This window comes from Triticum urartu, chromosome 2A (genome assembly GCF_056163025.1).
Source record: "Triticum urartu cultivar PI428250 chromosome 2A, HENAU_Tu73, whole genome shotgun sequence".
NCBI classification, from domain to species: Eukaryota; Viridiplantae; Streptophyta; class Magnoliopsida; order Poales; family Poaceae; genus Triticum; species Triticum urartu.
The window spans coordinates 66,960,899-67,032,987 of record NC_141874.1 but is presented as its reverse complement, the minus strand read 5'-3'; the positions used below and the strand labels follow the sequence as shown (position 1 = coordinate 67,032,987).

The window sequence follows — 72,089 nt, the reverse complement described above, 5'->3', positions numbered from 1 at the left end:
TAACATCCCAAATTTTCAATTTGGAATGTTATACATAAGATCATCATTGCATATCATATTTTATTGCCTTTCTGGTTGATCCTAGAAATTCTACGCAACTCAAGGACCCTCGGAGAGAGTTGGGGATTTCGTTATTTTCATATTTGAGTTTTTCTCAAATTTTGAAGATAGGATCATTTGATTTTATTTATTTTATCTTCAATTATTTCTATATTAAAAATATGAGAGAGGGAATAAAATGACTTTCCAAAAATAAAGAAATATTGAGGATTTAATAAAAAAAATCAAATAAGATTTTATTTTGGTTTTATTTGCTATTTTATTTGAATTTAGGAAAAATTGCACGTTTTCAAAAATTGCATTTAGAGCCAAAAAATGTTCATCCTGTTCTAAATATTTTATTTAGACGGAGAAAATTTGTTTTGGCATTTTTAGATTTTTATTTATTTTTCTAGAATTTTTTTATGCGCAGTGAAATTGATTTAAAAAAAAGAGACCCCGCGCCCGACTGGGCCAAGGGCCCAGTCGAGCCAGGCCGGCCCAAGCCGCCGCCGCCTTCCCCACCGGACTCGGAGAGGAGTCCGAGCCGGAGCCGCGCCACCCGTCGCCCCCTCCCCCAAGTCAACCCCCCTACCCCTCTTAAATAGCCGCCCCGCCGCCGCCCTCTCCTCACCCCGCCGCCCCGCACCGCAGCCCGCCGCCGCCGCACGCCGCCGCCACTGCCCCTTGCCACCGCCCCGCCGCCCTGCCGGAGCCCCGCCTGAGAGTCGTCGCCGGCCGGTTTTTGAAAAAAAACCGATTTGTTTTTTTTTGAAAACCCTAGTTTCCGTTTAAAAAAAATAAATAGATCGGTTTTTTCTGGTTTATTTATTTTGCGAGCGCCCGTTCGTCCGTTCGTTTTAACGAACGCATTGTTTCTGTTAACGAACGTTCGTTCGTTAACTGTTCATCATTTTTCTTTTTCTCGGATTTAAATCCGCGGTTTTTCTGATCGCGATCTCTGATCCGATGTTCGTTCTAGTTTAACTTTTCGCTCATTTATCGGAATCAGGCGATTCAAGCGCCTGGAGTTTCATCTCGAAACCCTCTTTCCATTTAACCAACTCAAACAAGTTTTTGCCACTGTAAAAATTACCTTAGACCCAGAATAGTAAACGAAGCTTGTTTCTCTTGCCGTTTGTCTTTCGTTGCTTCGTTCATTTTGATTCTTTTTGCCAACCGGAGTTCTTAAGTTGAACTTTCTGGTTAGTTCTCTTGTTCGAGTTTTACCTATGCACTAGTTGAGTACTTATTGTATGTTTGTTTGTTTGCGATAGAGTACCCGGAGTGCGCCACTTGCTACTTCAAATCGCTAGGTTTCCCGGATCATCAGCAAGGCAAGTAACACTTTGATCATACCTCCTACTACCCAGTTTTATTGCATTAGATCAATCCTCACACATTGCATGATTAGGATCTAATTAAATTGTGGGTTTGGGGAGTAGTTGAGGTAGAACCTATTTCCTGTTTATTATCAAACCTTTGGGAGTTACTCTACGTTTGCTTATTATTGCTATGCTATGCTAGTAGACGTGGATTGGGTGAGTGTATCCATGACAGATGTGAGCTTTGTTAATTAATGGTTTATTTAAGGTGGCAACCTAAACACACATCTGGGTGGATTGAGGCACCTGGGTATTCCAGCGATTGCATGTTTTTCTTTTGGACCGCCACCCAGGCTCAAAGGGATCATGAGATTATTCATACTAGAAACTTTCATGTGCAGCCACAAGATACTATGGGCTCTAGCATAGTTGACTAAGTCGTGCGAACTCTTACAGTGGTAGACTAGCAGATGTAGGGGGATGTAGGTTGGTACGGTCTACCCGTTCGTAAGGTGCTAGCGCTTCTGAAAGACCATGTCTCGGTCATCCGTTTCTCAAACACCATGTAGTGCGAGAAAATCAACGGAGGATATCGAGTCTTGTGGGGAAAAGTGTGCAAACCTCTGCAGAGTGTATAAACTAATCATGGTTAGCCGTGTCCCTGGTTATGGACATCTTGAGTATCTAGTACCTGGATTATCATGTGAATCTCATCATGTTACTCTAAAGTTAATTGTTGGGTTTTTAATGATGATGCTTAATTGAGATTGAGAATGCTGTCAACCATTCTCAATGTTTAACAACTACCATGATAGTTAAATAAAATTTATTCCTTTGCAGTAGGGAAAAATTGGCTTTACGCAAAACTGTAACCATAGAGCTTTCCACCAGCCATATATGCATATAGAATAGCCTATTTTATTCCATTACTCTCTATGTGTTACATTGCCAGCATATTCAATGTGTTGACCCGTTTCGGGCTGCAACGTTAATGTTGCAGACTTTTCAGACGACGATTAAGGTGCCTTTAGGTCGTGGTTCTATACTTAGTGATGCCGTTGGAGTTGATGGACTCACTTATCTTCCAAGCCTTCCGCTGTTATCGTTTTTAGATGGCCTTAAGCCATATTTATTGTAATAAGTTCTCTTTTGAGACACTCGATGTAATAAGTGTGTGATTGCTACTCTGTTATAAATCCTTCAAGTACCGTGTGGTGTCAGCATTACTGATCCAGGGATGACACCGGAGCACAGAGATTGGACCGTTTGAGGTCTGGTCGCTACACCTTATAAGCTTTTCCTTCTTCTTCCCGCTCGACCATAAGTACTGTACTGACGACTTGTCCAGTGGCTGCTATATAAAGCAGTAGAGGCTCTTTGCTGATTGGAGCAGCAAGCACCGGCTAGGTGGAAAGCAGGGCTTTTAGCTCTGCAAACACTGCATCAGCTTCTGGGGTCCACTCGAACTTGTCTAATTTCTTCATCAGTCGGTAAAGAGGCGGCGCCTTTTCACCGAGGCGAGAAATGAATCAACTTAGGGCGGCCAAGCAACCAGTAAGCTTCTGGACATCATGCACACGCACAGGGCGCTTCATTCGGAGTATATTGCCTACTTTCTCTGGGTTAGCATCGATTTCTCGTTCAGAAACAAGAAAACCGAGTAACTTTCCGCCTGGCACTCCAAACGTGCACTTTGATGGATTGAGCTTGATATCATACCTTCTGAGGTTGGCAAAGGTTTCAGCAAGGTCAGTCAGTAGGTCGGAACCTTTACGTGACTTGACCACAATGTCATCCATGTATGCTTCCACATTCCGACTGATCTGAGTGAGCAGGCACTTCTGAATCATCCTCATGAATGTGGCTCCGACGTTCTTCAAACCGAATGGCATTGTGACATAACAGAAGCACCCAAACAGGGTGATAAAAGCTGTCTTTATTTCGTCGGGCCCGTATAGACGGATCTGGTGGTACCCGGAGTAGGCGTCCAAAAAGGACAAACGCTCGCACCCTGCAGTCGAGTCGACTATCTGATCGATGCGAGGGAGAGGGAAGTGATCTTTCGGGCAGGCCCGATTGATATGCTTGAAATCAATACACATACAAAGTGAGTCGTCTTTATTTGGGACCATGACAACATTGGCTAACCACTTGGAGTGATAAATCTCTCGGATAAACTTAGCTGCCAAAAGCCGAGCCACCTCTTCACCGATTGCCTTTCTTTTCTGGATGGCGGACCGTCGAAGATGCTCTTTAACTGGTTTCTCCTTCGGGTCGACTCACAAACGATGCTCAGCCAGTCCCCTAGGAACACCCGACATGTCAGAAGGCTTCCATGCAAAGATGTCCCAGTTCTCACGGAGGAACTGGATGAGCGCTTCTTCCTATTTGGAGTCGAGTGAGGTTGAAATGTGAGTCGGAGCAGCATTGGGATCTGTCGGGTGAATGTGAATCGACTTCGTTTCACCAGACGACTGGAATGCTGAATCTGTGGTTGGCTTCTTGGCTCGCAACAAGTCACTCGGATCTGCATTTTTCTGGTATTCTTGCAATTCTACCACGGCCATCTGGGCATCGGCGATCTTTGAGCCCTTCTGGAAGCACTCTTCTGCCTTCTTTCGATTTCCAGAGATAGTGATCACCCCTCTGGGACCAGGCATCTTCAGTTTGAGGTACACGTAACATGGTCGAGCCATAAACCATGCATAAGCTGGCCTGCCCAGAATTGCGTGATAAGCACTCTGGAAATCCACAACTTCAAATGTCAACTTTTCTTTGCGATAAATTTTGGAATCACCGAAAACCACGTCGAGTGCAATCTGACCGAGGGATGCAGCCTTCTTGCCTGGAATGACCCCATGGAAACTCATATGGCTTTCACTGAGTCTGGACATCGGAATGCCCATTCCTTTCAACGTTTCTGCATATAGTATGTTCAGACCACTGCCACTGTCCATCAGGACCTTTGTCAGTCGAGTGCCTTCGACCACTGGGTCGACCACCAGTGCTTGCCTCCCAGGGGTGGCGATGTGCACTGGATGACCAGACTGGTCGAATGTAATGGCAGTTTGCAACCACTTCAAGTAACTGGGTGTCGCCGGAGCAACCATGTTCACTTCCCTGTTGATGACTTTCAATCGACTTTTACTCTCAACATCAGCAAAAATCATCAGAGTGGAATTCACGTGGGGATAACCATCATCATCCTCACCCTCATCCTCAGCCTTGTCTGCTTCCTTCTCCTTTTCCTTGGGCTGTTTCTCTCGGAACTACTGGATTAGGAGGCGACACTGCCGAGTGGTGTGCTTTGTTTAAATGGAGTTGCCTTCTTCATCTTTTTTGGTGTGGATGTGGCACAGCAAATCCAACATGTCATTCCCATCTTCCTCTTTTACTTTCTTGGGGTTCCATGGCCCTTTGGGCTTCCCCTTGAACTTTCCTTGAACCACAGCCAAGGCTTCACCCGGAGCAGCTGGCTCGGCCTTGCGCTTCTGTTTCTGACTGGAGTTTCCTCCTTTGGCTTCATGGGCGACTGCTTTGTGCTTGCCGCTCCGGAGTCGCTCTTCTTCTTCACCATTGGCATACTTGGTGGCAATTTCCATCATCCGAGCCAGAGTCATATTTCCTGTCCGGCCGAATTTCATATTCAACTCCCTATACCTGACGCCTTCCTTAAAGGCACAAATTGCCTAATGATCTGACACATGTTCTACCGTGTGGTGTAGGGTGATCCATCTCTGGATATAATCCCTCAAAGTTTCATTCGGCTTCTGAACACAACACTGTAACTCTGTCAAACCTGCCAGCCGTTTGCAAGTGCCCTCAAATGTTCTGACAAACACTCGGGCGAGGTCTTCCCAAGTATAGATGCTGCCAGGCGCTAACTGATTCAACCATGCTCTAGCTGAGCCCTCCAACATCAGAGGAAGGTGTTTCATGGCCACTTCATCATTGCCGCCACCAATCTGGACAGCCACTCGGTAGTCTTCAAGCCAAGTGTCAGGCTTGGACTCTCCGGTGAACTTACTAACTCCAGACGCCAACCTGAAGTTGAGGGGAATCACCACAGCTCTGATGGCTCTGTCGAAGCACTCTAGACCAGAGACATGCACCCTGTTGCTGGTTTGTGGACCTCCATCATGGCCCTCTCGGTGAGCTCAGTTTCTGTCGACCAAACCCTGTACGAGAATAGATCTCACATCAAAGCCTGGCTCCCTGGGGTCGATTGGAATACCTCGCCCAACACTATGAGGGCGTCTGTCTTCATGCTGCCGAGGCACATACGACCCGCTCCTCGGGGGAGGTGTGGGCACTCGACGGCGATCATCACGATCGACTCGGCGATCATACTGCTCTCGGTTTCTGTACTGATCTCGTCGATCCCCACGTCCTCACGCCTCGGAGGCTATCTTGGGCTATGGGCCGACTGAACTGTGTCTGCCATCACGGATCTGCTGTGGATCCTATCCCGCGACTGGGATACAACCGTATTCTGTTCTCCCGCCGCCCGGAGCAAGGCTCGGATCTGCACCAGACCTCGACCAGCTTCTGACTAGGAGGGTTGGATCGACTCTGCTATCCGGGCAGCAGCAGCTAGATTCTGGATCGGGGTTCGGTATACCTGAGTCGGAGGAGGAAAAAGCTGTCATCGACTGGATTCGGGAGCACGCTGCCGAGCGCGATCGTTGAGTGCGCGCTGGAGGTTCTCCAGTTGAGTGCGCTCAGCCAGGTTGGCCAAGCGCGCCTGCTCCGAGGCCTGGGCCTCAGGGGTTTCTCCAACTATAGGAGTATGCAATGCATCCATGTTCCGGCAGAGAAGTTCCTCCCTCTGCTGCGAGGAGAGGGGTTCGGGGCGGTACTCCTCGTGAACGCGCGACGGATTGCCGTTCCCGTCGCCTCCGTCTTCAGGTTGAAGCCAGGAGGGCTGCGTGGTCCATTGAGCATCAGAACTTTAGCCGTCGGGTCGCTGCTGTCGCACTCGGATGCGGTCTCTACGGAGCCAGTCGACAGATCGAACAGGCCGTAGAGAATTTCGTCGGGCTCGATCGTCGCGACTTGAGGGGTGGCCGACTGGCGGGCCACCGCATGCCTCACCCACCGCTGAAGCCTCGACCGACCGGAGCGTTTGCTCCGGCGAGCCGCAGGGAGGGGGGAAAGCTGATGGAGTTGACTGGTACTGGGTCGACGGTTGCCGCAAGAGGACGCCGCGGACGCACGCGTGAAATTGCGTCGCCTCGTGGGCGGGGAGCGCGTCGGCGTCGAGTGGAGCCTCCTGAAGCCAAGCGGAGTTGTCGGCGACAAACACGAGCGTGCCGAGACGGATCTCGCGGCCCTCAACCAAACCTCCGCCTGGAAACATGATGAAGGGGGTCGAAAAAATCACAACTTCTCCAACAAGTCGCTAAGACACCTGCCTCACGATGGGCGCCAACTGTCGTGGTTCTAAGACTGACAGTAGAGTAGGGGGGTGAGAATGTAGAGGCAAGATCCTAGCTATGGAGGAGTTGTGCACACGAGTTTTACGAGTTCGGGCCCTTCTCGGAGGAAGTAACATCCCTATGTCTCGGAGCCCTGAGGCGGTCGACTGAATATATGTGTGTGAATTATAGAAAGTGTGAACCCTTGTCCCAGAGGAGGGGGTGGCTTATATAGAGTGCGCCAGGACCCCATCTCCCCTCTGTTGCACAGGGTTCAATGTTCATAAAGGTGGGGCGTTACTGGTAACGTCTACAATAAAGTGCTATAAATGCCCATAAAGCTATGGTTTAAGTCATGACCGTTGCAGAGTGGAGGGTTTCTCATCTTCTGATGGTCGAGTGCCTTCAAGGTGGTCGAGTGAGCACCTCTTCACGGTCGAGTGGATGATGTTTTCTCTTCGACTGCTTCTGATTCTTTGTAGAGATGTCCTTGGCGAGGGTATGTTGGACAGATCCATGACCCTACCCTAGGTACATAGCTTCATCAGTGGCGCGCCCCCCACCCTCGTGGGAAACCCGGGACTCTCCTGACCCAACTCTTTTACTTCGGGGGTCTTCTTTTGGTCCATAAAAAATCGTCAAAAATTGGCACGTCAATTGGACTCCATTTGGTATTCCTTTTCTGTAGAACTCAAAAACAAGGAAAAAAACAGAAACTGGCACTCGGCTCTAGGTTAATAGGTCAGTCCCCCAAATCATATAAAATAGCATATAAATGCATATAAAACATCCAAGGTTGATAATATAATAGCATGGAACAATCAAAAATTATAGATACGTTGCAGACGTATCAATCTACAAAACAAGTACCACACACCACCACAGAGAGTATAATATTTCACGGGTCCAATCTGCTGACAACTTTCTTGTAACATGACATCACGTCCTGATACGTCTCCAACGTATCTATAATTTTTGATTGCTCCATGCTATATTATCTTCTGTTTTGGACATTATTGGGCTTTATTATCCACTTTTATATTATTTTTGGGACTAACCTACTAATTGGAGGCCCAGCCCAGAATTGATGTTTTTTGCCTATTTTAGGTTTTCGAAGAAAAGGAATATCAAACGGAGTCCAAACGGAATGAAACCTTCGGGAACGTGATTTTTGGAATGAACAAGATCCAGGAGACATGGACCCTACGTCAAGCAACCAACAGGGAGGCCGCGAGGTAGGGGCGTGCCTATCCCCCTAGGTGCGCCCTCCACCATCGTGGGCCCCCTGTTGCTCCACCGACGTACTTCTTCCTCCTATATATACCTGTGTACCCCCCAAACGATCAGATATGGAGCCAAAACCCTAATTCCACCGCTGTAACTTTCTGTATCCACGAGATCCCATCTTGGGGCCTGTTCCAGAGCTCCACCGGAGGGGGCATCGATCACGGAGGGCTTCTACATCAACACCATAGCCTCTCCGATGAAGTGTGAGTAGTTTACCTCTGACCTTCGGGTCCATAGTTATTAGCTAGATGGCATCTTCTCTCTTTTTGGATCTCAATACAAAGTTCTCCCCCTCTCTTGTGGAGATCTATTCGATGTAATCTTCTTTCTGCGGTGTGTTTGTTGAGACCGATGAATTGTGGGTTTATGGTCAAGTTTATCTATGAACAATATTTGAATCTTCTCTGAATTCTTTTATGTATGATTGGTTATCTTTGCAAGTCTCTTCGAATTATCAGTTTGGTTTGGCCTACTAGATTGATCTTTCTTGCAATGGGAGAAGTGCTTAGCTTTGGGTTTAATCTTGCTATGTCCTTTCCCAGTGACAGTAGGGGCAGCAAGGCACATATTGTATTGTTTCCATCGAGGATAACAAGATGTGGTTTTCAGCATATTGCATGAGTTTATCCCTCTACATCATGTCATCTTGCTTAAGGCGTTACTTTGTTCTTATGAACTTAATACTCTAGATGCATGCTGGATAGCGGTCGATGTGTGGAGTAATAGTAGTAGATGCAGGCAGGAGTCGGTCTACTTGTTTTGGACGTGATGCCTGTATACATGATCATACCTAGATATTCTCATAACTATGCTCAATTCTGTCAATTGCTCAACAATAATTTGTTCACCCACCGTAAAATACTTATGCTCTTGAGAGAAGCCACTAGTGAATCCTATGGCCCCTGGGTCTATCTTCATCATATTAATCTTCCAATACTGAGTTATTTTCATTGCTTTATTTTACTTTGCATCTTTATCATAAAAATACCAAAAAATATTATCTTATCATATCTATCAGATCTCACTCTCGTAAGTGACCATGTAGGGATTGACAACCCCTTATCGTGTTGGTTGCGAGGATTTATTTGTTTTGTGCAGGTGCGAGGTGATACGTCTCCAATGTATCTATAATTTTTGATTGCTCCATGCTATATTATCTTCTATTTTGGATGTTTATGGGCTTTATTATACATTTTTATATTATTTTTGGGACTAATCTATTAACCCAGAGCCCAGTGCCAGTTTCTGTTTTTTCCTTGTTTTAGAGTATCGCACAAAAGGAAAATCAAACGGAGTCCAATTGACCTGAAACTTCACGGAACTTATTTTTGGAAGGAAAGCAACCCGGGAGACTTGGAGTCCACATCAAGGAAGCTTCGAGGAAGCCACGAGGTAGGGGTGCGCGCCCACCCCCCTGGGCGTGCCCTCCACCCTCGTGGGCCCCTCGTGGCTCCCCTGACGTATCTCTTCCGCCTATATATATCCATATACCCTAAAACGATCGGGGAGCATAATAGATCGGGAGTTCCGCCGCCAGAAGCCTCCATAGCCACCGAAAGCCAATCTAGACCCATTCCGGCACCCTGCCGGAGGGGGCAATCCCTCTCTGGTGGCCATATTCATCATCCCGGTGCTCTCCATGATGAGGAGGGAGTAGTTCTCCCTCGGGGCTGAGGGTATGTACCAGTAGCTATGTGTTTGATCTCTCTCTATCTCTCTCTCTCTCGTGTTCTTGATTTGGCACGATCTTGATGTATCGCGAGCTTTGCTATTATATTTGGATCTTATGTTTCTCCTCCCCCTCTACTCTCTTGTAATGGATTGAGTTTCCCCTTTGAAGTTATCTTATCGGATTGAGTCTTTAAAGTTTGAGAACACTTGATGTATGTCTTGTCATGCGTATCTGTGGTGAAAATGGGATATCACTTGATTCACTTGATGTATGTTTTGGTGATCAACTTGCGGGTTCCGCCCATGAACCTATGCATAGGGGTTGGCACACGTTTTTGTCGTGATTCTCCGGTAGAAACTTTGGGGCACTCTTTGAGGTTCTATGTGTTGGTTGAATAGATGAATCTGAGATTGTGTGATGCATATCGTATAATCATACCCATGGATACTTGAGGTGACATTGGAGTATCTAGGTGACATTAGGGTTTTGGTTGATTTGTGTCTTAAGGTGTTATTCTAGTACGAACTCTAGGGCTGTTTGTGACACCTATAGGAATAGCCCAACGGATTGATTGGAAAGAATAACGTTGAGGTGGTTTCGTACCCTACCATAATCTCTTCGTTTGTTCTCCGTTATTAGTGACTTTGGAGTGACTCTTTGTTGCATGTTGAGGGATAGTTATGTGATCCAATTATGATATTATTGTTGAGAGGACTTGCACTAGTGAAAGTATGAACCCTAGGCCTTGTTTCCTATCATTGCAATACTGTTTATGCTCACTTTTACCATTAGTTACCTTGCTGTTTTTATATTTTCAGATTACAAAAACTATTATCTACCATCCATATACCACTTGTATCACCATCTCTTCGCCGAACTAGTGCACCTATACAATTTACCATTGTATTGGGTGTGTTGGGGACACAAGAGACTCTTTGTTATTTGGTTGCAGGGTTGCTTGAGAGAGACCATCTTCATCCTATGCCTCCTACGGATTGATAAACCTTATGTCATCCACTTGAGGGGAATTTGCTACTGTCCTACAAACATCTGCACTTGGAGGCCCAACAACGTCTACAAGAAGAAGGTTGTGTAGTAGACATCAAGCTCTTTTCTGGCGCCGTTTCCGGGGAGGTTAGCGCTTGAAGGTATATCTTTAGATCTTGCAATCGAATCTTTTTGTTTCTTGTTTTAGCACTAGTTTAGTTTATAAAAGAAAACTACAAAAATATGGAATTAAGTTTGCCTCATATGCTTCATCTTTTTAATATCTTTTGTGAGTATGATGGAAAGGAAAATTGTGCTCAAGTGCTAGAAGAAGAATGCATTAAAATGTTTGGCACTAAATCTTTGAATGATGAGCATGATTGCAATGTTGTTAGTATTAATTCCTTGAATATCCATGATGCTAATGATATGCAAAGCCACAAGCTTGGCGATGCTACGTTTGATGAAGATGATATTTTTAGTCCCCCAAGTTTTGATGTGCAAATTTATTATGATGAGAGCATGCCTGCTATCTATGGTGATTATTGTGATGACTTGTATGCTATAAAGAATAATGATATCCATGAAACTTGTCGTAATGATTTTAGTTTTCAATTGGATTATGCCTCACATGATAATTATTTTGTTGAGTTTGCTCCCACTATTATTCATGAGAAGAATTTTGCTTATGTGGAGAGTAGTAAATTTTCTATGCTTGCAGATCATGAAAAGAATGCTTTAGGTGCTGTTATATTGTTGAATTCATTCATGATGCTACTGAAAATTATTATGAGGGAGGAATATATGCTTGTAGGAATTGCAATAATATCAAGTTTCCTCTCTATGTGCTTAAAGTTTTGAAGTTATGCTTGTTTTACCTTCCTATGAAAGTTGATTCTTGTTCCCACAAGTTGTTTGCTCACAAAATCCCTATGCAGAGGAAGTGGGTTAGACCTAAATGTGCTAGTCATATTCTTCATGATGCTCTCTTTATGTTTCAATTCTTATCCTTTATGTGAGCATCATTGAAATCACCATGCCTAGCTAGGGCGTTAAACGATAGCGCTTGTTGGGAGGCAACCCAATTTTATTTTTGTTACTGTTTAGTAATAAATAATTCATCTATCCTCTTTTTATATGTGGTTTTATTCTCTTAATTAGTGTTTGTGCCAAGTAGAACCTTTGGGAAGACTTGGGGAAAGTCTTGTTGATCATGCTGTAAAAAACAGAAACTTTAGTGCTCACGAGAATTGCTGCCATTTTTATTTGGAAAGTGATATTTAGTTAATTCTTTTTGCATATGATTAATATATAAATTACTCAGGTCCAGCAATTTATTTGAGAATTTTATGGGTTCCATAAGTTTGCGTTAGTTACAGATTACTACAGACTGTTCTGTTTTTGACAGATTCTGTTTTCTATGTGTTGTTTGCTTATTTTGATGAATCTATGAGTAGTATTGGAGGGTATGAACCATAGAGAAGTTGGAATACAGTAGATATTACATCAATATGAATTTAGAATGAGTTCACAACAGTACCTAAGTGGTGATTTATTTTCTTATACTAACGGAGCTTATGAGTTTTCTGTTAAGTTTTGTGTTGTGAAGTTTTCAAGTTTTGGGTAAAGATTCGATGGACTATGGAATAAGGAGTGGCAAGAGCCTAAGCTGGGGATTCCCAAGGCACCCCAAGGTAATATTCAAGGATGACCAAGAGCCTAAGCTTTGGGATGCCCCGGCAGGCATCCCCTCTTTCGTCTTCGTTCATCGGTAACTTTACTTGGAGCTATATTTTTATTCGCCACATGATATGTGTTTTGCTTGGAGCGTCATTTTATTTTATTTTGCTTTTATTGCTGTTTAAATAAAATATCAAGATCTGAAATTATTAAATGGGAGAATCTTCACATAGTTGCATAATTATTCAACTACTCATTGATCTTCACTTATATCTTTCGGAGTAGTTTGTTGTTGCTCTAGTGCTTCACTTATATCTTTTTAGAGCACGGTGGTGGTTTTATTTTATAGAAATAGATGAACTCTCATGCTTCACTATATTATTTTGAGAGTCCTATACATCATGGTAATTTGCTTTGGTTATGAATTTAGTCCTAATATGATGGGCATCCAAGAGGGATATAATAAAAACTTTCATATAGAGTGCATTGAATACTAAGAGAAGTTTGATACTTGATAATTGTTTTGAGATATGGATATAGTGATATCAAAGTTGTGCTAGTTGGGTAGTTGTGAATTTGAGGAATACTTGTGTTGAAGTTTGCAAGTCCCATAGCATGCACGTATGGTAAACGTTGTGTAACAAATTTGAAACATGAGGTGTTATTTGATTGTCTTCCTTATGAGTGGCGGACGGGGACGAGCGATGGTATTTTCCTACCAATCTATCCCCCTAGGAGCATGCGTGTAATACTTTGCTTTGATAACTTGTAGATTTTTGCAATAAGTATATGAGTTCTTTATGACTAATGTTGAGTCCATGGATTATACGCACTCTCACCCTTCCATCATTGCTAGCCTCTTCGGTACCGTGCATTGACCTTTATCACATTGAGAGTTGGTGCAAACTTCGCCAGTGCATCCAAACCCCGTGATATGATACGCTCTTTCACACATAAACATCATTATATCTTCCTCAAAACAGCCACCATACCTACCTATCATGGCATTTCCATAGCCATTCCGAGATATATTGCCATGCAACTTTCCACCATTCCGTTTATCATGACACGTTCATCATTGTCATATTGCTTAGCATGATCATGTAGTTGACATAGTATTTGTGGCAAAGCCACCGTTCATAATTCTTTCATACATCTCCCTCTTGGTTCATTGCATATCCCGGTACACCGCCGAAGGCATTCATATAGAGTCATCTTTTGTTCTAGCATCGAGTTGTAAATAAATAGAAGTGTGATGATCATCATTTTCTAGAGCATTGTCCCAAGTGAGGAATAAAAAATGGAGAAATGCCATAAAAAGAGAAGGCCCCCAAAAAAGAGAAAGGCCATAAAAAAAGAGAAGGCCCAAAAAATGAGAGAAAAAGAGAGAAGGGACAATGCTACTATCCTTTGCCACACTTGTGCTTCCAAGTAGCACCATAATCTTCAAGATAGAGAGTCTCTTGTTTTGTCACTTTCATACACTAGTGGGAATTTTCCATTATAGAACTTGGCTTGTATATTCCAACAATGGGCCTCCTCAAGTGCCCTAGGTCTTCGTGAGCAAGCAAGTTGGATGCACACCCACTTAGTTTCTTTTGTTGAGCTTTCATACATTTATAGCTCTAGTGCATCCGTTGCATGGCAATCCCACTCCTTGCATTGACATCAATCGATGGGCATCTCCATAGCTCATTGATTAGCCTTGTTGATGTGAGACTTTCTCCTTTTTGTCTTCTCCACATAACCCCCATCATCATATTCTATTCCACCCATAGTGCTATGTCCATGGCTCGCGCTCATATATTGCGTGAAAGTTTATAGATTTGAGATTACTAAAGTATGAAACAATTGCTTGGCTTTTTATCAGGGTTGTGCATGATGAGAGCATTCTTGTGTGACGAAAATGGAGCATGACTAAACTATATGATTTTGTAGGGATGAACTTTCTTTGGCCATGTTATTTCGAGAGGACATAATTTCTTAGTTAGCATGCTTGAAGTATTATTATTTTATGTCAATATGAACTTTTATCTTGAATCTTTCGGATATGAATATTCATGCCACAATTAAGAAGAATTACATTGAAATTATGCCAAGTAGCACTCCGCATCAAAAAAATTGTTTTTATCATTTACCTACTCGAGGACGAGCAGGAATTAAGCTTGGGGATGCTGATACGTCTCCAACGTATCTATAATTTTTGATTGCTCCATGCTATATTATCTTCTATTTTGGATGTTTATGGGCTTTATTATACACTTTTATATTATTTTTGGGACTAACCTATTGACCCAGAGCCCAGTGCCAGTTTCTGTTTTTTCCTTGTTTTAGAGTATCGCACAAAAGGAAAATCAAACGGAGTCCAATTGACCTGAAACTTCACGGAACTTATTTTTGGAAGGAAAGCAACCCGGGAGACTTGGAGTCCACGTCAAGGAAGCTTCAAGCAAGCCACGAGGTAGGGGGGCGCACCCACCCCCCATGGGCGCGCCCTCCACCCTCGTGGGCCCCTCGTGGCTCCCTTGACGTATCTCTTTCGCCTATATATATCCATATATCCTAAAACGATCGGGGAGCACAATAGATCGGGAGTTCCGCCACCAGAAGCCTCCGTAGCCACCGAAAGCCAATCTAGACCCGTTCCGGCACCCTGCCGGAGGGGGCAATCCCTCTCCAGTGGCCATCTTCATCATCCCGGTGCTCTCCATGACGAGGAGGGAGTAGTTCTCCCTCGGGGCTGAGGGTATGTACCAGTAGCTATGTGTTTGATCTCTCTCTCTCTCTCGTGTTCTTGATTTGGCACGATCTTGATGTATCGCGAGCTTTGCTATTTTAGTTGGACCTTATGTTTCTCCTCCCCCTCTACTCTCTTATAATGGATTGAGTTTCCCCTTTGAAGTTATCTTATCGGATTGAGTCTTTAAAGATTTGAGAACACTTGATGTATGTCTTGCCGTGCGTATCTGTCGTGACAATGGGATATCACGTGATTCACTTGATTCACTTGATGTATGTTTTCGTGATCAACTTGTGGGTTCCTCCCATGAACCTATGCATAGGGGTTGGCACACGTTTTCGTCGTGATTCTCCGGTAGAAACTTTGGGGCACTCTTTGAGGTCCTATGTGTTGGTTTGAATATATGAATCTGAGATTGTGTGATGCATATCATATAATCATACCCGCGGATACTTGAGGTGACATTGGAGTATCTAGGTGACATTAGGGTTTTGGTTGACTTGTGTCTTAAGGTGTTATTCTAGTACGAACTCTAGGGCTGTTTGTGACACCTATAGGAATAGCCCAACGGATTGATTGGAAAGAAAAACTTTGAGGTGGTTTCGTACCCTACCATAATCTCTTCGTTTGTTCTCCGCTATTAGTGACTTTGGAGTGACTCTTTGTTGCATGTTGAGGGATAGTTATGTGATCCAATTATGATATTATTGTTGAGAGGACTTGCACTAGTGAAAGTATGAACCCTAGGCCTTGTTTCCTATCATTGCAATACCTTTATGCTCACTTTTACCATTAGTTACCTTGCTGTTTTTATATTTTCAGATTACAAAAACTATTATCTACCATCCATATACCACTTGTATCACCATCTCTTCGCCGAACTAGTGCACCTATACAATTTACCATTCTATTGGGTGTGTTGGGGCCACAAGAGACTCTTTGTTATTTGGTTGCAGGGTTGCTTGAGAGAGACCATCTTCATCCTATGCCTCCTATGGATTTATAAACCTTAGGTCATCCACTTGAGGGAAATTTGCTACTGTCCTACAAACCTCTGCACTTGGAGGCCCAACAATGTCTACAAGAAGAAGGTTGTGTGGTAGACATCACGAGGGACTCGCGCGTAGCCTCCTACTGGATTGATACCTTGGTTCTGAAAAACTGAGGGAAATACTTACGCTACTTTGTTGCATCACCCTTTCCTCTTCAAGGGAAAACCAACGCAGTGCTCAAGAGGTAGCAAGAAGGATTTCTGGCGCTGTTGCCGGGGAGGTCTAAGCAAAAGTCATACATACCAAGTACCCATCACAAACCCTTATATTCCGCATTACATTATTTGCCATTTGCCTCTCGTTTTCCTCTCCCCCACTTCACCCTTGCCATCTTATTCGCCCTCTCTCTCTATCCTCCCTCTCTTTCTCTATTTGCCTCTTTTTCGCTTGCTCCTCGTTTGCTTGTGTGTTGGATTGCTTGCTTGTCACGATGGCTCAAGATAACACTAAATTGTGTGACTTTACCAATACCAACAACAATGATTTTATTAGCACTCCGATTGCTCCTCTTACCGATGCTGAATCTTGTGAAATTAATGCTGCCTTGCTGAATCTTGTCATGAAAGATCCCTTTTCCGACCTTCCTAGTGAAGATGCCGCTACCCATCTAAATAGCTTCGTTGATTTGTGTGATATGCAAAATAAGGAAGATGTGGATAATGATATTGTTAAATTGAAGCTATTTCCTTTTTCGCTTAGAGATCGTGCTAAAGCTTGGTTTTCGTCTTTGCCTAAAAATAGTATTGATTCACGGAATAAGTGCAAAGATGCTTTTATCTCTAAGTATTTTCCTCCCGCTAAGATCATCTCTCTTAGAAACGATATTATGAATTTTAAGCAACTTGATCATGAACATGTCACACAAGCTTGGGAGAGGATGAAATTAATGATACGTAATTGTCCAACACATGGTTTAAATTTATGGATGATTATACAAAAAATTTATGACGGATTGAATTTTGCTTCTAGAAATCTTTTAGATTCGGCCGCGGGAGGCACTTTTATGGAAATCACTTTAGGAGAAGCTACTAAACTCCTAGATAATATTATGGTTAATTATTCTCAATGGCACACTGAAAGATCTACTAATAAGAAAGTGCATGCGGTAGAAGAAATTAATGTTTTGAGTGGAAAGATGGATGAACTTATGAAATTATTTCCTAATAAAAGTGTTTCTTCTGATCCTAATGATATGCCTTTGTCTACTTTGATTGAGAATAATAATGGATCTATGGATGTGAATTTTGTTGGTAGGAACAATTTTGGTAACAACACGTATAGAGGAAACTTTAATCCTAGGCCTTATCCTAGTAATTCCTCTAATAATTATGGTAATTCCTATAGAAATTCTTATGGAAATTTTAATAAGATGCCCTCTGATTTTGAATCTAATATTAAAGAATTTATTACTTCGCAAAAGAATTTCAATGCTTTGATTGAAGAAAAATTGCTTAAGATTGATGAGTTGGCTAGGAACATTGATAGAATTTCTCTTGATGTTGATTCTTTGAAACTTAGATCTATTCCACCTAAGCATGATATCAATGAGTCTCTCAAAGCCATGAGAATTTCCATTGATGAGTGCAACGAAAGAAGCGCTAGGATGCGTGCTAAGAAAGATTCCTTTATAAGAGCGTGTTCTTCTAGTTTCCATGATAATAAAGATGAAGATCTAAAAGTTATTCATGTGTCCCCTATTAAATCTTTGTTTTGAAATATGAATCTTGATAATTATGGGACTGAAAATGATCCACCTTTACCTAGAAGGTGTTCCAAAAATTCGGAGTTTTTAGATGTTGATGCTAAAATTGATAAAAGTGGGATTGAAGAGATCAAAACTCTAGATACTAATGAACCCACTATTTTGGATTTCATGGGATTTAATTATGATAATTGCTCTTTGATAGATTGTATTTCCTTGTTGCAATCCGTGCTAAATTCTCCTCATGCTTATAGTCAAAATAAAGCTTTTACTAAACATATCATTGATGCTTTGATGCAATCTTATGAAGAAAAACTTGAGTTGGAAGTTTCTATCCCTAGAAAACTTTATGATGAGTGGGAACCTACTATTAAAATTAAAATTAAAGATCATGAATGCTATGATTTGTGTGATTTGGGTGCTAGTGTTTCCACGATTCCAAAGAATTTGTGTGATTTGTTAGGTTTCCGTGATTTTGATGATTGCTCTTTAAACTTGCACCTTGCGGATTCCACTATTAAGAAACCTTTGGGAAGAATTAATGATGTTCTTATTGTTGCAAATAGGAATTATGTGCCCGTAGATTTTATCGTTCTTGATATAGATTGCAATCCGCATGTCCTATTATTCTTGGTAGACCTTTCCTTAGAACGACTGGTGCAATTATTGATATGAAGGAAGGAAATATTAGATTCCAATTTCTGTTAAGGAAAGGCATGGAACACTTTCCTAGGAAGAAAATTAAATTACCTTATGAATCTATTATGAGAGTCACTTAAGGATTGCCTACCAAAGATGGCAATACCTAGATCTATCCTTGTTTTTTATGCCTAGATAGGGACGTTAAACGATAGCGCTTGTTGGGAGGCAACCCAATTTTATTTTTATTCCTTGCTTTTTCCTCCTGTTTAGTAATAAATAATTTATCTAGCCTCTGTTTTGGTTGTGTTTTTTGTGTTTAATTAGTGTTTGTGCCAAGTAGAACCGTTGGGAAGACTTGGGGAAAGTCTTGTTAATCTTGCTGTAAAAATTCCTCACGTCCAGCAATTTATTTTAGAATTTTAGGGGTTCTAGATCTTGCGCTAGCTACAGATTACTACAGACTGGTCTATTTTTGACAGATTCTGTTTTTCGTGTGTTGTTTGCTTATTTTGATGAATCTATGGCTAGTAAAATAGTTTATAAACCATAGAGAAGTTGGAATACAGTAGGTTTAACACCCATATAAATAAATAATGAGTTCATTACAGTGCCTTGAAGTGGTCTTTTGATTTCTTTCGCTAACGGAGCTCATGAGATTTTCTACTTTAAGTTTTGTGTTGTGAAGTTTTCAAGTTTTGGGTAAGGATTTGATGGATTATGGAACAAGGAGTGGCAAGAGCCTAAGCTTGGGGATGCCCATGGCACCCCCAAGATAATCTAAGGACACCAAAAGCCAAAGCTTGGGGATGCCCCGGAAGGCATCCCCTCTTTCGTCTACTTCTATCGGTAACTTTACTTGGAGCTATATTTTTATTCACCACATGATATGTGTTTTGCTTGGAGCGTCTTGTATGATTTGAGTCTTTGCTTTTTAGTTTACCACAATCATCTTTTCTGTACCCACATTTTGAGAGAGACATGCATGATTCGGAAATTATTAGAATACTCTATGCGCTTCACTTATATCTTTTGAGTTATATAGTTTTGCTCTAGTACTTCATTTATATCTTTTAGAGCATGGTGGTGGATTTGTTTTATAGAAACTATTGATCTCTCATGCTTCACTTAGATTATTTTGAGAGTCTTAAATAGCATGGTAATTTGCTTAAATAATACTAATATGCTAGGTATTCAAGATTAGTGAAAACTTTCTTATGAGTGTTTTGAATACTAAGAGAAGTTTGATGCTTGATGATTGTTTTGAGATATGGAGGTAGTGATATTAAAGTTGTGCTAGTTGAGTAGTTGTGAATTTGAGAAATACTTGTGTTGAAGTTTGCAAGTCCCGTAGCATGCACACATGGTAAACGTTATGTAACAAATTTGAAACATGAGGTGTTCTTTGATTGTCTTCCTTATGAGTCGCGGTCGGGGACGAGCGATGGTCTTTTCCTACCAATATATCCCCCTAGGAGCATGTGCGTAGTGCTTGGTTTTCAGTGTCTTGTAGATTTTTTGCAATAAGTATGTGAGTTCTTTATGACTAATGTTGAGTCCATGGATTATACGCACTCTCACCCTTCCATCATTGCTAGCCTCTTCGGTACCGTGCATTGCCCTTTCTCACATTGAGAGTTGGTGCAAACTTCGCCGGTGCATCCAAACCCCGTGATATGATACGCTATTTCACACATAAACCTCCTTATATCTTCCTCAAAACAGCCACCATACCTACCTATGATGGCATTTCCATAGCCATTCCGAGATATATTGCCATGCAACTTTCCACCATCCTGTTTATCATGACACATTCATCATTGTCATATTGCTTTGCATGATCATGTAGTTGACATCGTATTTGTGGCAAAGCCACCGTTCATAATTCTTTCATACATGTCACACTTGATTCATTGCATATCCCGGTACACCGCCGAAGGCATTCATATAGAGTCATACCTTGTTCTAGTATCGAGTTGTAAATAAATAGAAGTGTGATGATCATCATTTAATAGAGCATTGTCCAAAAAAGGCCAAAAAAGAAGGCCCCAAAAAAAGGGACATTGCTACTATCCTTTTTTCCACACTTGTGCTCCAAAGTAGCACCATGATATTCATGATAGAGAGTCTATTGTTTTGTCACTTTCATATACTAGTGGGAATTTTTCATTATAGAACTTGGCTTGTAAATGGGCCTCCTCTAGTGCCCTAGGTCTTCGTGAGCAAGCAAGTTGGATGCACACCCACTAGTTTCTTTTGTTGAGCTTTCATACATTTATAGCTCTAGTGCATCTGTTGTATGGCAATCCCTACACCTTGCATTAACATCAATCGATGGGCATCTCCATAGCCCATTGATTAGCCTCCTCGATGTGAGACTTTCTCCTTTTTGTCTTCTCCACATAACCCCTATCATTATACTCTATTCCACCCATAGTGCTATATCCATGGCTCACGCTCATGTATTGCGTGAAGGTTCATAAAGTATGAAACAATTGCTTGGCTTGTCATCGGGGTTGTGCATGATGAGAGCATTCATGACGAAAATGGAGCATGACTAAACTATATGATTTTGTAGGGATGAACTTTCTTTGGCCATGTTATTTTGATAAGACATAATTGCTTAGTTAGTATGCTTGAATTATTATTATTTCTAAGTCAATATTAAACTTTTGTCTTGTATCTTTCAGATCTGAATATTCATGCCACAATTAAGAAGAATTACATTGAAATTATGCCAAGTACCATTCCACATCAAAAATTCTGTTTTTATCATTTACCTACTTGAGGACGAGCAGGAATTAAGCTTGGGGATGCTTGATACGTCTCCAACGTATCTATAATTTTTGATTGCTCCATGCTATATTATCTTCTGTTTTGGACATTATTGGGCTTTATTATCCACTTTTATATTATTTTTGGGACTAACCTACTAACCGAAGGCCTAGCCCAGAATTGTTGTTTTTGCCTATTTTAGGGTTTCGAAGAAAAGGAATATCAAACGGAGTCCAAACGGAATGAAACCTTCGGGACGTGATTTTTGGAACGAACAAGATCCAGGAGACTTGGACCCTACGTCAAGCAACCAACAGGGAGGCCACGAGGTAGGGAGCGTGCCTACCCCCCCCCCCCCAGGTGCGCCCTCCACCCTCGTGGGCCCCCTGTTGCTCCACCGACGTACTTCTTCCTCCTATATATACCTACATACCCCCAAACGATCAGATACGGAGCCAAAACCCTAATTCCACCGCCATAACTTTCTGTATCCACGAGATCCCATCTTGGGGCCTGTTCCGGAGCCCCGTCGGAGGGGGCATCGATCACGGAGGGCTTCTACATCAACACCATAGCCTCTCCGATGAAGTGTGAGTAGTTTACCTCAGACCTTCGGGTCCATGGTTATTAGCTAGATGGCTTCTTCTCTCCTTTTGGATCTCAATACAAAGTTCTCCCCCTCTCTTGTGGAGATCTATTCGATGTAATCTTCTTTTTGCGGTGTGTTTGTTGAGACCGATGAATTGTGGGTTTATGATCAAGTTTATCTATGAACAATATTTGAATCTTCTCTGAATTCTTTTATGTATGATTGGTTATCTTTGCAAGTCTCTTCGAATTATCAGTTTGGTTTGGCCTACTAGATTGATCTTTCTTGAAATGGGAGAAGTGCTTAGCTTTGGGTTCAATCTTGCGGTGTCCTTTCCCAGTGACAGTAGGGGCAGCAAGGCACGTATTGTATTGTTGCCTTCGAGGATAACAAGATGGGTTTTCATCATATTGCATGAGTTTATCCCTCTACATCATGTCATCTTGCTTAAGGCGTTACTCTGTTCTTATGAACTTAATACTCTAGATGCATGCTGGATAGCCGTCGATGTGTGGAGTAATAGTAGTAGATGCAGGCAGGAGTCGGTCTACTTGTCTTGGACGTGATGCCTATATACATGATCATACCTAGATATTCTCATAACTATGCTCAATTATGTCAATTGCTCAACAGTAATTTGTTCACCCACCGTAAAATACTTATGCTCTTGAGAGAAGCCACTAGTGAAACCTATGGCCCCCGGGTCTATCTTCATCATATTAATCTTCCAATACTTAGTTATTTTCATTGCTTTTATTTTACTTTGCATCTTTATCATAAAAATACCAATAATCTTATCTTATCTTATCTATCAGATCTCACTCTCGTAAGTGACCGTGTAGGGATTGACAACCCCTTATCGCGTTGGTTGCGAGGATTTATTTGTTTTGTGCAGGTGCGAGGGACTCACGCGTAGCCTCCTACTGGATTGATACCTTGGTTCTCAAAAACTGAGGGAAATACTTACGCTACTTTGCTGCATCACCCTTTCCTCTTCAAGGGAAAACCAATGTAGTGCTCAAGAGGTAGCACGTCCCCGCCTGGTTATTATTTCGAACCATTTTTTAGCCTGTCGCTCCATGTTTCGAGACACGGTTTTATTGGCACGTCTTGTCGAAGTAGAGATCGTGTCCCTTTATTGCGGGATTCTCATCAATACGGGTGTGGGTATCCCAACCGTTCTGTTGGCATGATTCCTTAGAAATAGGTAGGTTTTAAGGCCTAGGAGGAGGCGTTCAATATTCATCGCCTTTATAAAGGGGCTACGACCCGACTTTCTCCTTTACGCCAAACCCTATCCTCAACCTATTCCAATCTCGAGTCCGAGCACTCAAGGTTCAATTTAATTGCTTCGAGCTTCCCAGTCATGTCCGGACCTAGCCCTCAAGGCCGGTGGATGGCTTCCTCTGTCACAGAGGAGGATATTACGAAGCTCCGGGCGGCAAGGTACCTAACCGTGGAAATCCCCACAGGCTCCCTGCTCAAGGGTAGGTTATTCCTACTCCTAGATCCGGTGAGAGGGTCGTATTCATCTCCCACTTCCTCCGAGGGCTAGGGTTCTCTCTTCACCCCTTCGTTCGAGGGCTCATGTTCTATTACGGGTTAGATTTTCACGATCTAGCCCCAGACGCCTTTCTCCTCACCTCGGCGTTCATCGTCATGTGTGAGGCCTTTCACCGTATTCCCCCACACTTCGGCTTATGGCTCAAGACCTTTTATGTGAAGCCAAAGGTGATCGAGGGGAAGCAAGCGGAGTGTGGTGGCGCCACGGTGAGCAAGCTCACCAATGCTCTTTGGCTAAAAGGATCCTTCATAGAATCTTCCAACTTATGGCAGCGGGAATGGTTTTACATCACTGAACCCCGTGGTATCAAGTGGGCACCTACACCTGCGTTCCGATCCGGACCTCCAATTCAGCTCGCATCATGGATCAACAAGGGGCTGGACTGGGGATTAATCGACGAAGTGCAGACTCTACAGAGCCGCATCCGGAGTCTCCTTGAGAAGGACACCGATCTCATCGATGTGATTCAAGTAATGTTAGTCCGCTAGGTCCTCCGGTGCCAGCGACAGCCCCTCCGTATGTGGGAGTTTAATCCGGAAGGACCACGAACCCTTCAACACTTCTTCGGCACGACATATAGAGGAATGTGGAAATTATTTTTCGGGACACGAAAACAGTGGCCGGACACTACCGAGGACATCGACCTTGACTGCAACCATCCAGACACCTCGGTAAGCACTTGACTCCCGAACATAGCTTTAATTAAATATCCCATGATAAGATACTGAGAAAACCATCTCTTTCTAGGGCTGGACGAAGAAGGCAGAGCGAATTAGGTGTTCGGCCCCCCTTCCCGAGGACTTATCTAGTCCTGTGCTAACAAGGATGCTGGTCCCGGCACCATTCCAGGTGCCGATGAAAGAGTACAATGAGGGGAGCTGGAAAGCCAAAGATGGCCTCCATTCCGAAGGTACACCAAATACTGTGTCCGGAGAGATTAAGGTTCCCTCTTCCAAAGATAAAAGAGAAGGAGAAGCTGACATCATTTCTCCCCATGGTAAGAAAAGGGCCGCCTCTGAAGGTTGGGAGGTAACGGCTCCTAAGCGAGGTAAGACACTCCTATCAGGTGATTCAGGCTCGTAAGACGACGTTGTCGCACAGTCCCTCTGTAAGGACGGGCCTTTAGCCGAATCGTAAGTGAACAAGGGTGTTTTAAACATATCCCGTTCCTTTTCACGTCACAAGGGTAACATCTAGAATACATGTTTTGTAGTCCGGTACGCAGTCATCCTCAACAATCCTCTTTTGGGGATCTTCTTTCGGAGATGATGGAAAGCGAGACGCCTCCACAGGATTCCTCGCCCAATAGGGCGGACGACTTCGAGGTGTCGTCCCGGAGGATCTCTCCCGATCGACAAGTGGTGCAAAGGATAATGAAGACAATGCCCCAAGGTGGAACATCGGTCGCCCAGGGTCCGAGGTGTGCGGTCCCTATGGAGACCAACAACAAAGGCACCGGACTATCCAGTTTACAGCCAAAGACAACCCTAGGGATCGGGCAAACATATCCCTTCAAAGGGAGTCCGTACTCCCACAGCTCCTACCCGGGATCCGGAGGCGCCGGATACACTGATGGACATGTTACGATATCCGTCCGTCTCAGAGGAACATCGTACCTTGATGGGTACGGTGGTTGAGAGGATTATGTCCGCGAAAAGTGGATTGAATGAAGCTTTCACGAGCCCGCTAAGAGGCTTTAAGGTACATAATGTAATATTTTCGATTGTGCTCCATATGAAAAATGCACATGTGTATAGACAGTAGCCCCTGAGACTCTGGTTGACGTCCAAAAAGGGGTCAATCAGAGGATCGAAAAAGATATACCCAGGAAATAATCTAATTAAATGGAACACATGTCGTTACATCCACAACGTGTGCCCATGCTACAGAGGTTGCAGGTCTGGAGCAAAAACTTGATGTGGCGAATGATGACATCATGCTTATTAATAGGCGGCTCGACGAGGTGCAAGGTATGTTTTGAGGCGGTCAGCGTATGTATGTATAATAACATGAGCACGAAGCTAAGAATTATATAGTGAGACATGCATAACTGCAGATAGTGCTGCCACGGTGTGATGTCTACTACTCAACCTTCTTCTTGTAGACGTTGTTGGGCCTCCAAGTGCAGAGGTTTGTAGGATAGTAGCAAATTTCCCTCAAGTGGATGACCTAAGTTTTATCAATCCGTAGGAGGCGTAGGATGAAGATGGTCTCTCTCAAGCAACCCTGCAACCAAATAACAAAGAGTCTCTTGTGTCCCCAACACACCCAATACAATGGTAAATTGTATAGGTGCACTAGTTCGGCGAAGAGATGGTGATACAAGTGGTATATGGATGGTAGATAAAGGTTTTTTTAATCTGAAAATATAAAACAGCAAGGTAACTAATGATAAAAGTGAGCGTAAACGGTATTGCAATGCTAGGAAACAGGGCCTAGGGTTCATACTTTCACTAGTGCAAGTTCTCTCAACAATAATAACATAATTGGATCATATAACTATCCCTCAACATGCAACAAAGAGTCACTCCAAAGTCACTAATAGCGGAGAACAAACGAAGAGATTGTGGTAGGGTACGAAACCACCTCAAAGTTATTCTTTCCAATCAATCAGTTGGGCTATTCCTATAAGTGTCACAAACAGCCCTAGAGTTCGTACTAGAATAACACCTTAAGACACAAATCAACCAAAACCCTAATGTCACCTAGATACTCCAATGTCACCTCAAGTATCCGTGGGTATGATTATACGATATGCGTCACACAATCTCAGATTCATCTATTCAACCAACACATAGAACCTCAAAGAGTGCCCCAAAGTTCTACCGGAGAATCACGACGAAAACATGTGCCAACCCCTATGCATAGGTTCATGGGCGGAACCCGCAAGTTGATCACCAAAACATACATCAAGTGAATCACGTGATATCCCATTGTCACCACAGGTATCCACGGCAAGACATACATCAAGTGTTCTCAAATCTTTCCATCAATCCGTTGGGCTATTCCTGTAAGTCTCACAAACAGCCCTAGAGTTCGTACTAGAATAACACCTTAAGACACAAATCGATAAAAACCCTAATGTCACCGAGATACTCCAATGTCACCTCAAGTATCTACGGGTATGATTATACGTTATGCATCACACAATCTCATATTCATCTATTCAAACCAACACAAAGTACTTCAAAGAGTGCCCCAAAGTTTCTGCCGGAGAGTCAAGACGAAAACGTGTGCCAACCCCTATGCGTAGGTTCATGGGTGGAACCCGCAAGTTGATCACCAAAACATACATCAAGTGGATGACGTGATATCCCATTGTCACCACAGATAAGCATGGCAGGACATACATCAAGTGTTCTCAAATCCTTAAAGACTCAATCCGATAAGATAACTTCAAAGGGAAAACTCAATCCATTACAAGAGAGTAGAGGGGGAGAAACATCATAAGATCCAACTATAATAGCAAAGCTCGCGATACATCAAGATCGTATCACCTCAAGAACACGCGAGAGAGAGAGAGAGAGAGATCAAACACATAGCTACTAGTACATACCCTCAGCCCCGAGGGAGAACTACTCCCTCCTTGTCATGGAGATCGCCGGGATGATGAAGATGGCCACCGGAGAAGGATTCCCCCCTCCGCCAGGGTGCCGGAACGGGTCTAGATTGGTTTTCGGTGGCTACGGAGGCTTCTGGCGGCGGAACTCCTGATCTATTGTGTCCCCCGAAGTTTTTAGGGTATATCGGTATATATAGGAGGAAGAAGTACGTCAGGGAGGCCACGAGGGGCCCACGAGGGTGGAGGGCGCGCCCAGGGGGGTGGGCGCACCCCCCTGCCTCGTGCCTTCCTCGTTGCTTCCCTTACGTACACCCAAGTCTTCTGGATTGCTTCCGTTCCAAAAATAAGTTCCGTGAAGTTTCAGGTCAATTGGACTCTGTTTGATTTTCCTCTTCTGCGATACTCTAAAACAAGGAAAAAAACAGAAACTGGCACTGGGCTCTGGGTTAATAGCTTAGTCCCAAAAATAATATAAAAGTGTATAATAAAGCCCATAAACATCCAAAATAGAAGATAATATAGCATGGAGCAATCAAAAATTATAGATACCTTGGAGACGTATCAGCATCCCCAAGCTTAATTCCTGCTCGTCCTCGAGTAGGTAAATGATAAAAACAGAATTTTTGATGTGGAATGCTACCTAACATATTCATCATGTATTTCTCTTTATTGTAGCAAGAATATTCAGATCCATAAGATTCAAGACAAAAGTTTAATATTGACATAAAAATAATAATACTTCAAGCATACTAACAAAGCAATCATGTCTTCTCAAAATAACATGGCCAAAGAAAGTTCATCCCTACAAAATCATATAGTTTGGCCATGCTCCATTTTCGTCACACAAGAATGCTCTCATCATGCACAACCCCGATGACAAGCCAATCAATTGTTTCATACTTTAGTAATCTCAAACTTTTTCCAACTTTCACGCAATACATGAGCGTGAGCCATGGATATAGCACTATGGGTGGAATAGAATATAATGAGGGGGTTATGTGGAGAAGACAAAAAAGGAGAAAGTCTCACATCGACGCGGCTAATCAATGGGCTAGGGAGATGCCTATCAATTGATGTCAATGCAAGGAGTAGGGATTGCCATGCAATGGATGCACTAGAGCTATAAATGTATGAAAGCTCAACAAAAGAAACTAAGTGGGTGTGCATCCAACTTGCTTGCTCAAGAAGACCTAGGGCACTTGAGGAGGCCCATTGTTGGAATATACAAGCCAAGTTCTATAATGAAACCCACTAGTATATGAAAGTGACAAAACAAGAGACTCTCTATCATAAAGATAATGGTGCTACTTTGAAGCACAAGTGTGGAAAAAGGATAGTAGCATTGCCCTTTTTTTATTTGGCCTTTTTTCTTTTTTTATTTGGCCTTCCATTTTTTTATTTGGCCTTTCTTTTTTTTCTTTTTTGGCCTTTTTTTGGGGACAATGCTCTATTAATGATGATCATCACACTTCTATTTATTTGCAACTCAATGATTACAACTCGATACTAGAACAAAATATGACTCTATATGAATGCCTCCGGCGGTATACCGGGAAGGGCAGTGAATCAAGAGTGACATGTATAATAAATTATGCATGGTGGCTTTGCCACAAATATGATGTCAACTACATGATTATGCTCGGCAGTATGACAATGACAACTTGATACTAGAACAAGATATGACTCTATATGAATGCCTCCGACGGTGTACCAGGATTGCGATGAATCAAGAACGACATGTATGAAAAATTATGAATGGTGGCTTTGCCACAAATACGATGTCAACTACATGATCATGCAAATCAATATGACAATGATGATGCGTGTCATAATAAACGGAATGGTGGAAAGTTGCATGGCAATATATCTCGGAATGGCTATGGAAATGCCATAATAGGTAGGTATGGTGGCTGTTTTGAGGAAGATATAATGATGTTTATGTGTGAAAGAGCGTATCATATCACGGGGTTTGGATGCACCGGAGAAGTTTGCACCAACTCTCAATGTGAGAAAGGGCAATGCACGGTACAGAAGAGGCTAGCAATGATGGAAGGGTGAGAGTGCGTATAATCCATGGACTCAACATTAGTCATAAAAACTCACATACTTATTGCAAAAATCTACAAGTCATCAAAAACCTCAGCACTACGTGCATGCTCCTAGGGGGATAGATTGGTAGGAAAAGACCATCGCTCGTCCCCGACCGCCACTCATAAGGAAGACAATCAAATAACACCTCATGTTTCAAATTTGTTACACAACGTTTACCATACGTGCATGCTACGGGACTTGCAAACTTCAACACAAGTATTCCTCAAATTCACAACTACCCAACTAGCACAACTTTTATATCACTATCTCCATATCTCAAAACAATTATCAAGTATCAAACTTCTCTTAGTATTCAATGCACTCTATATGAAAGTTTTTATTATATCCCTCTTGGATGCCCATCATATTAGGACTAAATTCATAACCAAAGCAAATTACCATGATGTATAGGACTCTCAAAATAATATAGGTGAAGCATGAGAGTTCATCTATTTCTATAAAATAAAACCACCACCATGCTCTAAAAGGATATAAGTGAAGCACTAGAGCAAATGACAAACTACTCCGAAAGATATAAGTGAAGATCAATGAGTAGTCGAATGATTATGCAACTATATGAAGACTCTCTAACATTTAATAATTTAAGATATTGGTATTTTATTCAAACAGCAAACAAAACAAAATAAAATAAAATAAATTGACGCTCCAAGCAAAACACATATCATGTGGTAAATAAAAATATAGCTCCAAGTAAAGTTACCGATGAACGAAGACGAAAGAGGGGATGCCTGCCGGGGCATCCCCAAGCTTAGGATCTTGGTTGTACTTGAATATTGCCTTGGGGTGCCTTGGGCATCCCCAAGCTTAGGCTCTTGCCACTCCTTATTCAATAGTCCATCGAATATTTACCCAAAACTTGAAAACTTCACAACACAAAACTCAACAGAAAACTCGTAAGCTCCGTTAGCGAAAGAAAACAAAACATCACTTCAAGGTACTGTAATGAACTCATTATTTATTTATATTGGTGTTAAACCTACTTTATTCCAACTTATCTATGGTTTATAAACTATTTTACTAGCCATAGATTCATCAAAATAAGCAAACAACACATGAAAAACAGAATCTGTCAAAAACAGAACAGTCTGTAGTAATCTGTATATAGCGCAAGATCTGGAACCCCAAAAATTCTAAAATAAATTTCTGGACGTGAGGAATTTATCTATTAATCATATGCAAAAAGAATTAACTAAATAGCACTTTCCAAATAAAAATTGCAGTAGTTCTCGCGAGTGCTAAAGTTTCTGTTTTTTATAGCATGATCGCAAAGACTTTCCCCAAGTCTTCCCAAAGGTTCTACTTGGCACAAACACTAATTAAAAGCATAAAACCACATCTAAATAGAGGCTAGATGAATTATTTATTACTAAACAGGAACAAAAAGCAAGGAACAAAAATAAAATTGGGTTGCCTCCCAACAAGCGTTGTCGTTTAACGCCCCTAGCTAGGCATGATGATTTCAATGATGCTCACATAAAAGGTAAGAATTAAAACATAAAAAGAGCATCATGAAGAATATGAATAGCACATTTAATTCTAACCCACTTCCTATGCATAGGGATTTTGTGAGCAAACAACTTGTGGGAACAATAATCAACTTGCACAGGAAAGCAAAACAAGCATAACTTCAAGATTTTCAACATATAGAGAGGAAACTTGATATTATTGCAATTCCTACAAGCATAAGTTCCTCCCTCATAATAATTTTCAATAGCATCATGAATTAATTCAACAATATAACCAGCACCTAAAGCATTCTTTTCATGATCTACAAGCATAGAAATTTTATTACTCTCCACATAAGCATATTTCTTCTCTTGAATAGTAGTGGGAGCAAACTCAACAAAATAATTATCATGTGAGGCATAATCCAATTGAAAACTAAAATCATGATGACAAGTTTCATGGATATCATTATTCTTTATAGCATACAAGCCATCACAATAATCATCATATATAGCAACTTTGTTCTCATAATCAATTGGAACCTCTTCCGAAATAGTGGATTCATCTCTAAATAAAGTCATGACCTCTCCAAATCCACTTTCATCAATATAATCATCATAAATAGGAGGCACGCTTTCATCATAATAAATTTTATCATCAAAACATGGGGGACAAAAAATATCATCTTCATCAAACATAGCTTCCCCAAGCTTGTGGCTTTGCATATCATTAGCATCATGGATGTTCAAGGAATTCATACTAACAACATTGCAATCATGCTCATCATTCAAAGATTTAGTGCCAAACATTTTGTAGACTTCTTCTTCTAGAACTTTGGCACAATTTTCCTTTCCATCATACTCATGAAAGATATTAAAAAGATGAAGCGTATGAGGCAAATTTAATTCCATTTTTTTATTTTATTTTATAAACTAAACTAGTGATAAAACAAGAAACTAAAAGACTCGATTGCAAGATCTAAAGATATACCTTCAAGCACTCACCTCCCCGGCAACGGCGCCAGAACAGAGCTTGATGTCTACTACACAACCTTCTTCTTGTAGACGTTGTTGGGCCTCCAAGTGCAGAGGTTTGTAGGACAGTAGCAAATTTCCCTCAAGTGGATGACCTAAGGTTTATCAATTCGTAGGAGGCGTAGGATGAAGATGGTCTCTCTCAAGCAACCCTGCAACCAAATAACAAAGAGTCTCTTGTGTCCCCAACACACCCAATACAATGGTAAATTGTATAGGTGCACTAGTTCGGCGAAGAGATGGTGATACAAGTGGTATATGGATAGTAGATAATGGTTTTTGCAATCTGAAAATATAAAAATAGCAAGGTAACTAATGATAAAAGTGAGTGTAAACGGTATTGCAATGCGTTGAAACAAGGCCTAGGGTTCAAAGTTTCACTAGTGCAAGTTCTCTCAACAATAATAACATAATTGGATCACATAACTATCCCTCGACAAGCAACAAAGAGTCACTCCAAAGTCACTAATAGTAGTGAACAAACGAAGAGATTATGGTAGGGTACGAAACCACCTCAAAGTTATTCTTTCCAATCAATCCGTTGGGCTATTCCTATAAGTGTCACAAACAGCCCTAGAGTTCGTACTAGAATAACACCTTAAGACACAAATCAACCAAAACCCTAATGTCACCTAGATACTCCAATGTCACCTCAAGTATCCGTGGGTATGATTATACGATATGCATCACACAATCTCAGATTCATCTATTCAACCAACACATAGAACCTCAAAGAGTGCCCCAAAGTTCCTACCGGAGAATCACGATGAAAACGTGTGCCAACCCCTATGCATAGGTTCATGGGCGGAACCCACAAGTTGATCACCAAAACATACATTAAGTGAATCACGTGATATCCCATTGTCACGACAGATACGCACGGCAAGACATACATCAAGTGTTCTCAAATCTTTAAAGACTCAATCCGATAAGATAACTTCAAAGGGAAAACTCAATCCATTACAAGAGAGTAGAGGGGGAGAAACATCATAATATCCAACTATAATAGCAAAGCTCGCGATACATCAAGATCGTATCGCCTCAAGAACACGCGAGAGAGAGAGAGAGAGATCAAACACATAGCTACTGGTACATACCCTCAGCCCCGAGGGAGAACTACTCCCTCCTCGTCATGGAGAGCGCCGGGATGATGAAGATGGCCACCGGAGAAGGATTCCCCCCTCCGCCAGGGTGCCGGAACGGGTCTAGATTGGTTTTCGGTGGCTACGGAGGCTTCTGGCGGCGGAACTCCCGATCTATTGTGTTCCCTGAAGTTTTTAGGGTATATGGGTATATATAGGAGGAAGAAGTACGTCAGGGGGGACACGAGGGGCCCACGAGGGTGGAGGGCGCGCCCAGGGGGGTGGGCGTGCCCCCTGCCTCGTGCCTTCCTTGTTGCTTCCCTTACGTACACCCCAAGTCTTCTGGATTGCTTCCGTTCCAAAAATAAGTTATGTAAAGTTTCAGGTCAATTGGACTCCGTTTGATTTTCCTTTTCTGCGATACTCTAAAACAAGGAAAAAACAAAAACTGGCACTCGGCTCTGGGTTAATAGGTTAGTCCCAAAAATCATATAAAATAGCATATAAATGCATATAAAACATCCAAGGTTGATAATATAATAGCATGGAACAATCAAAAATTATAGATACGTTGGAGACGTATCACGGTGGAGGCCCTTTGGGCTAAACTTGCCCGAGCCAAGGAGCAAGCCCGAATGAGTAATGTGGCTGCCAAGAATCCAGCTGACGAGTTAAAAGCTGAACATGATGCTCGGTGCCAGTGCGAGGAGAGAATGTCTACCATGGCGCGCGAGCTAAAGGAAGCCACTATCCGGTGCGAGATCCTCGAGCGGGATAAGAAAGCCAAAACGGCCGATCTCGACAATGCCTGACAAGAGGCAAGGGAAGCACGATCCGAGTCTAGGGTGGCTCGAGAGGAGATCCGGCAAGCTGGGGAGATAGCGGCTGGTAAGCCCTTCTTATTACAGACTAAATTCGGCGAGCCGAAATATGCCCTGCTTAATCCAATGTGGAGCTCTCCAAATGCATTCTTGGACTTGCCGAAGAGCGCCTTCGATGCAGCGCAATTTTACCAAGCGCAAGAAGGGTATGCAACGGAGAAGCTTTTCTGGACACAATTCAACATGCCAAGGCGCCCGTTGTTGCTGAAGAACAGATGGCCCAGTGGGCCGAGCTCCACAAGATATCCGGTTCTACCATGAAGGACGTCGTGGTCCGGCTGTGGCCGACTGAGGCAATTCCGAATAGTTAGTTAGGTTTGGTGTAGCAACTTATGGATGTGGTGCCGCGTATCGACGCCGTGAAGCGATCGGCATGCATTGAAGGTGCACGGATGGCCTTTACCCGTGTCAAGATGTATTGGGCGAAGATGAAGGCCACCAATATTGCAGCGAAGAGTCCACCCGCAGGCAAGGACAAACACACGTCGAAGCAGTATTTTGAAGATGTCCTAGAGGGCGCCCGTTTAATAGAGGTTCAGTGCTCGAAGGATATGGTCTTCGAGTGAATGTGCCGAAATTGTAAAAACAATATTATGATATTTTAAGGCTATGCCTAAAAGTTTTGGCTCCTCCTGTGAGGTCGTTTTTGTATAATCTGGAAGTTTTCCAGTCACCGGCTTCAGCCCCTCGCATAAAATACGGGGGTGTTCAGAAAATCACTTGATCACTCTTGACCCAACGTCTTGGTCCGTGAAGGTGGTGTCAATGCGGCGAACTAGGCAATCGGACTATAGGGCTTTAACACTTTCACTTAGCCATAGGAGTTTGATGGTGGGTCTACGATATTGCCCCTGGTATGTACACGGCTATCCGAATAAGGTGTGTTACATAGGTGACCAGAAGAATGGTCCTTCGTGTAATACGGAAGGAATCGCGAAAGATTCTGATAAGTCATCGAGTGGTTGACCAGCTCTCGCCGCATCATGACCGTCAGTTTTCTGCTTTCTCTACTGAGGTGCTCATCCAGATAAGACACAATCGCAGTAGTTCTCCCTTTACTACCCTAGCCGATAGAGTGGAACGTAAGGTAGTAAGCACAGGAGTCGGGCAACCCAACTATTGACCATAGACATGATTCGGAGCTGATGCATATAAGGCCGAACTCGTGACGCCGAAGTGTGCTATAAAGATGTTCGGACTTGTCGGCAATTTATTTGTTCCCATATTGAGCCCCTGGCAATTTGTGCCGAGGTGGGTGTGTGGGACAACCGAAGAATCAAAATTCAGTTCTTTTTAGAAAAAGTGAATACTAAATATAGATTATGTTCACTGGAACCTGATTGATACGTCAATTGCCATTTTACAGATAATAACGCCAGGACCCAGGCTATTTGACATGCCGGTGGTCGAAGGCTGAGGGAGAAGGCACTTTACAGGCTCTAAATAGAGAGTGTGGTCTACTAAGAATTACTTGGATCTCCTGTCGCACGTCTGCGCCGCCTTGCCTCGATGAAAGGACTCCTTAACAGGAATAGCCCTTGGGTCGGTGAACGAAGCCGAACTCTGAAAGAGTCCGTGAGATGACCAGTCTTTGAGCCACCTGTTGTAAAAAAGGTAATTAGAAAAGAAAAGAAACGGAGGCTATGGAAGAGCTTGTAGGCCTTGATACGTCTCCAACGTATCTATAATTTTTGATTGTTCCATGCTATTATATTATCTGTTTTGGATGTTTAATGGGCTTTATTATACACTTTTATATTATTTTTGGGACTAACCTACTAACCCACGGCCCAGTGCAAATTGTTGTTTTTTGCATATTTCAGTATTTCGCAAAAAAGGAATATCAAACGGAATCCAAACGGAATGAAACCTTCGGGAGAGTTATTTTTGGACAAACGTGATCCAGGGGACTTGGAGTAGACGTCAAGAAAGGAGCGAGGAGGCCACGAGGCAGGGAGGCGCGCCTGCCCCTGGGCGCCCCCACCCTCATGGGCCCCTCGCAGCTCCACCGACCTACTTCTTCCTCCTATATATATCCATATACCATGAAAACATCTAGGAGCACCACGAAACCCTATTTCCACCGCCGCAACCTTCTGTACCCAAGAGATCCCATCTTGGGGCCTTTTCCGGAGCTCCGCCAGAGGGGCAATCGACCACAGAGGGCTTCTACATCAACACCATAGCCTCTCCGATGATGTGTGAGTAGTTTACCACAAACCTTCAGGTCCATAGTTATTAGCTAGATGGTTTCTTCTCTCTCTTTGGATCTCAATACAAAGTTCTCATCGATCTTTTTGGAGATCTATTTGATGTAATTCTTTTTGCAGTGTGTTTGTCGAGATCCGATGAATTGTGGGTTTAGGATCAAGATTATCTACGAACAATATTTGATTCTTCTCTGAAATCTTTTATGTATGATTTGTTATCTTTGCAAGTCTCTTCGAATTATCAGTTTGGTTTGGCCTACTAGATTGATCTTTCTTGCAATGGGAGAAGTGCCTAGCTTTGGGTTCAATATTGCAGTGTCATTTCCCAGTGACAGCAGGGGCAGCAAGGCACGTATTGTATTGTTGCCATCGAGGGTAAAAAGATGGGGTTTATATCATATTGCTTGAGTTTATCCCTCTACATCATGTCATATTGCCTAATGTGTTACTCCATTATTATGAACTTAATAATCTAGATGCATGCTGGATAGCGGTCGATGTGTGGAGTAATAGTAGTAGATTCAGAATCATTTCGGTCTACTTGTCGCGGACGTGATGCCTATATACATGATCATGCCTAGATATTCTCATAATTATGCACTTTTCTATCAATTGCTCGACAGTAATTTGTTCACCCACCGTAATACGTGTGCTATCTTGAGAGAAGCCACTAGTGAAACCTATGGCCCCCGGGTCTATCTTCTACCATATAAGTTTCCCATCTATTTTACTTTGCAATCTTTACTTTCAATCTATATCATAAAAATACCAAAAATATTTATCTTATTATCTCTACAAGATCTCACTCTCGTAAGTGACCTTGAAGGGATTGACTACCCCTTTATCGCGTTGGTTGCGAGGTTCTTATTTGTTTGTGCAGGTGCGAGCTGACTTGCATGTAGTCTCCTACTGGATTGATACCTTGGTTCTCAAAAGCTGAGGGAAATACTTACGCTACTTTGCTGCATCACCCTTTCCTCTTCAAGGGAAAACCAACACAATGCTCAAGAGGTAGCAAGAAGGATTTCTAGCGCCGTTGTCGGGGAGATCTATGCACAAGTCAATACATACCAAGTACCCATCACAAACTGTTATCCCTCGCATTACATTGTTTTCCATTTGCCTCTTGTTTTCTTCTCCCCCACTTGTACAACGATTTTCAAAAACCTTTGCCTTTTCTTCGCCTTCTTCCCGTATGTATCTTTCTTTGTGTTTCCATGTGCCTTCTATTTGCTTGCATCTTTGCTTGCTAAAAATCTATTGATATGGATCCACTTAAAGTGTTCTACTTGGATCATCTTCGATCCTTATGCGCTCGTGCTGAAACCCCAACTAGCCTAGTTGATGGGAAATCTTTAAATGAGCATGCTCATTTTGTGCATCACCGTTTGTCTGAAAAAGGGAGATTCTTATGGGATCAAATAAACAGATTGTTGTGTTATGCTTGGAATCTTTGTGAAATTTATGATTTTACTTGTTGCTCTAAGAACCCTAAAAAACACCTCCCCTACCTATGTGAGTTTAATGATAATGAAATCTTATCTTCTTATGCAAAGGGTGTTTATAGATACTATGATATCGAAAAAATTGAAGAATTTGTTGCTTTTAAGGGTGCTTATGAAGTTGCTTCTTTGATTGAAAAGTATGATATTACTCTCTACGAATATGAAAATTTTGACATCCTTAAATATTGCTATGAAAACTATGCTCATAATGTCTATGTCAAAGAATTTATTGAAAGAATGACCATTGCTTGGGAAGAAAATAATGATATGCATGAATCTATAGATAATTATGATTCCGATGATTTGATTGAAATATCCCTTGATGAAGATGATGCTTTCTATTCTTGTGGCCATGATGCCAATATTTATGAAGATGAGTTTGCTATAGTTCCTTATGTTAAACATGAGATCGTTGCTATTGCACCCATACTTGATAGTTCTTTCGATGAAAATCACGATTGCAATGATGTTATCATAAATTCTCTTAATGTCAATTGTGCTAATGTTATGCAAAACCTCAAGCTTGGGTATGCTAGTTTTGCTATGACTACTATTTGTTGCAATGATCATGATTGGGGTGATTCTTCTTTTGATCTTGAAAAATTATTTAAGCCCCATGATGAATATGAGATTGATAATAGTGTTTCAATATTATTGAAAGTGGGTTTGGAAGAGTGACAACTTTAGATCCCACATATTTGGAGAATGTTCAATCTTATGAAATTTTTGATAAAAGTGGGTTTGGAGAGGTTATGACTTTAGTTAATTTTAATCCCACTATTTTGGAAGAGTGTCAACTTTGCATACATGTGGATCGTGTTAAGAATATGTTTTGTGACAGCTATATTGTTGAATTTGATTGTGATCCTACATGTAATTATTATGAGAGAGGAAAATATGGTTGTATAAATTTTCATGTTACTAAATTACCTCTCGTTATGTTGAGATTACTATTGTTTCTTTCCGCTTCCTTGCATATGCTAGTTTTTTCTTGCTATGATAATTTGTCTATGCATAGGAAGTATGTTAGACTTAGATGTGTTTTTCACGTGTTTCATGATGCTCTCCTTGTGCTTCAATTCTTGTCTTTCATGTGAGCATCATTGAAATTATCAATGCCTAGCTAAGGGCGTTAAACGATAGCGCTTGTTGGGAGGCAACCCAATTTTACTTTTGTTTCTTGTTTTTTGTTCCTGTTTAGTAATAAATAATTCATATAGCTTCTGTTCAGATGTGGTTTTATGCTTTTAATTAGTGTTTGTGCCAAGTAGAACCTTTGGGAAGGCTTGGGGGGAGTTTTTGCGATCTTGCTGTAAAAGACAGAAACTTTAGCGCTTACGAGATTTGCTGCCATTTTTTACTGGAGAGTGCAATTAGGTTAATTCTTTTTGAAGATGATTAATAGAAAAATTCCTCACGTCCACCAATTTATTTCAGAATTTTTGGGGTTACATAAGTATTCAAAACATACAGATTACTACAGACTGTTCTGTTCTTGACAGATTCTGTTTTTCGTGTGTTGTTTGCTTATTTTGATGAATCTATGGCTAGTATCGGAGGGTATGAACCATAGAGAAGTTCGAATACAGTAGGTTTAACACCAATATACATAAAGAATGAGTTCATTACAGTACCTTAAGTGGTGGTTTATTTTCTTATACTAACGGAGCTCATGAGATTTTCTGTTGAGTTTTGCGTTGTGAAGTTTTCAAGTTTTGGGTAAAGATTTGATGGATTATGGAATAAGGAGTGGCAAGAGCCTAAGCTTGGGGATGCCCAAGGCACCCCAAGGTAAAATTCAAGGACAACCAAAAGCCTAAGCTTGGGGATGCCCCAGAAGGCATCCCCTCTTTCGTCTTCGTCCATCGGTAACTTTACTTGAGGCTATATTTTTATTCACCACATGATATGTGTTTTGCTAGGAGCGTCTTGTATGATTTGAGTCTTTGCTTTTTAGTTTAACACAATCATCCTTCCTGTACACACCTTTTAGGAGAGACACACATGAATCAGAATTTATTAGAATAATCTATGTGCTTCACTTATATCTTTTGAGCTAGATAATTTTGTTCTAGTACTTCACTTATATCTTTTAGAGCACGGTGGTGGTTTTATTTTATAGAAATTATTGATCTCTCATGCTTCACTTATATTATTTTGGGAGTCCTTTACAACAGCATGGTAATTTTCTTTGGTTATAAAATTAGTCCTAATATGGTAGGCATCCAAGGTTGGCATAATAAAAACTTTCATAAAAGGTGCATTGAATACTATGAGAAGTTTGATACTTGATAATTGTTTTGATACATAAAGATGGTGATATTAGAGTTGTTCTAGTTGAGTAGTTGTGAATTTGAGAAATACTTGTGTTGAAGATTGGAAGTCCCGTAGCATGCACGTATGGTAACCGTTGTGTAACAAATTTGAAACATGAGGTGTTATTCGATTCTCTTCCTTATGAGTGGCGGTCGGGGACGAGCATTGGTCTTTTCCTACCAATCTACCCCCCTAGGAGCATGCGCGTAATGCTTGGTTTTTGATGACTTGTAGATTTTTGCAATAAGTATGTGAGTTCTTTATGACTAATGTTGAGTCCATGGATTATACGCACTCTCACCTTTCCATCATTGCTAGCCTCTTCGGTACCGTGTATTGCCCTTTCTCACCTTGACAGTTGGTGCAAACTTCGTCGGTGCATCCAAACCCCGTGATATGATACACTCTGTCACACATAAACCTCCTTATATCTTCCTCAAAACAGCCACCATACCTACCTATTATGGCATTTCCATAGCCATTCCGAGATATATTGCCATGCAACTTTCCACCGTTTCATTTATGACACGCTTCGTCATTGTAATATTGCCGAGCATAATCATGTAGTTGACATCATATTTGTGGCAAAGCCACCATGCATAATTTATTATACATGTCACTCTTGATTCACTGCCCTTCCCGGTATACCGTCGGAGGCATTCATATAGTCATATTTTGTTCTAGTATCGAGTTGTAATCATTGAGTTGTAAATAAATAGAAGTGTGATGATCATCATTAATAGAGCATTGTCCCAAATAAAAAAAGGGGGGAGGCCAAATAAAAAAAGGCCCAAAAAAGAGAAATAAAAAGAAATAAAAAGGGACAATGCTACTATCTTTTTTCCACACTTGTGCTTCAAAGTAGCACCATGATCTTTATGATAAAGAGTTTCTTGTTTTGTCACTTTCATATACTAGCGGGAATTTTTCATTATAAAACTTGGCTTGTATATTCCAACAATGGGCTTCTTCAAATGACCAAGGTCTTCGTGAGCAAGCAAGTTGGATGCACACCCACTTAGTTTCTTTTGTTGAGCTTTCATACATTTATAGCTCTAGTGCATCCGTTGCATGGCAATCCCTACTCCTTGCATTGACATCAATTGATGGGCATCTCCCTAGCCCGTTGATTAGCCGTGTCAATGTGAGACTTTCTCCTTTTTTGTCTTCTCCACATAATCCCCATCATTATATTCTATTCCACCCATAGTGCTATATCCATGGCTCACGCTCATGTATTGCGTGAAAGTTGAAAAACGTTTGAGATTACTAAAGTATGAAACAATTGCTTGGCTTGTCATCGGGGTTGTGCATGATGAGAGAATTCTTGTGTGACGAAAATGGAGCATGACCAAACTCTATGATTTTGTGGGGATGAACTTTCTTTGGCCATGTTATTTTGAGAAGACATGATTGCTTAGTTAGTATGCTTGAAGTATTATTATTTTTATGTCAATATTAAACTGTTGTCTTGAATCTCTCAGATCTGAATATTCATGCCATAATAAAAAAAATACATTGAGAATTATGCTAGGTAGCATTCCACATCAAAAATTCTGTTTTTATCATTTACCTACTCGAGGGCGAGCAGGAATTAAGATTGGGGATGCTTGATACGTCTCCAACGTATCTATAATTTTTTTATTGTTCCATGCTATTATATTATCTGTTTTGGATGTTTAATGGGTTTTATTATACACTTTTATATTATTTTTGGGACTAACCTACTAACCCAAGGCCTAGTGCAAATTGTTGTTTTTTGCCTATTTTAGTGTTTCATAGAAAAGGAATATCAAACGGAATCCAAACGGAATGAAACCTTCGGGAGAGTTATTTTTGGAACAAACGTGATCCAGGGGACTTGGAGTAGACGTCTAGAAAGGAGCAAGGAGGCCACGAGGCAGGGAGGCACGCCCCCACCCTCGTGGGCCCCTCGCAGCTCCACCGACCTACTTCTTCCTCCTATATATATCCATATACCCCGAAAACATCCATGAGTACCACGAAACCCTATTTCCACCGCCGCAACCTTCTGTACCCAAGAGATCCCATCTTGGGGCCTTTTCCGGAGCTCCGCCGGAGGGGGAATCGATCATGGAGGGCTTCTACATCAACACCATAGCCTCTCTGATGATGTGTGAGTAGTTTACCACAGACCTTCGGGTCCATAGTTATTAGCTAGATGGCTTCTTCTCTCTATTTGGATCTTAATACAAAGTTCTCCTCGATCTTCTTGGAGATCTATTCGATGTAGTTCTTTTTGCGGTGTGTTTGTCGAGATCTGATGAATTGTGGGTTTATGATCAAGATTATCTATGAACAATATTTGATTCTTCTCTGAAATCTTTTATGTATGATTTGTTATCTTTGCAAGTCTCTTTGAATTATCAGTTTGGTTTGGCCTACTAGATTGATCTTTCTTGCAATGGGAGAAGTGCAGCTTTGGGTTCAATCTTGCGGTGTCCTTTCCCAGTGACAGCAGGGGCAGCAAGGCACGTATTATATTGTTGCCATCAAGGATAAAAATATGGGGTTTATATCATGTTGCTTGAGTTTATCCCTCTACATCATGTCATCTTGCCTAATGCGTTACTCTGTTCTTATGAACTTAATACTCTAGATGCATGTTGGATAGCGGTCGATGTGTGGAGTAATAGTAGTAGATGCAGAATCATTTCGGTCTACTTGTCGCGGACGTGATGCCTATATACGTGATCATGCCTAGATATTCTCATAATTATGCACTTTTCTATCAATTGCTCGACAGTAATTTGTTCACCCACCGTAATACTTATGCTATCTTGAGAGAAGCCACTAGTGAAACCTATGGCCCCTGGGTCTATCTTCTATCATATAAGTTTCCCATCTATTTTACTTTGCAATCTTTACTTTCAATTTATATCATAAAAATACCAAAAATATTTATCTTATTATCTCTATCAGATCTCACTCTCGCAAGTGACCGTGAAGGGATTGACAACCCCTTTTTCGCGTTGGTTGCGACGTCCTTATTTGTTTGTGCAGGTGCAAGCTGACTTGCGTGTAGTCTCCTACTGGATTGATACCTTGGTTCTCAAAAGCTGAGGGAAATACTTACGCTAATTTGCTGCATCACCCTTTCCTCTTCAAGGGAAAACCAACGCAGTGCTCAAGAGGTAGCAAGCATGTCCGTATTGTGCTTCTGCCGATGAACAGGCCATTTTGGGTACATAATTATGTACGCGCGGTGCAAACTTCGTGGGTATATGAGGCGAACGACGGAGGCCGAATTGCTAATCCCGCTCTGAGATTGATCGGCCCCATTTAATAGAGGCCGGCGGCTTAATTGTCGATGAGGTATGCGGCTTGATGAGGCCGCTTGGTACTTCGACTATGATAGCCGTAGTATGATCCTCCGTACGGAGGGAGTGTTCTGTATTTCCATTTATTGTTATGACGCCACGTGGACCGGGCATCTTAAGTTTTGTGCAGGCATAGAGTGGGACCGCATTAAAACGAGCAAAAGCGGTACGCCCCAGAAGTGCATGGTAGCTACTGCAGAATGAGACAATATCAAAGGTCAAGCCTTCGCTTCGGAAGTTGTTCGGCAAACCGAAAATGACTTCCAGCGTGACGGAGCCCCTAGATTGAGCTTCTTCGCTGAATACTGATCCCTTGTGGGTAGTTATGGTGGGCTTGATTCTTGAAGGATCGATGCCCATTTTGTAGACAGTGTCTTGGTAGAGTAGATTAAGGCTACTGTCGCCGTCCATAAGGACTTTCGTGGGATGGAACCCATCAATAATTGGATAGATGATCAGAGCCGCCGAACCTTCGGGACGGATATAGCGAAATTTTGGGGGAAACGGCTCTATGGTGTATGCGTTCCGTGGTGCTCTCCTGCGCTCGCATGTTGGGGTGTGCGTCACGTATACCATGTTTACGGTTTTTACTTCGGGGGGAAATTGTTTCTGACCCCCGGTATTCGGCTGGCGAGTCTTTTCGTCATCGCTGTCACTGGGCGGCCCCTTCCCCTTATGTTGTAGACCCAACAACTTCTGTTGGTGTGAGTAGCTAGTTTATCGGGGGTGCCATGAATCTGGCAGGGCCGATCCAGTATTTTGTCTAGATTGGATGGTACGTCTCTATTTGCCTTGAATGGATTTTTCCATTGACCGGGTTTGGAGCCGTTGAATCCGGCGTTGACCGTCGTGTCTTGCGTTCTTTCGTTATGATTGCGATGTTTGTGTTTATTACGTCGTGGCTTGTTGTTGCCGTCTCGGACTTCGGAAGTGCCTGGATCGCTGGTGCTGTTGATTCTACGAGTGAGCCAGCTGTCTTCTCCCACGCAAAAGCGGGTCATTAGAGCAGTAAGGTCTGCCATGGACTTTGGTTTTTCTTGACCGAGGTGGCGGGCGAGCCACTCATCCCGGACGCTGTGTTTGAAGGCTGCGAGGGCTTCGACGTCCGGACAGTTGACAATTTGGTTCTTTTTAATTAGGAATCTAGTCTAGAGCTTCCTGGCTGACTCTCCGGGCTGTTGGATGATGTGACTTAAGTCATCAACATCTGGTGGCCGGACATATGTACCTTGGAAGTTATCGCGAAAGGCGTCTTCCAGGTCTTCCCAGCTGCCAACGGAGTTCTCTGGAAGACTGTTTAGCCAGTGCCGTGCTGGTCCCTTTAGTTTTAATGGGAGGTATTTGATAGCATGGAGATCATCACCGCGGGCCATGTGGATATGGAGAAGAAAATCTTCAATCCATACCGCGGGATCTGTTGTTCCATCATATGATTCGATATTCATGGGTTTTAACCCCTTTGGGAATTCGTGCTCCATTACTTCATCAGTGAAGCAAAGAGGGTGTGCGGCGCCTCTATATCGGGCCACATCGCGACGTAGCTCATATGGAGTCCGTCTACGGCATTCGGCCCGCGCGTGATTAGACTTGTCACGTCCGAATAGATAGCCATCGTCGCGTGTCGGGGCACACCCCCGCGATCCGTAGATCGATCTGGTATGTCCTGCTCTACTGTCCGGGTTCTGCCAAAGATCATGTGTGTATGCCCGAGCTGTTTTGTCCCTGCCTTTATAGCGAGGTTGCATGAGCTGGTGTTCGGCTTGAGTTGCCACTTTGTCTATGTGGCCGGTCAGCCGCATTGTGCGCTGATGGCACGGGCTCCAATGCCTCGTCATCGAATTGGGGTAGTAATTTGTGCTTCGGGTAACTTTTGGGTGGTCGCTCGAGGCCGTATTCCTCAGCTGCCAGGACGTTAGTCCATCTATCCTTGAGAAGATCTTGATCAGCTTGAAGCTGTTGTTGCTTCCTTTTCAGGATCCTTGCAGTGGCTATTAGTCGGCGCTTAAAGCGCTCTTGCTTGAGAGGTTCCTCAGGCACGATAAAATCTTCGTCGTCGAGGCTCACCTCATCCTTGGAGAGTGGAAGATAGTTACTGTCCTCCGAGTCTTCGTGTTCGGCATGTTCATCAGGGCTAACTCGCCCATCTTCCCGTTCGTCCTGTTCGGAAGTTGGCTCAACGGGGTATTCATTGTCTTCGGCATCGTCTAGAATGTTGTTTTCTCCTGTTTCGGTATTGCTATCTTTTTCACGGCCTGACTTAGAGCGGCGCCGCTGTTGTCGGTGCTTTGGCTGTATCTCAGGAGGTTTATCTTCCACTTGGTCTTCTTTGTCATCGTCGTTAACTTCTTTGGGTGTGTCCACCATGTATACGTCGTAGGAGGAGGTGGCTGTCCAGCGCCCGGTAAATGGCGGGTTTTGGGCATGCTCCTCTTCGGCATCGTCGTCCATACCGTCGATGTCTTTAGAGTCGTAGTCGAGCATGTCGGTTAGATCTTCGATAGTGGCTATTCAGTGGGAGGTGGGTGGGAAACGAAATTCCCCGTCATCAGCCCCCAGTTCAATCTGGATATAATTCGGTTGTGAGTCCCCTGCTAAAGAGAGGGTTTTTAATGAGTTTAGCACATCGCCTAAAGGTGAGTGTCGGAAGATGTCCGCGGAACTGAATTCGACGATCAGCGCCTGGTAAGGCTCGGCGGACGCGGATGCATGTAGTTCAGAACCAGTGACCGGAGATGAATCCGGGGGTCTGGTGACGCAGACCCCGCTTGAAGCTGAGTATGTGTGCGGCCCCAATGCCGATGATTCTGTGGCTTCCGTGGCGGGGTTAAGCTTCCCGTCTTCGGATGGCACAGGCTGCTCCGGATCTAGGGCCAGAGCGCTTACAGGCGCAATCTCCTGAGTATGGTCCAATGAAAGATTTAGGTCATGTTCATTGCGGTGGCAGGGAGCGGCTGCCAGGGTATCAAATCCGTCGAAGATCAAGTCTTCGCGGATATCAGCGACGTAGTTCAAGCTTCCAAACCTGACCTGACGGCCAAGGGCGTAGCTATCGATCTGCTCTAGATGGCCAAGTGAGTTGGCCCGCAGTGCGAAGCCGCCGAATACGAAGATCTGGCCAGGGAGAAAGACATCCCCCCGGGCGGCGTTGTTGTAGATGATGAATGGAGCCATCGAACCTTCTGATGACGACACGGCGGAACTCTCAATGAAAGCACCAATGTCGGTGTCAAAACCAGCGGATCTCGGGTAGGGGGTCTCGAACTTTGTGTCTAGGGTCGATGGTAACAGGAGACAGGGGACACGATGTTTACCCAGGTTCGGGCCCTCTCTACGGAGGTAATACCCTACTTCCTGCTTGATTGATCTTGATGAATATGAGTATTACAAGAGTTGATCTACCACGAGATCATAATGGCTAAAACCCTAGAAGTCTAGCCTATATGATTATGATTATCCCTACGGACTAAACCCTCCGGTTTATATAGACACCGGCGGGGACTAGGGTTATACAAAGTCGGTTACAGAGAAAGGAATCTTCATATCCAAACGCCAAGCTTGCCATCCACGCCAAGGAGAGTCCCGTATGGACACCGGTGAGAGTCTTCGGTCTTGTATCTTCATAGCCCATCAGTCCGGCCCATGCCCAACAGGCCGGACGCCCAAGGACCCCTTAGTCCAGGACTCCCTCACCCCTCCCCTAGGGAAACCCTAGGGCGCCTCCTCCTCACCCCTTCCCCCTATATATAGTGAGGGAGAGAGAGGGCAGCCGCACCCCTTCCGTGGCGCGGCCCCTTCCTCCTCCAACACCTCCTCCTCCTCTGTAGTGCTTAGCGAAGCTCTACTGGAGAACCACGAGCTCCATCACCACCACGTCGTCGTGTTGCCGGAGTTCTCCCTCAACTTCTCCTCTCCCCTTGCTGGATCAAGAAGGAGGAGACATCCCCGGGCTGTACGTGTGTTGAACGCGGAGGCGCCGTACGTTTGGCGCTTGATCGGATCTTCCACGATTTGAATCGCCGCGAGTACGACTCCATCAACCGCGTTCTTGTAACGCTTCCGCTTGGCGATCTTCAAGGGTATGAAGATGCACTCCCTCTCTCTCGTTGCTAGCATCTCATAGATTGATCTTGGTGACACGTAAGAAAATTTTGAATTATTACTATGTTCCCCAACACATGCATGTCAACTAGGAATTTTTGCTGATGTGACACACGATTAAATGAGGAAAAAGAGAATTGAGTATCATGACATGATATTGTATCATATTAAATGATGTACTAGTACGTGTCATGCATAAAAATAAATGAGATTACTATGATACCAAGCTATAATACTATATGCTATGGAGGTAGTATCATACATTAGTATATGATACTTCCCATTGTGATCAGCCTAATAATCCGAGCTACGTTCAGTTGGCGCATGTTGGTCTTACATGTACATGAAGCCGAGGTGAGTATTTTCCCTCATTATTGTAAATATAGTTCATGTAGCGATTATTGTGACACTTGTGAATCATACTTTATTATAATTTCTTTGAAGAAGAACTAATGCACAGAAAGTAGGATAGGCATGCAAGAAGGTACAGAGTATATATAGTTGAAACTTCTCCTAGAAGTGAAGGGACCATTTTCACGCCTCAGTGCTGAATCTTAGCTCGACTTTGACTTGGTAGCATATACACCAAGGGGGGAAAGTACTTTGTAAGATTTTAAATGGATCGATGTAACTTACTGGCTTGAGAATTGGAGACCACTCGTGGTGACCTGGCAAGTAGTTTTCATTGCTTTGTTTTTTGGGGACGCAAGATAGAAAAATGTGGAAGAACTACACATGTTCTTTGCCTTTGTGGCCTTGTTCCATTTGAGCTTATCACCTGGAGGACTAATCCATGAATGAGTTCCTTGCTTTTGTTTTCTATGTGAAAATGACTCGAGCTATGTGTCGAGTGGTAGAGCCAATTCAATAGTTTTTTCAGTACTATATATGCAGTGTAGTCAAAGTTTCTGGAGTGAAAGACTTGCAAACTTGGCGTGACATTTTCCAACTTTTTTTGTCACTAGGGCCAACGTGAATATCCATTAGTCCAACTAAGCATCGATGAGAAAACTATGCTACCTAGTGCAGCCTTCAATGTGCGGTCTAGCAGCTATTTTCTGATTGTGGAGTAATATTGTACCGCGTTGTTGCATTCACTTTTTTTTTATCTTGCCTGCAAGGGTTCACAGGTCTCTCCGCTCACTTAATTTTATGGGGGTTGTAGTGTTTTCTTTTATTTGAGTTGCTTGTAATGGTTTTTTTTGTTTTTCTATTTGGTTGTGCTAGAACTATATAAAGTTCTGACAACACAAAAGGTTCAATCTTACATGCAGGTATTACTCTTGTGTACTACTCCCTCTGTTACATAATATAAGAATGTTTTTGACATTAAACTCCCTCCGTCCCATAATATAAGGATGTTTTTGACATTAATGTCAAAAACATTCTTATATCATGGGACGGAGGGAGTAGTTGGTTGCAATCATGGGCTTTAATACAATGGTTGCATCGCAAGTAGCTAATGGATCTTGGCGCCAAAAGATCAGAGTGACTTACTAGGGATTTTTTGTGTAGTTTGGTTCATGTGCTTGTAATAAATGATTAATAATATTGAGCTTTAAACCATTTTTGTATGCGTAGGTTAGGTAATGAAATCTAGTTTCTATTTTTTAAACGTAAATAAACACTTTTTGCTTCAAACTTGAGAGTTTTTATTCAACAAATGAGCTCCTAGCATCATCAGCCAATAAACTGGTGAGCAGAAAAGATGGTCTAGAATCAGTCTAACTTCTGGTGATCATTTTTTTTTTGAAACGGAGGCAAAAGATTTGCCTCATCATTTAATTAAGAGGAGAATAGAGTTTGATTGTTTACAACCCATGATAACACGCCACATGGCAACTACTCACGTACCAGAATGTCCCCTAGTTTTTTAGCTCATGTCGTCACCCATAGTCTAGCGTCGGTAAGAATGTTGTTGACTAGGATCGGCGGTGGTGCGCTCTTGTGACGGAAGATGCGTGCATTCCTCTCGTTCCAGACGGTCCATGAAACAAGCATTGTGAGGGAGGCCATGGCCTTCCTATTGGGAATACCCAATCCGGTCATGTTCGCCCACCATTCCTTGACGGAGGCTTCAAGGTGCCAACTGGAAGGGTCCATATGGTCCAGACTTAGCTTGTCGATGACCAGTCTCCACAACCTATTGGTGAAGCGGCACTTGAAGAAAAGGTGAGCCCCTGTTTCTTGCTCCCTCCCACAAAGAGAGAGGGCAATGACCACAGTTTTGCCACCCACGCTTGTCCAATCTATCCACCGTCCAAATCCGGTCTTGTAAAGCAAGCCAAGCAAAAAACTTGACTTTTGGTGGTGCCCAAGCCTTCCACACCATTTGCTCCATGGGAGAATTAACCATGCCCAAGAATTGTGCTTTATAAGCGGAGGCGGCCGAGTATTGCCCGTTAGTTGTGTGCTTCCAGACGATGTCGTCCTCGGAGTGCTAGTCAAGAATGACGTCAAGTAAAAGCATCCAAAGGGTAAAAAAAATCCCTTATGTGGTCAACGGATACCACAGTGTCTGACCTTATCTTTAAAATCCAAGCATTGCCCTTAATAGCTTCCCGCACTTTCCAGTTTTTTTTGAGGAGGCCTCGTAAATGAGCGGTGCAATCTCCTTAGGCTTGCGCCCTAGCAACCATGGGGAGTCCCAGAATGGCGTTCTAGCCCCATTCCCCAAAATGATGGTGGTGGAAGCGTAGAAGAAGTCAAGGTCGGCCTCGTCGCATGGGTTTTCTGTACCCACCCACATCTTGCTTGGTTCCTTCCATTCAAACCAAGGCCAGCGCAATCTCAAAGCCCGAGCAAATTTGTCAGTGTTCAACACCCCTAGTCCTCCATACTGAATTGGACGGCAAACCACCTCCCAGTTGACCTTACACTTAGCCCCGGTGGTCTTGTCTGAACCCGACCATAGAAATGCCCGCTCCAGCTTGTTGACATTGTGCAGTGTGCCCAGAGGAACGACAAGCGGTGTGATAAAGTATATCATCTGGGAGGTGGTCACAGACCTGACAAGGGCCGTGCGGCCAATGGTAGTGATGTTTTGACCCTCCCAAGTAACCAGTTTGTTGGCAACCTTGTCCTCTAGGAATTGTAGGTCCACCTTCTTGAGTTGCCAGATCGAGAGCGGGAGGCCCAGGTATCTCATCGGGAAGGAGGTCCTAGTTGCAGGCAAACTCTGTAGGACATGGCCCAATCGGACACGGGAGCAGCGGATGGGTACAACTGAGCTTTTCTGGAAGTTGGTGCAAAGACCAGTCACCTCCCCGAATCCCTTCAGAATTGCTGCCAGGTTGTCGACATCGCTCTTGATAGGGGCCATGAACACGGCCGCATCGTCCGCGTAGAGGGATGTTCTCGCCATGGCCCTCCTACCACGAATATGGGCTGGTACATTGGCTGATCATCCTTCCGGTGATCATCAAGCATACTTCGCATGAAGATGGGCTGGTACATTGGCTGATCTAATTTAAGGTCATACGGACAAAAATACATATATATTTACACATGACATACTAATATGATACAAATTACATACATGCCCAATATACATACATAGACATCCCGCAACAACATATATACATAGACAGCACACCCAACTAATAGCTCAATTAGCATGCACATGCACATAGGCATGGTCAGGAATCAAAGCTGAACAGGTCGTCGTCGCAAACGGTGTTGCCAAATGATCCCCCCAACGATCCCGACATGAACCCGAGGCTGCTCGGCGAGGAAGGGAAGCTGTCCATGCCCGCGCCAGCATCCATGTCGACACCGGCAACACCCACCACTGGCCAGTACTCAGCTGGGGCTGATCCCACGGTCAACGGCGACGTACTCCGGCCAGTTATGTCCACAAATTGCCCGCCGGCGTACTGCATGAACCTTTCGTGGCAAGCCCGCGATGACGAGCCACTGGGTATACCCTCCTGAGCCGGCGGCGAGGAGCTGTAGTTGGAGAATTGGGAGAAGAGCATTGGATGATGATCAACCGGTTCTTTCATAAGATGATGAGCAAAAGCGCTCGTGCTCGTGCTTGCGGTGAAAGCGCGGTTGGCTCCATTGATGGGCGCGAAGCTGATGAGGTTTGCGCAGTCCGGCGGCGGGGCAGTGTCGGCGGCACCTTGGACGATGAGCGATGGGAACGTGGAGGGGTCCCTGCAGGTGTGCTGGCCGTAGTAGTCGATGGTGTACTCCGACGGGTTGGCCTCGGATACGTGGACGTGCCTCTTGGCCTTGCAGCCTTGATCTGGCAAATGCGTGCACCTGTAGTAGCTCCTGGATATATGCTCATATGCAAATCAGTAATAATCCTACATTATGTGAGCTAGCTACAAGTCTACTAGCTACTCCAATAATACCCCAATACAACAACTGGTGCTGTATATAGGGAGCAATAAGCACCGTATCCATGCATGCATTTAATCAATGGAAAAGCTCAACTTCCCTTAAAAGGATAAGATTAAAAAGCTCAACTATGCAACTAGTTAATTAAGCAGTTGGCAAGTGTGCTTGGCTAGCAAGCTACTCCATCCGTCCCATAATATAAAAACGGTTTTTACATTATGCTAGTGCAAAAAACGCTCTTATATTATGGGATAAAGAGAGTACAATACTAGTGATTCAGTAATCACTCTTTACTTATACTTGGACAGCTCGACGTATCGAGATGGTGTACCTCGGGTTAGTTGAGTCATTTATCTGTTTCTGTCCGTACTTCCTCCATGACTTGCCATCTGTGAGCGTCGTAGCGGTGACCGTCTTGATTAGAGGGCTCTTCATCCTGCCATGAATAACAGATAGGAGTATATATGATTTGATATACCCATGCATGCATGCTAATCTTAGTGACATCTACTTCTTCCGTCCCAAATTACTCGTCGCAGAAATGGATGTATCTAGAACTAAAATATATCTAGATACATCCATGCCTGCGATAAGTAATTCGGGACAAAGGGAGTACTTTTCAATCTTTTTTTTTGAGTGAATCTACTTTTCAATCAATCTGATAACACAGGAATCGGTCATCACAAGTCGTCCCCTCATCATTGGTTCTTAAAGTTCTCCCACTGTGCCGCCAAATTAATAGTCCAATTTGCAAAATATAATTTGTTAAATCGCACGCATACTGAAGCGCATCCAAGAAATACTACTATAGCTATAGCTAGCTACTTGTCGCACGGTTGATAAAAGGGTTTTAGAGTTTCTTCACCTTCCCCTGGAGCTGCTCCGGCGGTGCGGCCCGGACGACGCCGCGCCGGTTCTCCTCCTCCTCCCGCCCGGTCCCCCGCCTGCTCCCGACGACGACGACGCCACGCTGCCGTCGCCGGTGCCGAGAACGGCCGACAAGGCGCTTGACAGCTTGGCCATCATCCCCTCCACCAGCTCCCCCGCTTCTACGGTCGCCCCAGGCGAAGACTCCTGCAGCACGGTCTGCAGCATAGCAACGCGGTCGCGAACATCCACAAGGTCGTCTAAGACCACCGCCGCCGGTGAGCGCGCGCCGCCAGAAGACGCCATGCCAGCCAGAGAGGCACAGAGAGCAAGCGAAGCTGCTGGTGGTGCTGCTGAGTTGGTACGGTTGGCGTGCCGCAGTTTTTATCGGCGTGCTCGACGCACGGTGGGAAGGTGGGGGGAAAAGCAAGAGGAAGACGCGAGGAACAAGGAGGCGAGCGCGTGCGGCCCCCGGCTAGGAAGGCGACGTCGGGGCGTCATCGGCGTGACTCAGCCGGGTGAGCTCACCGATCGCTCTCATGCATGCATGGTCGTGGGGCCATGCATGGCACTGGCACTGGCACCGCCTCTATCCGGCACAAATGGTTTGCACAGTCATGATGTGAGCACTACCATTAATCTACCATTACTTCTTGCAGTAAAGGGCCAATTTTCCTCCATAAACAAAGTAAAGGGCCAATTGATGGATGCCACTTTTCTTACAGGCCACGGAAGTCGCAATGCTCGCCAAGGAAAATATAGTAAAAGCGAAACGCCTATAACTAGCAAACTGATCACTCGCAATGCTCACCGATCGCTCTCGCCCAGCAACCGTCCAGGGGAGCATCTTCCAAGACAGCAAACTGCTTGCATATCAACGCGGGAGTACCTACAATCTCAAGCTCAGATGCACCCGCAAATTATAAGGCCAACTCCACCGCGCGATCCTATCATGTCCGCCCCCGTTCATTTGGGGTAAAAGGGACAAACGAGACGGCCCAGCGCGCGGGCGCAAACGGACTTTTGTCCGCTTTGTGTTCGCTTTCGACCCATCCCCGGCCCAAAGTTGCGCCGGTTTTGGGGTGAAACGGACAGCGCGCGGACGGGCGGGACGCGCACGCTTGTCCTCCCCTGACCCGCCTGTCGGTGGTAGAAACCAACCCCCCCCCCCGCCCATTTGGCGCCATTTCCCTCAAACCCTCCCACGTCCCTCCCACCGCCCCCTCTCTCCCCCGTCCATGGCCGACGCCCCGCCGAGTTCCGGCGGCCTGGCTGTCGACCCAACCACAAAGGTGAAGAAGAAGGCGCCAAGGAAGTCGTGGTCGGAGTGCACGCCGGAGGAGATCGCCAAGTTGGACGCGGAATCGGCGAAGAGGAGGGAACGGAGAGCGGCCGTCAAGATCAATGCCGCCGCGGCCAAGTTCGCCGCCCAGCGCGAGGAGCTGGAGGCCGCGCGGCGCAAGGCCGCTGCCGACGAAAAGGAGGACCTCGTCAACAAAGCGCACGCCATCCTCATGCTTGGCATGGGCCGTCCGGCGGGGTTCCATGTAGCGGCCGTCGGCCCGGCGAGCACAGACTCGTCGGTCGCCCGGCCTACGCACTGCCAGTCGCCGACGTCGCGCGTCGCGCCCATGTCGCCCGGCTTTCCTCTGCCCAGGCACGACGGCCAGACCCGTTTCTCGGCGTCCCCGAACGTGGGCTTGTTCGCGCCGTCCACACCACGCCCCGCGGCCGTCATCGACCTCAACGTCACGCCTGGGTCCAGCAGCGGCGGGCGGCCGTCCGTCGAGATGCAAAGAAAGCAGGCGCGTTGAAGAGCATTCGCACCGGTTCATATACACAAGATGAGGACAAGTTGATTTGTCAATGTTGGATGGAGATTAGCCAAGATCCAAGGACCGGCGCGCAACAAAAGGGCATTGTTTTTTGGACGAGAGTCCACAAAACATTCCATGAAAGGAAGATGTTTGAGCCCTACCAAATTACAAGCAACCGTGGCATCGGTTCGATTCAAAAAAGATGATTGTTCATCCAACAAGAGTGCAACAAGTATTGTGCCGCATTTGAGAGCGTTGAAGCACGGCCCGTGAGTGGTCTCGGCGTTGGGGACATGGTATGCTCTTCTCTTTTTAGCCTTTCCTTGCTACGGCCATGATACTTTGGCCGTGTATATGTTTGCATGTTCACTTGTTGTTGATCATGTGGTGTAGGCATTTCAATCTTTGGAGGCATTCAAGGCCCGGCACAATGACAAACCATTCGCTCTTACGCATTGTTGGACGCTCATCAACAATTGCCCTAAGTTCAAGGATCAATACCGTGAACTTCAAAGGAAGAGAGGCAAGAAAACGGCCAAGTTCGCCGGAGGTGGGGATGGCGAGGCGTTGAAGAGGCCGAGGGGCAAGACCAACTCCAAGGTGGACGACATACGTGACGCCTCAACCATGGCCTTGCATGAGACTTTGCATGGCATGATGTCACATAAGGATGTGAGGGACGAGAAGAAGCGGCAAAGCAAGGACGAGCAAATGAAGCAATACCTAGACCTCCAAAGACAGAAGCTTGAGATGGAGGAGGCGGCCAAGAAGAGGAAGATAGGCATGGAGGAGGCGGCCCGGCAAAGGCAGCTTGACATGGAAGAGGCCGCCCGGCAAAGGCAGCTCGACATCGAGGCCGACAACGTCAAGGCCAGGCAGAGGCAGCTCGACATCGAGGCCACCAATGCCGCCACCAAAGCGAAGAAGGTGGCCCTTGCGATCATGAGCGTGGACTTGTCGAAGATGAGCGACAAGACGAGGGCCTGGTTCGAGGCCAAGCAGAAGGAGATGCTCGACGCCGAAGGCCTGAACTAGGTCCTCCGATCGGCGTGGCCGTTCTTTTTGGAGGCTGGCATGGGTGCCGCCCGCCCGCTGGGCCGCTGGCAGTGTGCCGGCGAAAAAACATTCACTTTGGAGGCCGGCTGTGTTGTCGGCCGCTGGCTGTGTTGCCGGCGAGAACAACTATTCATTTTGGAGGCTGGTTGTGTTGCCAGCGATGGTCATGTAGGCCGCTGGCTTTGTTGCCGGCATGATGAACTGGGGTCGTGACCTGGGGCTTGGCATTTGAAACGTCCCTTTTTTTAAAATACACGCGGACAGGATGGGGCAAAAGGATGCGTCCGCGCGGTGGGGGCACGGCCACCGCATCTCAGGACGGGTCCGGACACGATCCCAAATCCCTACTCAAAGGGACAAAAACAGGATAAAATGGACGTCCATTTGGGGTCGCGAGATGGAGTTGGCCTAAAGAGAAAAGTCCACTTTTGGTCCCTCGATTCTCCGGTCTGCTCATTTTTGGTCCCTCAACTCTAAAACCGAATAGATTGCACCACCAACTCTTGAAACCAGCCACTTTTCGTCCCTGCGTGGTTTCGCTGCCGAGTCAACCCAGTTTTGACCACAACGTGAGCAGTGTCCCTATGAACAGCAAATTCAAATTTAAAAAAACAAAAAAAACTGAAAATTTATGACATCGAAGACACTCAGATGGGCAAGGTGCGTGCCAATTTTCGTCATGTTTGGACGTTCGAGAAGCTCACAGCAAAAAAACAAATGTAAATCTACTCTATGATGAACAGTAAATTCAAAAAAATAGCAAAAAAGTCCAAAAAAAACATATTTGTTTTGGCATCGAAGATGCTCAGATATTCAAGGTGCATGCAAATTTTCCTGCTAAAATGACATCCAAGGGTTTGGAAACCACCCGAAGCAGCACGCACATGTACGCTATTTTAAAAAAAAAAATCCACGAGCTCCTCGGATGTCATTTTAGCACGAAATTTTGCATGCACCTTGCGCACCTGAGCATCTTCAGTGCCAAAAAATTTGAGATTTTTATTTTTTTTTTGCTATTTTTTTGAATTTACTGTTTATCATAGAGTAGATTTACTTTTATTTTTTTGCCGCGAGCTTCTCGAACTTCCCAACATGACAAAAATTAGCACACACCTTGCGCATCTGAGTATCTTCGATGTCATAAAATTTCATAATTTTTTGATTTTTTTTTTGCTTTTTTTTAATTTTCTGTTCATCAGAGCACTGTTCACGTCGTGGCAGCAAAACCCCACATAGGGACGAAAAATGTCTGGTTTCGAGAGTTCATGGTGCAATCTGTCCGGTTTTAGAGTTGAGGGACCAAAAGTGAGCAGACCGAAAAATTGAGGGACCAAAAGTGGACTTTTCTCAATTATAAATTCCGAAAAAATAGTAAAAATAAATAAAAACTTTTTTTTGTGTATGAACATCAACAAGTTTTCTAACATGCTGCAAAATTACGCCCCAAAAAAACATCCGTAGAGGTGTGTGCAGAAAATATGCAGAATCCGGAATTTTGCTTTTTGTACAGGCCTCCATGGCTGTCTTTTCAAAGTGAAATTTGGCAGGATGTTAGAACTTCAGTTGATGTTCATACACAAAAAAATGATTTTTTTCTATTGTTTTACTGTTCTCCATCGGATTTACTGTTCATTCAGGTGCATTTGTGCTTAAGAAATATATATACTCCATGTCCGCAAGGCAAAAGAAAACAATGTTGCCCATCTGCCGTGTCCACTTGCACAGCCGAATACCCGACGCAAGTCGACAACCGCGGTCACAAGTGGGCGTACCCAGGGTGCTCAAGCTTAAAATACGCTATCAATGACACAAACTGTACATGCTGCCTGCGGTAGTTCTAAAACAAATATACTGTACATGCTACGTTCATGCACATAGTACACCTGACACAACTTGTATGGCAGAATCACCATGACAAAGATAGAAAATGAGATGGTTCACGACACATGACAAAGAATTCCCTCTGTAAAGAAATATAAGAGCATTTAGATCACAAGTAGTGATCTAAACACTCTTATATTTCTTTATGGAGGGAGTACAAGTTCACCGTCTCCATAAACGGCCACACAGGCACCAGTGCTCTACGCCATTCAATCGGTGATGCCAGAACTTCATGACCATACCGTCTACATTCGTCTAAAATTAGTGTCGTCTACTGTAACCTCGAGATTCAGACGAGCACTGGAATTTCCAGTTAGACCAAGACTACCTCTGTTAACTTAATGGTGGTTAATCATGTTGCTCCATTGATAGCCCTCATTTCAGCAGCCAACCCCGCAGCAACAGACGGAGGTAAACTCCTCAGGCTATCACCGTGATCCTTATCGTCCTCCTCTGGAGGTTGATCAGGTGTTGCCACCGGAAACAGTGACTCGACATCCTTCAGCGTCAGAGCAAGCTCGTCTTTGAAGTTCTTTGACTTGCGTTTGATCGTGGAGCAGACATTTCTGCCCCTGTTCATTTTGTATATGCTGTCTTCTATTGTTTTCTTCACCTGAACACCAGCAATTCTATGAGTTTTTTCTTTCCAAGAATACTTTCAATGAAATAAATGAGCATAGGATGTGGTGCTTACTATAAATCGGTGGATGAATGTGCTCTTGTCTTGCCCAACTCTATGGATCCTACTGATAGCTTGTGCCTCAGCTGATGGGTTTAGTAATGGTTCCAGTAGAATCACATGCTGTGCTTCCAGTAGATTCAGACCATTTGCGCCATGCTGGATAAGCATTAGCAATACTTGAACAGGCCGTGTTTTGGAAACTGCCTTCTTCGTTTTCTCTCCATTTATACTGGATTCCAGGCCTTTAAATTGACAGAGCGCCAATTGTGATTTTCTGAAGGAAAATGAACTTGCATTAAGCAACTGGCATTGTCTATAAGATCAGTAACGACTAGCAGCACAACTGGGAGCAGAACAAGAGAAAAGAAAAGAAAAGATGACTTCAAGATATCTAATATCATAATAGAATTATTGAACTCAGCAGTGAGACAAATAATTAAAGCATGTATGGGCTGGGCTACACGTATCTCACCTTCCTCCTTTCATCCGAGCATAAGATATATTGTTAGCAGCAAGGGAATGCTCTAATACATCAAGGACATCATTCCAACTTGAAAAAACAAGTATTTTGGCTTCCCCATCACTGGAAGTGATCTTCAAAATTCTTCTTGTCACAGCTTCAATCTTAGTCCAAGTAAAAGAACAAAAAAGATTCCATTAGTTATCACATCCAGCTTGAACACGTATTTACTAATTAGACAAGCCTGAGTTGGACAGCTTGGTGAGGTACATGGCCTATGAACCTGTGATTTCGCTAGTTGTCACAGCTTCAATCTTAGTCCAAGTAAAGAGAACAAAAATATTTGACAGAGTTATTGTAGCCAACTTGAACACATAGTTATTAATTAAACAAGCCTCAGTTGGACAGCTCCATGAGGTTCATGGCATATGAACATGTGATTCTGTTTTTTTTTCCTTTAAACCCAGGCTCAACTCCTGTCCATTGCTCATGATGGAAATACAACAGTTCATGAGATTCAGACAGATGGAAACAACATGTGATTCTGCTAAAGTTTATATAACAGCACGTGCATTCGCTTAGCACGAACTCTACTCCCTGAGCACAAATATGAAGTGCATATCTAGAAACTCTGAGGTTATGGATAGATTTGTCCAACTTTTCAGATAAATCACTTTTTACGTAAACTCTCAGATAAATTAATTGCAGAACAAACTATGTACTTGGCCAAGAATTAAGTGATAAGCAACTCAGTCTGATAGAATGGTTAGTGCAAAAGGTTACTTGTTGTTGCACACAGGCATTAACTGTAGCCTTCCGTATAAAATTATTACAAATGGGCAAACAAACAGAAACTATAAATTTGAAACACACAACAGTAGAATGGCCATAAGTAAGCAAATTGAATGAAACCTTTGTTCCGTATGAGCCTTGGACAGAAATAGCGGCTTCTGTCAAATCATCAGCTTGTTTATCAGCATTTTCACTCTGTTTCTCAACCACAAAAGCAACATTCTCAAGATATGTACGTTGACGGCATGTAGGGCACATAATCCATTTTTTGTGCTTCCCAGCAGCTCGATCTGTCAGGTACAAACAGCCTGAGAAGAACGAGGAGATAAATTTAGTGAAGGTAAAGTGTTTATTATACATCAAATGGACATATGAGATGAATAATCAATGGTTTGCCAAGACAGGGTTGCAATTTTCACAAAAAAAAAGGCACTGCGGTTGGATTTGCAAAAATGAAGTCCATTAGTACAGCATGCAGGCAAACACATTGTAAACAGCCAATAATAGAGGGGCAGAAGCATTAACTGCACCAGTTAATGTATACTTCAACCGAGGTAAATTTAAGCAAAGATTACATACAGTATCACTTGTAAACAAATTTTGAGGAGATAACTTGGGTACTCACACTTGCAGCACATGGAGTGGCCACATTGGAAAACCATTTTCTGCTCGAGAATTTTCTCCTGACAAACTGGGCATGGTTCATTGCTAATCTCAGAACCAATTTGCTCTGTGGCAGGGAAGGAAGTCGCTGTAGCAACAGTGTTGCCTGACTTGGGCAGCATCAATCCCTAAAAGTAAAGGGAAATGCAACATATAAGTAGATTTAAAAGAAATGATTCAGGTGTTATCCAGATTGAAAATAGTTCGGTTTTCGGGAAGATATGATGACAGGCCATAATATCAAGTTGACAGCAGGGCAGTAGTAGTGATTATGTTACCTTCAAGTACCGGAGTTGGCCTCTTATACGAGCTAAAGATGTTAGAGCCAAGAACTTGTCACTTGTGAACTGCACGTTGTATGGAATAAGCTCTTCTCTGGTTACAATATTGACAGCACTGGGCTCATCATCATTCTCTTTGAGCTGCAGCCGTGAGATAGACATCTTGATCTCATCATGAGCACGCAATAATTGGTTCTGAGCAATTGACAAACTCCTTGCAAGAGAAAACTCCTTGCGCATAGCCTAAATTAACAATCATAATCAGAGAATGTCCTAGCCCAGGATACTTTTTGAACCTTTCAAATTTGAACTAAATATACAGAACAAAGCAAGCAAGATTTTAAGCTTTGACATATGGCAAGGTTCCTAAAATGATGGCTAATTGAATTGGCCTTTATCTCCCCTTGATGTTTTCTCAGATATTACCAAATGCAATTGATCATCAAACAAGATGTAGCAGGTTTTACATGGTAACAGGCTCAGTAGTAGTGGCTCAAAACGAGTGTTCTTTCTCTGATAAAAAATCATGACATGATCAAATATCGCTTTTTAAAGGAAAAGGTACTCATATACTATTCGCGGGCTTCTTGTATTTGCTATTCCTTATGCTACGGTAGAATAATCCGAAGTGCTAGCATTTACTGATGGTCATTGAAATGACCATCATGCCAGAAGAGAAGGCGTCAATCTACAAACTATGATGTACCTCAAAAAGAAGTAAATGCTTCTTAGCAATTTCAACATATTGCTTTCCCAATACTCTCCTTGAGTGGGTTCGAATAGCCCTTAGAGCAGTCTCGGTTTGAGAAGGATGCCTGTAGACCTGTAAAGAGAGGCAGCATATAAAACTACAATGATGTGTTCTAAGCAGCATAATAAATAATGTTCTATAAAAACATAATAATAATAGATAAATAGTTGAACACTTTTAACTCCTTAAATGACAGGTTTAACTGAAGATAGACGATAGAAGAAGAAAAATTCTAGTTACATGTCCCTTATCTCTACTACTTTATAAACTGGAGTTGGTGGTGGTGGCGACAAGTTCACTCTCCCAGCTCTATCCCAATCCCCATCATCCATCTAGGACATACAGACCATCTTTGATTTTGGCACAGCTCAGTCAAACCAAAAAGCCACCGCATCACTCGTGTTTTGGATGGGAGAATATTTTACAAGTACTGCCTCCGTCCCAAAATAAGTGACTCAACTTTGTACTAAAGTTAGTACAAAGTTGAGTCACTTATTTTGGGACAGAGGGAGTACTTGGTAGGACACAATATTTTTACTATGATAATAACCAGCCAGTCAATTCGCCAAGCAATTTTTCCCTGCCACCGCTCCTCCTCAATACCCACCCTCCATCAACCACCCCTCCCAATATCCATCCTCCTGACTTTCAAATTTCAAAAGCCGGTCATGGCTCCACCCCTTCAAATCTTGCAATGGTGCTCCATGGTCGCTGCAGATACACAGGTGCAGCCTGAACTGCGCCATGGCTGCAGATCTTAACAAGTGCATTGGTTGAAGTATATGCAGATCGCCCAACCTTCTCCATCAGTTTGGACTTCTGGTTTTACTTTTGACGGTTCATGAAACTTAATACGAGAGTCAAAAGGTCTTGGGTTCAAGTCTCTGATTTCGCAATTTAAATAAAAAATTGATTGCCCTCTTCCTGTCCATGTTTAGGGCTTATCGAGCCAGATGTGAGGAGTTGAAGTATATGCATAGTGCCCAACCTTCCCTATCAGTTCGGACTTTTGGTTCTACTGGTAATATGGTATCGTAGCCAAGAGTTCTTGGGTTCAAGTCTTGGCATTCACAATTTAAATAAAAATAATAATTGATTTCCCTCCTTTTGTCCATGTTTAGACCTTCAGTTCAGGGTTTTGGTTCTGCTTGTTGGTGCATGAAACTTAATAGTTCCTAGTAGAAGGGAATAAAGGGAATACTCGGTGCAATACAAAGATGGATGAACAAAGGTCAAAAGGGTACAGTGAAGGGTATTCTAACTGACAAGTATTGAGCTATATCAGCAAATGAAAGACATGACAATCATCTGAATAAGGATGGAACAAAAGTCACCTGTATATTTTCCCGAACAGATCTTGGATTATCATTGTTGCCACCAACTTCAGATCCTTCATTAGTTTTTTTGTTACGGAAAAAGTGATTCAACTCATAGTTTCGCCTCTGTACATCCCGTGCTTCATCTACTGAAGCAATAACAGAATCATTGTTCGATTTCTTAACAACAAAGAGTCGTGCCTCATACCCCTAGAAAAAATCATGAGATTGATAAATACATTATTAATTTCATTTTACCTAGAATACATTGAAGAGCACGATCATACAAGATTACCTGAGACAGCCCATCTAATTCACACTGGATGCACAAAGAACCAGTACCATCATAGCACTTTGGACAATATCTCTGACTCTCAATGTCCTCGTCCCTTGGGTTATCCATTGTTTTGTTAATTTCCAATAGCCTACCCATTAATTGTTGCCTTGAACCTTCCAGGGAGTCAATACCAGCTTGAATAGTATACTTCAAGCCAGCAATAGTTTTAACCCTATGCATAGAATAAAACAACCATGTTATCCATCAAATACTAATAATATTTTAATTTAGTGATTCTAATTCCTAAATAGTTAAGCTACTGCAACTTCCTTCAAAAATAAACCAGCATAAGATTCAAGAAAAAAATTGAACCAGTTTTAGTGCTGACCTGGACGATATCGCCCCTGTGCCCAAGCCAGTGGTGCTCTTGGTGGATAAACTATCAATCTTCTTAAAAAGCTCATCAGTATCATCCTTATTCTTTTCAATGCAATCCAAAGCGTATAGCCACCAGCCCATACCCTGATTTCGTAGTTCTTTATTAAGAGTTGTGACCTAGAGGCAGGCAGTCATTAGAAAACAGTGATAAATTTAGTCTAGATAACTGTAAGAACTAGAGTAGAGGCAAACGTCGTGCTTATAGAGCACTAAGCAAGATCTGAAACACACAAGAATGTTACATAGAACATTCCAAGGAAGATAAGACGTGGATCAAAATCACATGTTGCAAGTCGCAACCCAGAAAATAACAATAAAGTGAAGAGACCAACCTCTTCAAATGATGCACTGAAATCTTTCTGTGCTATTAATAGCTTTGTAGTAAAAACTGATAAATATTTTTCTTTGAGTGTGTTGCATTTCTTTCTCAAGCAACCATCAGCAAAACACTCAGATGACAAGTGGCATCCAGTACGATTCTCTGCATCCAACTCCACACTTATGGATGCTTGTCCAACAACATTTTTGTACTCAGAGGTTTCAGGACTACCAGCTGCCAAAACTGAGCCGATGTTCTCGGATATCTTATTTCGCTTTACACCACGTAGATCTGAATCCGCATGGCTAGTTTCCTTTCTTTTACGTCTGTAGTAGACAACAGGAGGTTGTATTTTTGGTGTGCATTCATGCAAATATTCAGAACTAGTTCTGAGCAGCTCCGCAAGATTGTGGTTGATATGAAGATTCAACAACGGGTCAACACGGAAATCATCAAAATTTTGGCGAGCTAAATCTAGTGCTTCTTTGTACAAAGAGATAGCTTCTTGGTTCTTTTGTTCAATGATAGCAATTCCAGCAAGACCATTCAGGGAAACAACAACTTTTCTAAGTTCTTCCTCCCCTTCAACTTTTGCTTTACCAATAAGAACCTGGATAGAAAAGGATCATGAAAAACTTAAGCACAAAATCATGCAATTTTACAAAAATAATTAGCTGCCAATTGGGGAGGTAAAATTGGTCGTTCACCTGTAAAATTTCATCCATGGACAAAGGAGTACGTTGCAGAGAGCAGAGACCAGAACTCCCCACTTGCGGATGGCAACAGGCCTGCCGAAGCTTGAGCAGTGGGACTAGAAGTTTGGCAGTGTCGTTGTTGGAGAGGTACGCATTTGATAAAGCATTTGAATCTACAAAACAACAAAAGGTTAAATCAGTTTCAGTTTTTTTTAAACAAAGAGGGATAGCACAGTAACTGTACAACAACTGAATTAACACCTTTAACAGTACTGTGAATTTGTGGTCATGAACAGCAACTGAATAACACCTTTAACACAGCCCTTCAGGGTGTGTAGTACATGTGATTGCTTTGTTCGAGTGCACACATGGAAAAAGTAACTGAAAAAGGAAATTTCTGACAGAAACTATCTCATAGGCATGACATTTAAGAGAAAATTAAACAAGAAAAGATGCAGATCTTGCAGACATATCCTTTAGACTATAGTTATTTCCCTCTAAATACAACAATTAAAGAAAAACAACAGAAAAGATATGGAATTTTTTAAATCCTGTCCTGCAGTATCAATCTAGCAACCAGAAAATAATTGATATAGTGGACAAAGTACCTGATGTTAGTTCCCTTCTGTTGGCATCATTTCTTAAGCGTTTAATAATTTCATGTGCATGGTCCATGCAAGTTGCATGCTGCTTCTGATAGAAATATTCTTCAATTGAAGAAAAGATGAGCCACGAGAAACACTCTTCTTGTGGAGGCAGCTGTAATTCCCGCGAGACATGAATTTTAGAGGAGCGCCACATGATTTCCTTGAAGAACTTGTGTGTATAATTCATAGCTATCATATCTCCCCTCTGCAGTTCAATTCAATGAGGAAAAGGTGAAAAGGATTAATTAATCCAACCGTCTTGAGGAACCAATGTTGAAAAAAGCTTCCATCATGGCTTTCATTCATATATTGCTATGCCAAGCAACAAATTTACACTAAGATTGGCATTCTTTAATCAGGTTTTACAGTTCTTCAAAGATGTTCATCATTCATGCATGTTTTTGAATTATATGAGCCTACAGATGAGCAATTACCTTATGATCTAACAGTAAAATTCATACCATCCTAGGTTTATAGGCTATTGGTGCCTCACTCAGAATCAATGACATGTGTGCAACTTCTTTCACTATCAGTGATTAATATTTCTAAGAATGATAAATAATACAGTATTATGTTTATTCTTTTGTCAACAGTTAGAGCAACTGTGGTATTACGAAAGATGTATTAAATGCTTGCAGATACCACTGGCAGTCAATGTACCTCATATGGGTCTCTAATAACGTCCACCCACCACCTATATGTGTCAAATGGACTTGTTCTGAGAAAACGTAGAAGGCCAAAGAGATCATCGAGCCTGCATTGTAGTGGAGTTCCTGTAACACACCAACGGTGTTGCGCATTTAGCCTCATCGCCATCTCAGTAACAGAAGTTTTGCTGGACTCTACCATCTGAGCTTCATCCAAACAAAGCCGCCACCAGTGGACCCTTGTTAGGACAGTTGGAATGACAGGGTACCTAAGTGTGTAATAAGAGTTCAGTAGAAGTTAAGCCATAGTTATTTCCATACTATTGAATGATTGGTGGGCCTAATGTGTTAAGCCATGCAATGCATATAAGACTGCAAGCATTCAATGGAATACTCAGACCAAATAAGCTAGTTCGCTTCTATTTCAGCTATTATCAGTATACCATAATTATAAACAGAATAAAAGCTCAAGTTAATTATATTTTAATGCTAACATTGTCAGGTGTAGCAAGATTCCACATTCAGGTCATGCAAGACCAATAGAGATATTATAAATTCACAATTTTGAAACCCGAAAATGATAACTCAACACAACACAACACAATAAAGAGCACTCGTATAAAAATAAAAGATAGAAGTGTGAGCATCCAACCCTGCCACCACAACCAGACGAACACAGAACAGAGACTTGCTGCCCCTGCTTCCAAGTAACCATACGACCTAAAGTGCTATGATGAATGTGTAACACCCTGCGTCTCAAAGAGGCTAACAGCTGCCCAACATGGGGTGGCCATGTATTCGCAGCATCTTGTTTACAATTGCACCCTCACTTCATGTAGAAGGGATTAAGCAGAGGTGCATGTCTTGGGTCGACAAGGGTTATATATGCAAGTGAAACGGCAATTAAACTGGAAATGTGATACTGAAGGTGGCAGGCGCTACAGAATGTCTAGAATAAAGAGGACAAAACCCCTTCTCAGTTAAGTACACATATTAACTGAGGTTCAGATTGTCATATAAGTCAACTTTCAAAATAACAGAATAAGTTGATCAAGTATGGCCAAGCTTCGGTGTGAAAAATAAACATTAATTCTTCTGAAATCTGAATAAATGGTGATCGCTACAGAATGTCTAGAGTGAAGGGGACAATACCTCTTTTCAGTTAAGGACAAATATTAACCAAGTATTCAGATTGTCGTGTAGGTTGATCTTAAGTATGGCCAAGCTTCGGTGCAAAAATTAAACATTACCTCTTCTGAAATCTCAAGAAACGGCGATCACCATCATGCCGATCAGAATCATGAGATAGATCTTCTTTTAGGACATCATAAGTTGTCAAAACAACATCAGCAGTGCTTATTTCAGTCAGATCATTTCTTTGGTTAGAAGCTGAGAAGTTCCTTGCACCTTCATAAATGCGAACGTCCAGAGATCCTGGCCTTGTGTGTCTAAGAGAAAAGGAACTTAACAGTCAGCACTATCAGCATATGCAGATAATCGCTGAACTAAGGAGGTACCAGTAAGCATTGGAATAATCAAGACTGGATAAGGCACTTGCAGCTTCAGTTATACGCATAGATTATACTGCACTGGAATGGTCTAGCAAAATCTGTTGCACATGAACAAATTGTTCTTAACCGTTGAGAACTCCTTCCAAAATATGTAACGTATTTATTTTGTTATGAAAAAACATTTTTTTTGTCATGAGCACCCTTAATTCCTACAGACACAGGGAAAGGATTTCAACTCAAAGTTGCAGAATTTCTACAATGATCCGATTAAAAGCAGTGAAGTGGAAGTCATGGGACTGGCACGGTTAAAACAGAACAAAATCAACATTCTACGTTCCAATCGAAGAGATATGCATCTGAAATTAGGAAAATAGCATATAGAATGGTCAAATGGTCAGGCACATGCTTTAAGTTTTCCGATGAGTGGTGTGGGTTCGAAAAATCACTACGATAGGGCCAAGCCCAGCTTAGTGCAGTTCATTTCCTCTCTTACTAATTCCATCTCCTAGACTTGTATCACTAAAAAACTTACTTTTATTTCCCTGTGCTTGTGGTTGTGATGGGGGGGGAGGGGTTGTGATGACCAATATACCATGTAACTAGTCTGTAACAATTCTTGGTGTTAATATATGTCAGTAGGAGCCTTTTCTACGGTCCTTTTTATGTTCAAAAAAAATCACTACGAACTTCGGAAAATTCAGGTCTGCTATTCCTTCAAGAACTAGAGACAATACTGAGCAGCTATTGTTTGGACAGGAGAAACCATACCGGGTAATCTCGGAGTGCCACTGTGCCAATATCGGTGACGGGCATACTATCAATGTAGCATGACTGAAAATAGTAGTTTGAGCTGCTTCAGCAAGTTCCAAGCATACCGCACAAATGTAGTGTTCGTCCGTCTCTGCAATAGAAAACTTGGCTCTCTTCTGCCTTCTACTTTTAGACTTCATGGTGCCTTTTTCATTCCTTGACAACACATCATCATCGTCAAAGGTTAAGCCTTTCTTGGGTGAGTAACCAACACAATCACCGTGTTGCCAAGCATCACAAATGTCACATTGGACCCATATCCCTTTGTATGCAGAACTTTCACTTGCAGCCCCACAAATGCATTCAACTCTATCTCTTTTCTGCCTACTTATCAGATCTATTTCTTTTCTGGTTCGAGAGACAGAACGATCTACGGAAAATGTGCTACGATGGGCAAAAATGCAAGCCAAAAGCTCAACAGTTTTACCCAAGCCCATTTCATCTGTAATTATTTAGCCACAAAAAGGAAAATTAGTGATGAATATACTTAGTGCCCAAAACATTAGTGCACTGCAATTATTTCCAAACACTTAGAATCAACATACCAGCCAAAATCCCCCCAGAGACATGAGGTGGAGAAGGCTCTGGTTGCAATGAAACATTTCCGCTGCAAAGTGACAGATTACATGAAACTGAACCGTTCAAGGATGCTGTAGGAACAAATGTGTTCCAAATCCAAAGAATTGGAAATAATATATTTTTGGAAAAAGAACAACTGAGTAATAAGACAATAAATATGCAAAACAAATACTAATGTGTATAGGAGTCTAAGAAGTTTCGCCGCCATATCCTAATAGCCTACAGCTATCCTAAATCAAGCCAAACCTTGATACCCAAAAGAATCTCAACATACTAGACCACAAACACACTTCTTTCCTTTGGGCAACACTACCCAACATCACCCAGCATAAAACCATATTACCATTAATTTTCCTTACATGCGTGCAGGGATAATTAATGTAACTGTAGTTCAAACATGCCAATCTGCATTGAAGGAAAGCACAGCAACATTGAGGGAAGTACAAGTGATGTGCATTGGACCCTTACTTGAAGGGATTGTAGAACATCCTCGAATGCTTGCTAATAAAATCTATGGGAACACAATAGGGTGCATGATGAACATAGTCCTCATTGGGTGATGGAACAGTTGTATTTCCCTTTTCACGCTGAACCATCCAATTTGCTGCACGAAGTTGGTATGGTCTGAGATGAGGAAGTAAATCAGGAAGCTCATCTTTCAGTAGCTCTGCATCCCTGTCAACAAGTAGTAAGAAAAAACCATCATATAACAGCGATAAAGAGAATGGTGCTATCATAATACATATAACTTTGTTCTGTATGACTCAAGATCGCAGATGACCAAACATTTCCACCAAGCCAGCATATGTATGCCATACTGACAGCAGAAAGTAGTTTATTTTTGGTGTGGATACTTTCACATACTTCATGAAGTTCACAGATAAAAGTTCAGAATAATTGCCTCAACTGTTTCCTAATAACCAAGACATGAGATCATGAGAATGTGAGGCACGCACATCGAAGGCTTAACGGCTTCGTAGAAAGCAGCAAGATCAAACTGTGAGTCGCTCTTCGGGGCAAAGTCACACTCATCATCACCGTCCATTGCTGGAACTAGACCATCCATCCCATACATGACAGCCGACGTGGTGACCTCGGGGCGAACCCAGGCCATCACATTCATCAAGCTCTTCCTCCAGGGCTGCCTCGCGACCTCCAGCAGCGATCCACACACATCGAAAGCCCGGTCCGTCACCTCCACTCTGACCCGGAGCACTATGGCCGGCGTCAAATCATCACCGTCACTCGGCAATGAGCTATACTCCCAAACCCGCAGCGTCATGAACCCCAAGCTGACCAAATGGGCAAGGCCGGATACACCTTCGTCAGGGCCATCAAAGCAGCCCGAGACAAACGCGCCGCCCCCAAGCTCCTCTGCGTGATACTCCAAGAGCACGCACTCCGACGGCACCACGGGCCAGTGGCCCAGCCTGAACCCGTCCTCCGGCGCGTCCCGCACCCGCAGGCGCAGCGAGGGCCTCCCCCCGTTCCCCGAGGACCCATCTCCCGGCGCCCCGGGGCCGGCCCCCTCCAACTTGCCCTCGCCCCCGAGCGTCACGTCGCGGAGGACCAGCTCGGCGAGGTCGCGGCGGTCGTCTACGGGGCCACCACTCGCGCCGCCGCCCGCCTCCACGAGGACGTCCCTCCTCGCCTCGCCCTTGGCCGCGCGCTTCGATTTGGAGGAGCCGGCGCCGCTAGGGCTCGGCGCGTCGGGCTCCGCGGCGCAGGCGCCGAGCCCCCTCGCCCGCGACGGCCGCGACTTGGTCCTCCCCATGCTGCGGCGGCGGGCTCAGGCAGCGGCCCGCCGGGGCATTGGGGCGAGGGTTTTTGCGCGCCGGAGCGGAATTGGGCCGGGCGGCCGCGAAATCCCCCGAATCCCTCGCGGCTGGGGCGCGGGGAGGAAGCAGTGGGCCGGGGGGTGGGCGCCGGGGATTTCGGTGGAGGCGGCGGCCGGCGCCGAGGAGATTGGATTGGAGGCTTCGCGCGGTGGATTTCCTATTCCCGGGGGACGCGAGAGGGGTTTTGCGCGAACGGGGAGGGAGATGGGGTGTGGGGGGGAGGGGGGAGATGAACAGGGGCAGTCGCGGTTAATTTTTGAAAGCGGGGAGGGTGATCTGGGATGCTGGTTAATGAAACGCGCGTCGTGTTGGACTTGGAAACCGTGAGCGTGAGAAGAGATCCGGGGAAGGGTTAATGAAACTGTTTGATAGATTCCCTACAAACCACTCCCCTCGTTCACAAATGCAGTAGAGTACTATATATACTATCTCCGTTTTAGTTTACAAGTCCTACGTGTATATCTAGATTATCAATTTTATCATCCTAATATAAACTAACATAAAAATTATACCGTTTGAAAATAGAACGTATAAAGTTTATATTGGTATATTTTTTGTAACTAGCAAAAGAGCCCGTGCGTTGCAACGGGAGATTTTTTTTTTCATAATCTCAATGGCCATGGCCACGCTTTGTTGCATCATCGAGATACACTATCACTCTCAATTTCGTGGAACCATGAACAATTTTTAAAATCATGATCATTTTTTAAAACTCGTGCACATATTTGAAATCATGAACATTTTTAAAATTGTGAACACTTTTTCAAAGTTTTTAACATTTTCCAAAATCAAGAATATTTTTTGAATTCATGAACATTTTATACTTGCAAACATTTTTTAAAATTGTGAACATTTTTTATTTTATGTGCAAATGGACAAACCAAATGATGGATGAAAATCTGGTAATAAGCAACATATAAAAAAAGGAGTAAGAAACATCCATGTCTTTAATAGAAAAATGAAAGTACTAATTAAGGGTGCAACATAAAAATAATTTTAAAAATAATTAACATGGAAGATAACATTATATTTAGAATGTACAACATTTTCTGGGCGATTTTCATATTTAGCATGCTAAATTTAAAGTTGGGGTTTGAAAGATATGAATATTTTAAAAAATACTTGAATCTGCAAAAAAAGTTAAAAGAGAATATTTTGGCCGTATTGTACTGTGTAGACACACTGTTAAGCGACACTTGGCGAGGTAGCTCTATACTACGGCAATTGAAATTCGCGAAAAAAAGGGTGCAAAAATGGGGATGACCAGGTTTCAAACCAAGGTCTCCTGGATTGTGGAGAAACACCTAGGCCAATAGGCTGGTTTGTTCAGTTATATTTTGTAAGGGCATTTCCTTACATGAACCAAGCTCTATCGGTGGTGGGTTAAGAAAGAAAAAACGAATCGTTTTTCTACTTACGGGTGGCATAGGTGGGTAATTTTTACTAACTTAGAGGGTAATTTTAATGACGGACAACCAGAATCGGTAGCCGCTTTATTAGTAGGTAAAGATATATGACTTGTATTTGGTTGATGAAATTGACGATCTAGGGGTACGCGCACGCCCTGTAAACTGAGAGAGAGGGAGTATGATGCTTTAACTTTTTTTCTGAATCAAATATGTATAGGTATACATTTTAGCGTGTTTGTTCACTCATTTCAGTTTGTACGTAGTTTATATTGAAATAACCTAAACATCTTATACTCCCTCATTTCCGGTTTACAGGGCTTAAATTTGAAATCTCATCAACCAAGGTACTAGATGGTAAGTGGAGGAATAGTATCTCGTACTAGTTTACAAAATTATTCAAACTTTAATCTGCATTAAATACAGTGTATGCATTGATGATCATTAAATGAGTCGGAACGGTTATATGCATTGGTTGGTTTCTTTTAAAGCTTGCATGCATCAATTTAATGCACCTTAAAAATGTGAACATCGGTGAAAAGAAGTGAAAAAAAGACTTATAATATGGAAAAACCAATAATATGAGATAAGCCCAATAAATCGAAAAGGAGAGAATATTTCTGAACGGAGGGAGTAGATGATACCCAACGACATTGTTGCAGGAATTCGTAGTGATAAACAGGAGCAGTTATGGAGTGCGTAAAAACAATGAGGCCATGAAATGAAATGTATAAATACATGCCTATTTGAACCATTGATAGAATGACACAAAAAAAATCAAAGAAATTGTATTGTGGTCGATAAGTGCATTGGTAATATACTGATATATTGCAAAATATCGTTGATTGTATGAGTAAGTTTGTGACTTAATTATAAATATTCATATCATTCATACATTGGTAGTTCTTTGTTGAGTAAGAACTTGCTCCAAAAAATCAAGGTTGACACCTTAAT

The 72,089-nt window shown here is 43.1% G+C and overlaps 2 protein-coding genes across 3 annotated transcripts; both read right to left on the bottom strand.

Annotated features, from left to right (window-relative positions):
* Nucleotides 1–50,537: 50,537 nt before the first annotated feature.
* Nucleotides 50,538–52,709, bottom strand: LOC125540979 (transcription factor WRKY45-1). The gene is made up of 3 exons (XM_048704490.2): nucleotides 52,268–52,709; nucleotides 51,734–51,838; nucleotides 50,538–51,333 (listed from the first exon to the last, which is right to left on the bottom strand). The coding sequence occupies exons 1-3, from the start codon at nucleotides 52,573–52,575 to the stop codon at nucleotides 50,694–50,696; spliced, it is 1,053 nt and encodes a 350-aa protein (XP_048560447.2). The 5' UTR covers nucleotides 52,576–52,709; the 3' UTR covers nucleotides 50,538–50,693.
* A 4,208-nt stretch (nucleotides 52,710–56,917) lies between these two features.
* Nucleotides 56,918–69,957, bottom strand: LOC125535639 (RING-finger, DEAD-like helicase, PHD and SNF2 domain-containing protein). 2 transcript variants are annotated; one of them, XM_048698706.2, is made up of 19 exons: nucleotides 68,848–69,954; nucleotides 68,360–68,566; nucleotides 67,858–67,919; nucleotides 67,271–67,754; nucleotides 66,242–66,439; nucleotides 65,005–65,260; nucleotides 64,306–64,549; nucleotides 63,710–63,870; nucleotides 63,016–63,612; nucleotides 62,634–62,800; nucleotides 62,264–62,477; nucleotides 61,987–62,178; nucleotides 60,608–60,724; nucleotides 59,899–60,144; nucleotides 59,583–59,748; nucleotides 59,078–59,265; nucleotides 58,178–58,329; nucleotides 57,718–57,979; nucleotides 56,918–57,636 (listed from the first exon to the last, which is right to left on the bottom strand). In XM_048698706.2, the coding sequence occupies exons 1-19, from the start codon at nucleotides 69,663–69,665 to the stop codon at nucleotides 57,376–57,378; spliced, it is 4,992 nt and encodes a 1,663-aa protein (XP_048554663.2). In that variant the 5' UTR covers nucleotides 69,666–69,954; the 3' UTR covers nucleotides 56,918–57,375. The 2 variants fall into 2 exon arrangements, with proteins under 2 accessions (XP_048554663.2, XP_048554664.2); XM_048698707.2 differs by lacking the exons at nucleotides 56,918–57,636; nucleotides 57,718–57,979; nucleotides 58,178–58,329 and adding an exon at nucleotides 58,426–58,479 and having other exon boundaries at nucleotides 68,848–69,957.
* Nucleotides 69,958–72,089: the final 2,132 nt, after the last annotated feature.

Excerpts from the sequence above, each read along its gene's own strand:
- LOC125540979 (XM_048704490.2), bottom strand. The coding sequence starts at position 52,575 with ATGGCGTCTTCTGGCGGCGCGCGCTCACCGGCGGCGGTGGTCTTAGAC. Across the intron at positions 51,839-52,267 it reads CGGAGCAGCTCCAGGGGAAG|GATGAAGAGCCCTCTAATCA; the intron begins GTGAAGAAACTC and ends TATTCATGGCAG. Across the intron at positions 51,334-51,733 it reads AATGACTCAACTAACCCGAG|GAGCTACTACAGGTGCACGC; the intron begins GTACACCATCTC and ends GCATATATCCAG.
- LOC125535639 (XM_048698706.2), bottom strand. The coding sequence starts at position 69,665 with ATGGGGAGGACCAAGTCGCGGCCGTCGCGGGCGAGGGGGCTCGGCGCC. Across the intron at positions 66,440-67,270 it reads TGGCACTCCGAGATTACCCG|ACACACAAGGCCAGGATCTC; the intron begins GTATGGTTTCTC and ends CTTTTCTCTTAG. Across the intron at positions 62,478-62,633 it reads ACAGGGGCGATATCGTCCAG|GGTTAAAACTATTGCTGGCT; the intron begins GTCAGCACTAAA and ends TTCTATGCATAG.